Consider the following 60,948-nt stretch of genomic DNA (forward strand, 5'->3'; position numbering starts at 1 on the left):
CGTACTAAGTAAACTCTATGTAGTCCACCATGATTTTATGCATTTTATCCGCTCCGTCCATAAATTTTACCAAATAATTTTAGGGCTTGAGACTAAAAATAAAGCATATACAATGTTCAAGTGGACCACACCATAGGAAACAATTGAATTGAATGTTTACCGTTGAAAATTTCTCGAGGCTACAAAATTTTTGGATCAAGCTTATATTTGTGTTTTCTCTTCATCCATGCCTTTATGATCTTATGAACTAGATGGATGACAAATAAATGTCACTGTGGGGCCTAGCAAGGTTTCGACAGTGGAAATCATTATCCCCACTGTTTACAGCGGTATGATCCACTTGATATTTGGATATACTTGAATTTTGGGCTCAACCCCTTAAATTAGATGAAAAAACGGATGAACGGCCTGGATAGACAACATACATACAAGGTGAGCCCAACTATTGGTGAGAGCAAGAGCTCGCCGGAATCGGTATGCAATCCGATTTCCAAGTGAAACCGTTTTAATGTATTTAACGGGTTATGCTTTTTCTGAAATATGTACTTTTTTTAATATATTTAAAAAATATGATGACGTGGCACTTATAGTAACGTTGACCAATGAAAACGCTGGAGTCAGGGAGTTCCTGACTCCAGGAAACAGAGGATCCGCACTCATTTCTTCTTGATTTGATTATTCCCACCGGAGCCTGTCTTGCATTGGCTGGATAGAAAATGAACAGTATCAGTAGATGATTGGACCATGTTTCACGGGTCTGAAGCAACTCGGTGAGATCTAAGGGTGCAATACAAGCAGATGTTCCCACATGTATTTAGACCTTTAACACAGCATTTGGAAAAAGCCAAGATGAAAGTGCCTCTACTCCTCTCTTTTTTTTTCTGAATAAAGGAGAAATAATTTAGAAAAAATATTTAAAATATATCTTAAATATTTTCTTCTTTTTTAGAAAATAAAAGTAAAATAAATATAAAAAATATCAAATAAATAAAACAATTTGCCTTCTTCTTTTGCTCTTCTTCTTTTTCTTCTTCCTCTTTCTTTTTTTAAATGACAAATAAATCAGAACATTAACTAATGAACAGAAAGAAAAAAAATTCTTAATATTCTCAAAAATATGAAAATAAATAAAATAATGTACCTTCTTCTATTCATTCTTTTTCTTCTCCTCCTTTTCTTATTTATTTATTTATTTATTTTTAATTTTTCTGAATAGAAGGTCAAACAAATAAAACAATTAAGTGTGCTGCATGAGTCGCAGTTCTTTGTTGATACATGGCGTTGTATAGGCCCCAATTCTCTGTTGGTATACTACGCTACATGGGTTTTGGCTCTCAATTCTCAATTGGTACACTGCACTACATGGGTCATGATTCTCAATTCTCTGTTGGTACGCTGTGTTCCATGGGTCTCAGTTCTTTATTGGTAAACTCCACTACAAGGGTTGCAGTTCTCGGTTCTCTATCGATACACTGCATTGCATGTATCTTACTTCTCTTGGTACACTACGCTGCATTGGTCACGGTTCTCAATTTTTTGTTGGTACATTACACTCCATAGGTCGTGGTTTTCTATTGATACATTGCTATGGGGTTGCTATTCATACTTCTTTTTTTTTCTTAATTTTATTTCTCATTTTTTATTTAAGAAGATTAATAACGTACCTCTTCAAAGTATCCACAGCCCCGGTGGGCCACATCATAGGACTAATGTAAAATCATACCCAGAACCTTGAAATTCACTATGTGCGGCCTACCTGAGAAGATATTTTGGAATGTCCATTCATCCTGGTGTGAGTCAACCGATTAATGGGTTGGATTGCAAATAAACTATCTATGGTGGGCGTCCAATCCCCACCGTCCACTGTTGTGTGGCCCACCCAAGTTTTGGATAGTTCTAAAGTTTGGAACAAGGTGGTGTAACCAATGGATGGAGTGGATGTCCCCTAGACATAATGGTGGCCCCACACTTCCTGTTCATCCACAACCGTTAGAAAAAGCTTCTGAATTAAAAAAGAAAGAAAAAGAAAAAGAAACGTTAGAATATAAGATATCATTTTTAGAGGTGTACACGAGTTGAGCCGAGCCGAGCTTTGCCCAGCTTGTGCTCGACTCAGACAACTTGAGTCTCAACTCGAGCTCGGCTCGGCCTTTAAGCTTGGAACAGTAGCTTGTGCTCGGCTCGGCCAGCAGCTCGGTCCAGTTCAACTCGAGTTGAAGCTGCATTTTCGAGTCGAGTTCGAGTCTTCGAGCCAGTGGTCGCTAGTTGGATGGGTTCGTCCAACCAAACTAGAGGTTTGTCCGAATGTACCAGAGCCACCCGGCCAGTGGTCGCTGGTCGGATGGGTTCCGCTACTCGGACGAACGCTACTCGTCGGAAAAAATGGAGAGGGGAGGAGAGCACTCACTTTGGGAGAGGAGGTCGTCCGAACAGATACTTGAAGAAGAAATTTCGTCGGACGGTGGAAAACAATGAGAGTATTGAGTGAACGGACGGCCGATTTGGGCGAAAGGGAGAGAGAAATGGGTTAGGGTCAGGCGATTTGGGCGCTGGACGCGCGTTGGGTTAGGATTGCTAGATTAGGCGAAATGGGTCAGGGTCAGGGTCAGGCGAATGAAAGGTTTTTTTTTTTTTTTTTAACCCTTATATATGCACTTAAAACTCAATCTGAGTCGAGTCAAGTCAAGCTGAATACCAAGTCGAGTCGAGTCGAGCTAAGTCTAGTTCGGAGTCGACTTGAAATGTTCCAAGCTCCCAAAAAATGACTTGACTCGATTCGAACAGAATTTTAATCCAAGTCGAGTCGAGCTTTTTCGAGCCATGTCAAGCGAAAGTTACCGAGCTAACTCTGCGCATGTAAAGCTCTAATCGTTTTCCATGTCCTACTTTAATAATGGGGAATAATAAAAGAAAAGAAAAATTCTTCTTTTATGCCCATCTCATTTACTCGGCTCGATTCGACTCCAGTCGTCACCTCACCTAACCCCTCATTTCCAATTGATTAGATTCCACAAGGTCTACCACTAAAGTGGAGTCGGTCAACTTCCTTCTTTTCCACAGGGTCTACAACTAAAGTAGAGTCGGTCAACTTCCTTCTTTTCTACTGGCCATGTTTCACCAGTATCAACGTTTTTTTCTCATTTCTTTGACAATTGGGTGAGGTGGGCCCCACCCACGTTGGTGTAACTTTCGTGGGATCCACCCCATCCATCATATTAGTACCTCATTTTAATCATTGATTTTAAACCCAAAAATCATAATAATCCAAAACTTAGTTAGGGAATTTGTTGTGTTTATATGTCATCCAATCTATTCATCTTATGTCTCATCAGGATGTAAAAAATTACACAAAAATCACCATATTTCAAAACTCAAGTGGGCTATACCATATGAATTTACAAGTTTTATTTTATTGCTTTTTTTTTTTTTTAGTCTGAGCATTGAATCAGCCTGATTTTTGTAATCAATGCCAAACAAGATGTGGTGTACCTGCTGGATGGCGTGGATTGTGGATTTCATGAATGTCAAATCATTTCTCCCACCAGCGGAGAAAGTAAACCCAGTAGGTATCTAGCTGGAAGTACCCAGTCCTTTTCATTCAATAATCTAGACCGTTGGCCTTTTATGTTCCTCTAGCAACCAACAGCAGAATCTTATTTTCAGTTGTCAGTAGGCCCACTGAGAAAGGTTTATATCATTGCATGGTCCCCCACCGTGGTACACAACAGGTCGCAGTCGCTGGTCAGGCCTGAAAGTCTGTTTATACTGCGGGCCAATCAGCGATGCATGTAATTCCATTTTAAAAAAGAAAAAAAAAAAAAGAAGAAGGCAACCCATGGAAGCAAAAGAGAGGAAGTCCTTGAGATTTCCTAAATACAAGACCACCCACAACTCATGCATAGTTATTATGTCTTTTCTAAAGCAACACATCCTTTTCATATTTCTTCAAACTATTTTTAGTTTTAAAATTCAATAAAGCAGAGTTAACCAGAGAAACAAAAACAGAAGGTGAGCCAGTAGAGAAGACAACGCCCAACCCACACCACACGAGTGTTCACTCCTTCACATTGTGGATGGACTCGTAAATATCTAATTTCAGCCATTGATTTTGGACAGCTGTCCATTTTAGTCTTAAGCTAGCATCGACTGGTGGCCACCAATCGGATGGTTATGATCGTGAGCTAGTGTTATTTATGGGTTATGTTCCATCCACAACAGGACCCATGATGATGGCCCTAGTACATTAGTAGTACATGTCTACATGGCATAACTGCACCAGTAGAAAATGATTTTTAATTAATATCTAAATTAGCAAAAATTAAAATAAAAGAAAATAGCAAGATGAGTCATCAAAATGCAGTCTTGAGTGGTTGGGGGTAGGAACCGACCATGTTATTGAAAGGGAAGCAATGAAGAAAAATGAAGTGACAAAACAAGTAAGAGAGAGATTCATAAAATTACATGGATAGATCACTGTTTAAATTTGACTCCCTCCAGGATACAGGGTGTATTATATCTATTCATTTCATGGTTCAGGTTACCTGCTTTCACAAACCAACTAATCCAATGTCACATATATGCTTTAGTAATCTCATTTCCTACTTCTCCCATGCAATGATGGATCGACATCACTGTGTAGTTACGATCGATATGATGGTGTTTGGGTGCATTATGAACAACTCCATTGACTCATTCGGTCTCCACAATCAGTGCAGCTAAAGCATAGTCACGCAAAGCAAGCTAATTGGTCCATGACAAGTCCAACCAACCAACCTACTCTTTCAATGTTTCTATTGTTAATTCTTGTTAATCTTAATTTATTCAACTTTAAAATGGCATTGTCTAGTTCCTCGTTGAACCCGTCGAGAGTGGACTTGTTAACTTTGAAACAGCATGCGTCATAGCTTCTTTCTTCTTCTTTTTTATATATAACTTGAGAGGGGCATTTTGTTTTAATGGTAGGCAAACCTAGATAGAAAATGAATATATGAGAGAATTACACCAAGGTAAGATATTAACAGAGTAAAATTCCTATACTATTTATAAAATTCCCTTATATGATGTGTGCACGCACCTACCTTCTCCTAGGTCTTAGCCACGGGTTTGAGTGGATGAGCCTTGTGGCAAAATTCAGACTGACACGACAAGCTATGACAGTGTATATAGAAACAAGAGAGAGCGCCCACTCTCCCATGACGTTGGTTGCCCTCAATGTTAGAGCTATCAGCAAACTGGATTTTGAACTGTTCGGGTCTATTCAAAATCTTGATTTTGCTTGGCTCAGGCCAGCCCATTGAGAGACCTTCTCATGGCTCATCTACGATTTGTGCCAGAGCTTGGGCCTGCTATTTGGAGCTGCATTTCATGAGGATAGTAATGGGTGGGACCCATTAGATGGGTGGTTTTGTTTCACTGTATATTATATGTGACAAATATTTTAACATGATACTTAGTTTGGTTCACCCAATATATAAGGTTATCTTTTTTTCATGTTAAGTATTTTTTATTTTTTTTTCTCTCATCAGTCTTTTCTAAAAGAATATGAACTACTTTACTAAACATTGGATATGAGAAATCGTCCACTGCTCGTGTAGCACAAGTGCAACTAGTTGTATAAGCATATCCATCCACATTGGAGCATAGATGGATGGATGATTAGGATATTCTAATGAAAGGGAAACAAGAGAAATCCAAGCCAAGCCGGATGGATGGATGGTTAGGATATTCCAATCAAAGGACACATTGGACTAATTAGCAAACCATGATGGGCCTCGTTAAATGGGGGTGTTTCAATTAATCACTATTTGGACCTCTTCTCCATTTGCAATCTCGGTCGTCAATTTTGTAGTCCATTGATCCAATGGTTGAAATTGTTGATCGCTGAGATTTTTTTGCTTGGAGGACACATGAAGTGGACCTAATTAGTAGCTGATATTTTGATTAGAATTAGATGGTGGACGCATCCCTTTGCACCTTTGAGCAGTACTGTATCATTGGTGAATAGATAATGAGTGGAGATATAGAAGTCAAATGGCCTATCTTGAAGGCTGTATAGGCATTTTGGAACGGAGATAACAACGATGACTATCTTAGAAGAGTAAACGTGGGAGCAACGTAGTGACTTTGAAATCAACTAGTGCAGGAAAAACCTTTTTATACCAAATAATGTATCAATATGAGGAAAGACTTTTCTTTGAAATTAAATAAAATACGTCCATGGATAAACAGACATCATTGTCTTCTTCTTAAGAATAACCTTTGGGAGATATAATTTTCTAAAAATAAACGGTAATATTGATATTATTTGTGAAAAGTTTGTTTATAAAGCACAAGAATATTTTTTAAATAATAAATTTATTAGAAATAATAAATGATTTTTAAAGTAACTCAAACTCATTCATATAACTTAGACAAGAACTTTACAATACTCTAGTACTCGCTCAACTCGAAAATATACTCAGTATTAAAATCTATAGGTTATTAATTAAATAGTAAAAGTTAACTTAAAATTAGAAATTAACCCTTAAAATGCCTTTATTTTGGAAAATCATTTGAGGGCATTTGGTTAGCATGTAGAGCTCATTGATAGCTTTCCAACAATATATTATATTGACAGAACAGATAGCTAATTAAAAGGTTATAGTCGTCAAAAGCTATAATGTACCTCGATCGAACTTTCTAGCTTGTTTGTCATTCACTTTGTCCTATATGGAGTTGAAAAGAAGGAAACGGAACACTTTCCAAGAGAAGATTCATATGACACCTTTTTCATGGCTTCTTCGTGTCATCTCAAGGCAGCTAGCTGTCTACTTTGATTGGTCTATCACTTACTGTCTAAACCACATATTTATCATATATAACTGTAGACATCCTACCTCAGGCTAATGAGCTTATTGAAATTGAACTGTTTAGACGGATAACTAAATCCCAAATCCAACCTATATGTAGTTCATACCCTAAAACCTATTCCAAATCCTAACCTAAACCTTAAACCCTAATCCAAGCTCTAACTGTAAGGGCCTAACCCTAAAAAAATAAAAAATAATAAAATTAAAATTAAAAAAAAAAAACTAGTCAAATCAATTGACTCACCCGATCAGCCTACCTAGTCTATCAACCCAATCAACTCATCTAGTTGAGCTTAACCCTAAAACCTGGCCTGAACCGAGCCCAAACCCAAGCCCAACCGGAGTCTAAGGTAGACAACAAATTAACACCCCATAAGGCATGCCCTCCACACGAGTATGAGAGATTCCCTACTAAGACAGGAGGTTCGTGTGTGATTGGTGGCTCCCTGAGAGTCGCCAGCTAGGTGGCATTCCTTCTGTCTGGGCAGGATACCTCCACGCATGTGGTTTCTCCCTTTTATAACCCTTATGTGTGCGACAATGTGCACTAACTCTAATGCCCTTATCTAAGACCCATATCCACCTTTTTACTAACACATCCAACCCATGAGATGTTGCCATATGGCAATCTCAAATCCATACCATTAATACCCTTTTAAACCCCAGATTTACCAAGAATTACCCGAAAATCGGGATTTGAGTTATAAATAACCACCTCCCCTTCTTATTTCAAGTTTCTAGTAGTTCTCAAACAGATCCAATCATCCCAGAAAATTCAGTAAAACCAAGCAACTTCCCATCTCTCAAGTCCCTTAAGCCACCCGTAGCCTAAATATTCCATCCCTCCACCAAGGAGAGGAATGAGCAACAGAAGGGAGCTTATCCTAGGTCTAGCCTAATCAAGTTAGATCCCTAGTATTCCTAGCAATCTAAGTCCAAATCCAAGCCAATTAATCTAGTCCTTGTGACATTACTGACCATCCAACCGTCCAACTTCTGAGATCATCTTCGTTGACCCTTCCATTGACATTGTGCAATATTCATTTCCTTTCTCAACCCCCTACGTATCTCATCCATCAGCGTTGTCGTGCATAGCACTATACATTTAATTGATTCGAACGTATGGTCTATGGCTTGCCAATATAATTGGATCTTATCCATTAAAAACTCCGATCGATTAATATAAGCATGGAAAGTGGGAAATCAAAGTAAATTTATCCCGTCAAAATTACATCTTGTCGTCAACATTGCATTTAACACAACATTACATATATAGTCTTTCATACATAGCACTCAGCACGTAATGAGTTTAAATGTATGCTTTGTGAGTAGTCGAGAAACTTGACTGAATGATTTATCGCTTCAGGAAGTGGGTAGTCAGGGCGAATTTATATAAGAAAAGTATAGCTTATCGAAGGCATTACATTTAACACAACATTACACAGTCCTATATCATTAGTGTACAAGAACTAATCCTAATCGTCAAAAGTTATTATAGTAAAAATCATAACCACATATTGCTAGGATCCTCCACACATGGTCCATCTTTGATTTCTCATCCCTTCACCATTTATTGGATGGCTAAAGATCATTAGATCAAATTTGATTTTTGGGAGGGATCAATGATCAAAGGTAGACCCCGCATGGTGGATAGAATAAAATAACAATTGATCAAAATTGGAGACAAATGGTTCGATTGCGTTGATATTCAAGATCAACGTCTAATTGAGTTGATAATGAAGTTCAATGGTTAGAATGGACTAACATCAATGACGAGTGGTCAGATTGGGAAAAAAAAAATTGGATACAAATGGTCCAATTGGGTAAAATTGATGATCAATCGTCTAATCAGGCTAATATAGAACGCGAATTGTCCAATTGGATTAATGTCGAAGCCCGATAGTCAAATTCGAATGATACTTAATATCAATGATCTAAACAGGCCAATTGAAGATAAATGGTTTGAGCCATTGGGCTAGAATTACAGATGAATGGTCTGATTTGGCCAATATTGATGATTAATGATTGATTGTGTAAATATTGGAGATAACTGGTTAGATTGGACCAATAATGAAAGATGAACAGTTTAATTGAATTGATGTCAAAGTCAAATGGTTTGATTAAATCATGTGCACAATGTGTCATATGCACAACCATCCAAGTTCAAGCCCCCCACATATGTCACCATCAATCATAGATCACCCAAAAAATGTGGTACAAGTGCCAATATGTAAAGGTGTTAAATGTGTACATGGACACATGTTAATGTGTCACCATTTATGTAAAGCTGGACGCATGTACTGCAATCCATTCTTCCTATTTCCTCCGAAGGATTTACAAATAAGAAATGAAATAACTAGTCCGCACAACATGTTCTAAGCTCTTTTCAAGTTGGGCGCAACTCCTAAAGCCCGACGGATGAAGAGTTATAATCAAACTAAAACTTACTATTTATAGTAAAAACGAAATTAAAACAGGGAAACGACCGTCGATCCAAGGGTTTTTTTCAATTCCGGGCTGCGCAACTCGACGTAGCGGGTTAGTTGGCTTCAATAGCTCGTTCTACCCCAAAATCATATATTTTACGTCAGATAACTCATTCTGGATTGCAAGATACGCCCGATTTAAGGTTCAATGGTCTGGATCACTTCTGTCAACGACCGGGCCTTTTCTGATCCATCTTGGCCATGTAACTGTCCGCGACTCGCTCTACATCACTATGGCCCAAAATTTATGCCCATGATTCACTTGGGCCACATTATTGAAAACAATTTAAAAGGCGAGCGATTGACCCGTACACTATTTCAAATCAAATGGTGCCACCAGAATCACAGTTGAAGCTTGAGTTCTGAGCCATGCCCTAACATGAGGTGCCACAGATGGTGTTGGGAATCGAAGGTTACGTAATGAAAAATGTATATATATATTAAAGAGGGAGCTTCTTGAAAACCTTTTATAAAGGCACCGGCATGTAAATTTCTTATTAATCAGCGTCAAATTCCCATGTAGAAGTATTGCATATATCAATCATATCATACGGGCGAAAATATCTAATGAAAGAAAATAATACAGCTTTTATAACGTAAGGAATGGGAGAAAGAAACATAATATGGTTGAGTCATCTACTCACAGCCAGCATGGAAGTGTTATATGTCAATCAGATCCGTCCACCTACTTTATCTCTGAGGATTATATCCCATTCTTAGAAAAATTACAAATAAAACAATCACATCTGAAAATATTAATCTTTTGTTGTTTCCTACCAACAATAGAAAGGAAGATATTCAGATGGATACTGGCCTTTAATAAGTTTTATATTTTACATTTTAATAACTCAGAGAATGAAAAACTTAATAGACGATCCTGATTACCATGAAACTTGTGTTGTAGACAGATGGTTCTACCATGTAAAGATTCTACCTTGTCTACCATATCATTTCGGCACTAAGATAGAGATGGCTAGTTATACTTGCACCCATCTTTGCTGCTTTTGCCCTGTGCCACGTGAGTCTCTGACCCTGGCACGTGGAGCTGTCCCCACGACCACTCACTCATAGGCATTACACATTTGTTACTCATGCACGGTGATGGATGATATATAGGCACTTAAAACATTAAGAAATTGCATGCTAGGTAAACCATTCAATTCAATTCAATTAAAAAATTAAGGCCTATTCGGCAATTCTTATCTAATCTAATAAGAGAGTTGAAATTTCAACTTTTTGTCCCAACTCTTTTTTATCTATAAACCTCAAACGGTGTAACTAAGAGACATGAATGTGGATCGTCTATCTTGCAGCACGCCTTGAATGTGGGTCATTCATTGTTAGGGGCACACCTTTAGTACGGACCGTTCATTATGTCAGCCCATCTTACTTAATGTGCATCATCCATCATGTGGGGCACTCCTTAGATGTAGGTCATTGATGAGGGTCAAATATTACATATCAGACCCTAGTTATTACTTGGATTTACGAACACGGTACTGTTTAACGGCCCGATTTAATGGTGTTTGTGATACAGAGTGTATTTACGAGCTTGGATTGAAAAGGGATGCTAAAAGTATAGATTTAACGCTCTGGCATCACCACGGCATTAGATGGGACTCCATGGGACCAAGATCAAGGGCTTACACGACAGATCTGAGGAAATCAAGTCGTTCACATCAAAGAGGCCTGAAAATGGTCCAGAATGCAGGATCATAGGGTTTCTACCATCCGATTGGCTCAAAACTTCATACATGGCCTGATGACCATGAATTAACCGTACATGTCGAATTTCAACCGTTCGATCCCTGTGAAAGTAACCCAATGGACAGATCAGCCCACAAAACAGTAATTTGGGGCCCACCTGATATCTGGATGTGCTTCAATTTTGGTCTCAACGGATTAAATGAGATGAAAAGGTGGATGGATGGATTGGATTTTGCATATACATCAAGAAGGGGCCCACTTTAAGAAAAGTGGAGTGCACAGAAACCGTGCACTCGCCATGCACCGAATGGACCAAGTCGGTCAATAGGCGTTGACCCGACTCCTCTTGTTAAAACGGAAACTTTCGTTTTCAGCGACATGAAAATAGAGAGGGAGCGTGATCTCTGTGGGCCACCATCATGGTCCAGATGACTGATCTGGACCGTCCATGAGATTCACAAGGACCATATCACTCATGCCTGGGTGGCAAATTTTCAAAAGGTACTCGAGATCCGTTTTTGATCGTCCAAAAGCAAGATGGACGACGAATGGATCTGGTACAATGGGCCATGCCGAATTTGAAACAAATCCACCCTTCCTGACCAGTTTTTCGTTAGGAATCTAATGAACGAAGTGGATTTCTCTGAAGACATCATTATGGGGCCCACCGAACACATCAGCGCAACCTGCGTAAGGTTTATGCGCGTCCGAAAAATCCGTGTCTTCCGTGGAGTTATGTGACCCAGAACGTGATCGGATCAGCGATCTGAACCGTCCAATTAAAGCCCCAGCCAGGTTTGACCCTATCCATGATGGAAGATGTAATAATCAGGGCGATCAACGTCCTGATCTTCAGTCCAAACGCAGCCTTTTGTGTGTTGCTTGCTGCGAGAAATAGAGTTTGCACCGAAAGCCTTTTCTGCGTAAAGAGGAGTGCGGAACTCCTTCTCCAGGACGTCCTAGCCTATAAGAAAGAAGAGAGAGAGAACGGGAAGGCCATCTTAGGGGGCATTCAAGTTGGATATCAGATCTAGACGTGAGCGTGGAGCAGGGAGAGTATATTTGTTAGAGTTTTCTTTTATTCTTATGAGATCTAGCCTAATCATGGTTGGCTAAACCTCTTAGCTAGGGCTAACAGGTGAAGCTTGTAGCGTGATGGGAGAGTTTATGCATGTGCCTTTTGTTTAGATTGAATGGATTTTAATTTAATTTTATTATGGGAATATTTTTAGTTTTTGATGGTCTGTTATGACTGAAATTACAACGGGTCTGCGATAGCTTTGAGTATTTCTTTTTCCTTATTTTGATTATGACGTCAGGAAGCCCTGTTGTTCGCCATCGTCTCCTAGGCATGGTTAGATGTCGGTACCCTTCCTAACCTTTATATCATGTTATTTGGTTGGTAATCAGTTTAATTCTGTTGTTTACTTTGTCTCCTGGGCATGGTTTGGTGATGGAATCCATTCTAATTCATATAACTTTCATCTTTTTAAAAACTATATCAAAGGAAGTTCAGTCTAATTTTCATGGTTACACCCTTCAACTGGATGAAGATGGACTCTAAGTCAAGTTGAGTTTCTGATGCAGCCATAAGATCTCTCTGATCTCCACAAGTGGATCCTCTGAATCTCTAGTTTCCTTTCTCTGAATTTCTTAAGTTTTAGATCAATATTTCACTATTATTCCTCAAAGTCATTCGATTTAAATTTCATCTTAATCTAGTTCTAGTTCTAATGAGTTTCAGATTACGTATAGGTTTCAGTCCCTTGGGATTCGACTTCGGTCTTACCGAGTTTATTACTACATCACAACCCTATACTTGGGGAGTGAACAAGTTTTTGGCGCTGTTGCCAGGGACTGACAGATAGATTCTTTGAAATTAATTAGTTTTAGGATTAGTTCAAAATTAGAATTTTTCTAACTTTAGGCTTAGATTTTTCTGATTTCTAGGAACTAACCTGTTTTCCTGTTTTGTAGGATCCTGACATAAACTTCTAAATTAGTAATCCCTTTCTAATTCCTCTACTTTTTCTATTTTTAGAATTAGGGTTTAAGTTTTAAAAATTTTCTAATTCTTGTATTTTTCTATTTTTAGGAAATAGTTTATTTTTAGAAACTTTCCTCTTTTGTTTTTAAAAACTAGGTTAGTTATTTCTCTTTTTAGAAATTCTTTCTATTTTTATTTTTTTAATAACTTTCTAATTCTAACTCTTTTAGAATCTAACTTTATTTCCTAATTTATTTTTAGAAATTTTCTACTTGTAGACTTTTTGTTTAGAAACTAACTTTCCTATTTTGTAGGCTTTTAAGATAGAAATTTCTAATTCAGTAAACTCTCTAGCTACTTTCTATTTTTCAAATCTCTTTTAGTAATTTACTTTCTAGTTTAGGACTTTCCTAATTTATTTTAAAAATTTTCACTTTCTTTTAGGAATTTCTTCTTTTAGAAACTAGTTTACTTCTATCTTTCTTTTTAAGGATTTTCTAATTTTAGACCTTTTCTTTAGAAACTGAATGGTTTTTTTTCTTTTACAGGTTTTTAACTTAGGGACTCCAATTTGATAACTTCTTTCCAACCCTCTCTTTGTTTCTAGGGGCCAACCCTTAATATATACTATTATTTGAGCCAATCTTGATGTGGGTCATCATCATGTGAGGCCCACATGATGTGAATTGTCCATCGCGAGAGAATTGGATGTGGATAGTCCATCTTGTGGAACCCACCTTTAACGAGGATCATCCATTATAAGAGGCTCAACTTAGAAATAGAACGTCCATCATATGGGGCTACATTGTGGCACTAGGGGTCAACCTTTGATGTAGACCGTCCATTATGTGAGGCCCACCTTGATGTGAGTCATTGATCATGCGGGGCTTACCTTGAATGTGAGCTGTCCATCATGTCAAACATTGTATATAAATTGTCCATCTTGCTGGCCCATCTTTAATGTGGATCATCGATCATGTGAGGCCCAACTTCAAAATGGATTGTACATAATGCAGGGCCCACCATCAATGTTAATTCTCCATCATATAGAGCCCATTTTTTAATATAGACAGTTCATTGAATAGGCCCCACATTAGTTCATTGAATAGGCCCCACATTTGTTGTGAGCTGCCCATTACATGAGGCGAAGAAGAGAGAATAAAATGTATATCACATCACTTTCACACAATAACCCGTTAATAAATAAGTGAATTTTACTTGTTTAAAGAAGTAAGAGGTAGAATGCATATCTTTAAAATCATTTAATTTTAATATATAAAAAATACTCTTTTTAAAAAAAACAAGAAATAAGTAAACAAGGTTTTATTTATAAAGATTCCAAACGGCCCCAACAGCTTTATTAAATAATATGACCATGGGAATGATAGACATTAAAAGATTGAAAAATAAAAATATCAACTAAATAGGACCGTTTTAGCCACTCTAACATTGGGACTGTGAAAGAGTGGTTCACCATTTATCCAGTAAAACTCCAATTACTATATGCCACACGTGCTATTGTGAGGGTCTGCGTATCAAGTGTCACGCTCCGTAGTAAATAATTCCATGTATATGACATCCAACCCGTGAGCATGTGGAGGATAAAGGCAAATTGACATAAGGATGAATGTGATGAGGTCGATCACCGTCTTCCTCAAGAATAACTACTCTGAATCTACATAGCTTCTCTAGAATCATCACAAAGACTTATCAAATCCACGAGGAAAGAAAGTAAGAAAGTAGAAATAAATTCTAATAAATTCGTAACTTGATTGATTAATGAAATAAACATGTGTACAAACCTTTAAATAGAGATACCAAGCAATGAGAGAGAAATCAGAAGCAAATTATAACTAAAACTCCTAGAAATCGCAACTTACTATTTATAAACGGTTGTGATGTCTACTAGTACGCAAGGTTTTCGACCAAAAATAGTAAGTGCCCTATTTGGCTTCACCAAGCTATTCTCCTAATTATTCTAAGTTCTTTTCGCGTTGGGCACAACTCCTAAAGCCCAACGGATGAAAAGTTATAATCAAACTACAACTTACTATTTATAATAAAAACAGAATTAAAATAGGGAAACGACCGTCGATCTAAGTGTATTTCGCAAATCTGTCTTGCGCAACCCGGCATAGCGGGGTTAGGTGGCTAAAGTAGCTCGTTCTATCCCAAAATCATATATTTTACACCCGATAACTCATTCCAAATTGCGAGATACGCCCAATCTAAGGTCTAACGGTCTGGATCACTTCTGTCGTCAACCAGGCCTTCTCTGGTCCATCTTGGCCATGAAACTCTCTACGCCCCGCTCTACATGCATCACAAAACCAAATATCTGCTTAGTGGGCTCTTGAGAAGATTTCAATGGTGTACATCCTATCTCATTGTTCCCTGTGGCACGGCCCACTTGCATCTTGGATGGGCCTGATTTCCGGCATGGAGCCTTATGATGGTTCATTGCAAATGATGAACAGAGTGGATTTCTTGCGAACATCACAATGGGCCCTTGTATAGTCAAATAATGATGCTTGATACATAGGCACTCAAAAATTATACATGTGGCATATATTAACTGGAATTAAAGTGATGGAACCGTGGAAACCAGTGTGTTAGAGCTAGTACTAAAATGAGATTGGTTTAGAGATACCAACCTCTGATTCGAGGACACTTGTTTGTGGGAATAGAGTAGTCAGAAAATTTTCACTTTTAACCCTTCAATAAATGTTTGCCAATCTAATAGTTAGATGATTAATTAAGGGTAGTTTTGGTTGATGATACATCTAAAACAGGTTCCCATGATTTGGAAAGTTTAATTTGAAGTAATTTCCAAGTGTCTGTGTAGTTTGGAAGTTTTTTAAGTTTTTCTCCTATGTGGATTCAAGCTTCTGCTCCACAGCCTTTTACTCCTGTAATTGTATAGTGACATCACTTACATATTGCATGCATCATTTATTTACAGGGGTATCATGGTAAAATTAATTGTATAGTGACATCACTTACATTTTGAATGCATCATTTATTTACAGGGGTATCATGGTAAAATTAGGCCTTTTGGAATGTAAAACTGTAATGATTACAATTTTCTTTAACTGTGTACTCTGTATTTGTATTTGACTCTCATTTTTTTGTTCTGTAAAAATGTGTTAGTTCAATTCGATTGTGTCATATTTTCATTTCAAATGACAAGTTTAGGGCCAGTAATGGGATTGTTAGGAACAACCCATTCTGCATGAGTTTTAGTTGTGAATTTGTGATCTATCGACAGTTCGGATCACACAGCATGCATGGCAAGTCATGAGTTAATAGAGGCCATCCATCATTGGAATCCCATTGCAAACCCAGGCGCCACCAAAAAATCCAACCTGTTGATTTATCAAGGAAGAAGACACAATTACAAGAGAAAAGATCACCAGTGTATATATTGAATGCACTTGCATGGCCTTCCTGCTGAGATTGTCTAGCACATTCCTCCACAAGACGAGCCACATGCCATGTCTGTGTGGGCGAGCTGATGTGGATTTTTGAATTTGCTTAAAATGCATAAGTTGATCCAAACCTTTGACATGAACATTCGCAAATCGATGGCCAAGAACTCTTATATATTTGAGCTGGGCTGAATCAGGTGGGTTCAGCATGCATGCACATTTCGGTCAGGTTTGAGTCACGGCCATGACTAAACTGGAACACAACCAAACTTTGAAAAGGGTTACAAGAATCGAATCCAAACCCAACCGGAATCCAAGTCGGGTTACAAGAAATCAATTGGAACCCAAACCAGAATCCCAATGGAGATTAAAAGGAATCCAAACTGAATCCAACCAATACCTGATGTAAAATTAATTAAATCAGGTTGGACCTGTTGGGAGTTTATCCAATCAGTGTTTGGGCCATGAATCATCGACTATCAAGCATTATATATATGCCCTTCATGAAAGAAAAAACTCCAGGACACCATATTTGGATCGGGACATTGAAAGACTCGCACGTTTTTCTCAATCTTTACAGATGAAACAGCAAAATGCTAAACATAAGCAATCAAAACAAAAATATGAGCAAAAGCTGGCAGCAATTAACCGGATTACAAAGCCACATCACATATTTCTACCACGGAAGTTTGGCAATGCATACACCATGTTACTGATTACAATACTTTCTTCACTCAATACAACTTCGAAACGACATTTTTTTTTCCTTCTGGTAGATTAAACAAAAAACACATTAATAATCAAGTCACAGTATGGTGCATGTCCAAGTGAGGTCCACGAAATGAAGACCAAAACAGCAGTGAGTTACAAAGATAATGGACAATGAGGTTGCCTTTGGCCAGGTCAGTTCTAACTCCTGAAAATGTTATAAAATCAAGAGGGGAGGAGGGTAGGATCATAGTTACAGGAAGTGGCAGGACAGGGGAAGAGGGCTGATACTATCTCACTTGTTACATTTTATGGCCTAAGCATCTAGGATTTAAAACATTTATCCCGCTTTTTCCAATTGGAACCTATCAGCATTCTATAATGGGCCATCTATGAAATCTACAATGTGCTAATAATAGAACAGCTTCAAACAGAGAGGATGTCAACTGGAAAATGTTTATGCTGTCATTTTGGGAAGTAAAAAGACGGTTGTCATCTTGGACGTAAGAGGGTAAGAGACGAGTAAGAAGGAAAATACAAGAGAATTTGCTCTGGTAGAAAGAGAAGGACACAATTAAAGGAATATCACAGCAAGGTTTCAGGCAGGAAAAGGTATCGGAAGCGAGAATCAAAGGTAAGAATGCCACAATTACGTGAGCTCAGGAAGCTCTGCCGCCTCTTTGATATACATTGTTCAACAAAGGCAGCCTGTTGTGGAGGAAGGAAACGAGAGATCCAGACAGCTAAATTGGCATCGTCAACAAAGCCTCTGGCAAAGCAGTGGATCATCTTCGGCACAAGAAGCTTCCCTTTGCTGCTCACTCCAACTGAAGCTCGAATAAAGTCACGTTGTGATTCTTGAAGCTCCTCTCTTATACTTTTAGGAGTGTAGATCCTTACCTGCAAATTCATTTTTATTCACTCATCATATTTGTCAGTAATTTAATGACTCAGAAGGTATTAGCTTATCTAAAGATCAGCATAACTCTGCAACATAGCATAGACTCTAAGATCATGGTTTTAAATGGACTGCTGGCCTGAATCACGTATGCACCTGGAGGGTCTGACTCCCAGTAATGGAACACTAAGTGGGACAAACATGCATTAATTGAACACTACATGGGACAAACATGCGATTCAGATGCACACCATTCATCTGGTGCACTGCCACATTTTCACTAGGGTTCCTAAAGATCTCCAATCTAAGGCTTAGGCAGGCCACACCATGGGGAATGGTGTAAAATCACGCATAAATCAGTCCAATCTAAATTCACGAAGTGTGGCCCACATTAGTCTTGGCAAGCTATCGACGAGCCCTACAGTGTGGCAACTGACAAAGCCAGTAGGCCCCAAGGGATTTCTCAAAAATGGCCATTTTTGGGGTCAAAATCATGTTTTAGTTCAAAACTTACTATTTTAGTAACTTCCGTTTTGCTATTTATAGGGTTTTAAGAGTAGATGTGGTATAAAGTCTTCGTCATCTAAGAGTTGTTCACAAGTTTGGGTAGGACTAGATGCATAAAATTAAGATATTTTACTATTTCGGGAAACTTTATCATTTTGGGAAGTTGTCTAGTTTGAGTCCGTATCGGGAGTCGAGGCCCCCTTTGCTTATTCAAGACCATCCTATATATTGTAAGCAACACTTCATTCAATATTGTAACCATCCCATCTCCTTTTCAAGGGTTATTCCTGAGAAGAAGGCAGTGATCTCTTCTCTTTGTCACGTCGAATGGCTATGACCATGGTAGAAGTTGATCACAAAGTTCGTCGAATGGCCATGACCATGGTAGAAGTTGATCACAGAGTTCCCACAATGCAGAAAGGGGTCTAGAACAACTGAGAGTCGACCTCAACAAGAGGTTTTATGTTCACTCAACCCAAATTCCTCTCAAACCTGACACCATGATTTTACATGGTTTGTCACATTGAACGACTATGACCATGAGAGAAGTTGATTGTAAACTTCCCATGATGCAGAAAAGCATCTAGAACAATTCAGAGTCACCTCAGGAAGAGGTTTTTTATTCACTCAACTCAAATTCCTCTCAAACCTGACACCATATCTTCCATGTGGTAAATATCCCTCAAAAATTTCAGGTGTTGGGTACAAATATAGATCAGCTAAATCAAAGTGAGACACCTGAATGCAATGTGACAAGAAAAAATTTCAAAGTGGAAGTTGTCAGCTTTGCAAGTATACTTAACGTAACAGTCGGCCCAAGATTAGTTAGAGAGAAACTTCAAAGTGGAAATGGTCTGATCTGGATGTATGTTTAAGGGTGAGCCCAAGATTAGCGTTAGAGAGGAGAGGGCTTTCAAAGTGGAAAGTGTGGATTTTGGAAGTATATTTTTATTAACAGTCAGTCCAAGGTCAGTTACCAATACATTACCGGCCAATACTATGAAAATATGGTCTGCAGTGTAATATTGATTTCCCATGCATGAAAAGACCATCAGGCAGAAAAAGAAATGGCCAGCAAAGTTACCGCTGGAGAGGAGTACATCCCATAGCTGAGAGCAAAGGCCACAAGCGGTTCGCAAGTATCAACTGAGAACTTCCTCTGCTCATCTGATATCTTTAGCTTGTGGAGAGCAAGAAGCAATGCCTGAGGATGCCAAGCTTGAGGTATTAATCTAAATCAGGTTGACAAGGTCCCATAAAGGAGTCAAAAGGAACACAGAGAAACTACTTATGAAGTCTCATACGGTTTGCGGCCTATGGAGCGGAGGCTTCATCTTCAAAATTGCATATTCGATGGTGGCTGCATTGAATGAATACCCCCCAACGGTGTATGCAGCCTGAAAAGAAACATAAAGCAGCATTCAGTTTATTCGATCACAAAAATCACTGAAGAATCATGACATGAGAACCTTCTTTTGTTTCATGTTTCATTAATGAAACAAGAATACAGCCCAAAATGTCCAAATTTTTATGGGGCATCCTCAATTCTTTCAAATATTCTGTTCTCAAGAAAAACTAACAAGCAAGGCATTATTCAATTAGGATTTCTTAGATAGAGCCAGAACCCCTCAAGTCCACATGGTTTGATCAGTCCCTGAAAAACAAATACAAGCACCTGTCTTTATGCATTATCGTACATGATATTAGTGTCTAGTAAGGATAACAAATTCAGAAGGCTAGCGACCTATGCAGACAACAAGCACGCTGCAAAGGGATGCCTGTACATATAAGAACCATCAATCAAATAAACGCAAATTCAATCATAGAAAACTGCGAAACAGTTTATACATCAATTATGCCACTGAGATCTACAAAAGCGCATGCATATGAACTAACAATTACAGGACAGTAACTAAACCACACCATTCTCTAAATAGAACTATTTATAGAATTAACATAAAATAACTCCTACACCAGGTGAACAAGGGAAAGTAATGTTATGTAAGAGCCAAACCTTTTGCATCAAAGAGAAAAGCTTCAAGTCGCTTCTTGGAACACCATACGCCAAGTAAGCCTGAAATAAATCCAGATATCAGAATATTGAAATTGATGAACAGTCATCACCTTTTCTTTTTTCATTTTGCTTCTCTAATGAGGTGTATCTTTATACTTCATAGTGACTTGCCTTAACAATCCACATAAATAAGAACTAAATTGAGAAACATACATGCATGATCAGAGCATTGTATAAGTTGATCCAGAAAGCCAGCTTCTCATCATTGCTCAAGTTGATTGGGTTGACTTTTGCCAATTGCTCAACCAGCAATCTGTACCCAAAACAGAACAGCATGTCAGTGTCAATAGACTGTGCCCCCATCCAAGGACTCATAAGAATTTACATTTCAAGCATTCCACATAAAAAATAAAATAAAATAAAATAAAATGGGGAACATGTTACCTGAACCTCCGCAGTGCTCCAGAAGCATACTCCAGTTGCTTCTTCCCAACTGACATCCAAGAAACCTCAATTGCTGAACCATAGTTTCCAATGTCTGCCCAACTTAGTTTTCCACGAACTTTGTAGGGATCAAAGACATTTTCAGAAGCCAACACCTCACTGTTACACTGTAAATCGACTTGCGGGCTCTGCACCCATGATGCACTTGTTGAGGGTTCAGATAGTGACCAAATCGATAAACTGGAAAGATGACCGTTGGGAGACACGGGAGAGTGGAGGCCCTCTAATGAGGATGATTTGGATGATGCAGTGGAAGAGTCTGCTAAGGATATGAATATATTTTTCATACACCGTACCATCTCCTCAGATAGTTGATTAGGGTGATTCCAAAGGCCCTTGACTGAAATCTCTTTATTGAGTTTTCCAGAAGGGAGAGCTTGCATTAATGACTTCTTGTCCTGGACAAGGGCGCCACAGTCTACAGAATGTGTAGCCAATTGCGTTGATGCTTTCTTGTCTTGGATGGGTGTTCCAAAGTCGACTGCATGTGGAATAACTTTTCTTGATGTCTTATTGTCATGGCTGAGTGTGCTGCAGTCTACTTCATATGAAAGCACTTGCTTCGATGCCACTTGGTCTTCAATGGGTCTGCCACAATCTATTGTATTCTGACACAAAGCATAAAATAGGAGAGCAAATATTAGAAGGTCATTATCAAACGTTCAGAACAAAAGCTCAAATAATTTCCCATGTTCAACAACTCCATAGAAGTACGTTGAGAAAAGGAGTAATTCTCTGAAGCACGCCACCCACCAAACATCAATCTTCGTAAAATCAAGTGCCAAAATCTTCAGGTTTTCTTAGAACAACAAACACAACCACATCACACTAAGGTGATCTTAAGTATCACCAAATATCCTAGGTAATGCCTGTGTTTGAGTTCAATTCACACAAGCTATTGAGATGTTACCCAAAAAAAAAACTCGTCGTCTGAAAATTTTTCCATATAACGCGTGCACATCCATATGGAAATTAATGATAAAACTAACCATTTTCTTCATGTCTGAGTACACTGCATACGATAAAACTAACCATTTTCATTCTATATCAATTATACCTCTTTTACGTGTGCCGTATGTACATATACTAATACTAATACTTCATGATTCACAAATGCGGGGCCAGAAGAAACAATATTCCACACCAAGACATACGAATAATGAGGGGGAAAAACATAAGCATGCTTTACCACACAATGACAATGTCAAAACAAGATTGCTCTATTTTTTATGCAAAAAAAAAAAAAAAATCTCAGGTATGGGCTAAAAGGAGATAAACCTCTGTTGTTGAGCTTGTGCTGGATGTTCTGTGACTAATTTCACAAGGATTTCTCGGCGCCAAGGTACTCAATAACAGTAACAGTGGCCATAACAGCCACTTTCATTACTATTGTGATACAGTTAACAGCCATCATGGTCTTAAAAGAAACTTTATCGGCCCCATTACAGGCCGCTTTTCCATAACAGCCATTGTGGCCCCATAACACGTAATGGTTGCCACCATTACCATTACGTGACAGCCATAACATAACCGTTTTTGGATACCTTTCTTGGAGCTGGGCATGACAGTTCTTCAGATTTACAGTGCAGTTCAGTCACTGGATATTTCAGACCCCTAAAAGAAGATGAGAGCTTGACATTTCAAGATATTTCTGCTCATTCTTTAGCTCCGATTCAAAATGGACAGGGGTGTACAAAATGTTCTACACATGAATGACTTATAAAACATTGAAGCCTCTACAAATAAACCCCAGAAGAAACAAGGCACGCGGCTACCCAACTTCTTTTTCCATTTTCCTTTTGTTTCCTTAAAATGATTTCAGTTTCAATTGTTGCAGCTACCATGATATCAAAGATATATGCAAATTATTCAAGCTTCGCAAAAGGAGTAAGTTTATATTGTTGCTTGCGTCATCCCCCATGGTGCCAAAACACTTTGAGAGAGACTCAATAAACATATACCACAGGTTTTGGTATACTTTGTGGAAACTCAATAAACATATACCAAGGATTTCGATACCTATCTATTTTTAAGATCCATAGATCAAACGGATAGCATTAAAAAACCAAAGTGCTTCTTTCGAAACCAAGAAAATCCATGGTGGTTACCATCCATGGATTTAAGTAGCAGTTTTGGGGTGCGACTCCCAAGGGAAACATTGTTGTTAAACTTGATGTCTTAAATCGTCCGAGGTGCTCGACCAGTCGAGGGACTGACTCGACTAGTCAAAGGTCCCTTCAACTGGTCGAAGCCCATTCGACTTGAAGTCCAGCAACAATGTATTTGGGATTTCCAGGACGCTCGACCAGTCGACGTACAGGCTCGACTAGTCGAAGGTTACGCAGACTGCCCGTGGACTGCTTAAATTTGAGGCAGTTTTCAGACTTTCCCAAAGTTGGTGTGTAAGTGGAGTTTCCTAAACTATAAATAGAGGTCCCTAGGGCCTTTCTAAGAGATTTTAAGGCTTCCTAAAGGTATTCCAAGGGTTTCTAAAAGGGTTCTAGGGTTATCAAAGGGTGTAGCAAGGGTGAGATTCGAGGTTGTTTGAATCGGGCAAGTCCTCTCTCTTTGTAATTTCTATTTTCGGTGGATTTTTGTCGCTTTGTGCCTTGGTTTTTTCCCAAAAGGGTTTTCCACGTTAAATCTTTGTGTTCTCTTGTGATTGCTTGGTGCTATTGGATTGCTATCCTGGATCCATATCTGTGTGATTCCGCAGCACAAATCCCAACAAACAAAACTAGTACAACTTGAACCTTTACAGTCAATTTCAGTCCTGCACCGGTGCCGTGACTCATTTTGTTTTGGACTGAGACCAATACAACTCAGGATGATACGAAGTCGTATCACACAATATTTAAGACAATGCTACCATAAAATGCACAAATCCTACGACTAGATACATCCAAGCCCCGTGTTAGAGACAAAACTTATCTATGCAATTGGTAAAAGGTGTACACTGAAAATGGCCATGTGAATATAGTTAAAAGTAAATATGACTTGTAGCTTTCAAACATAAAGCTACCTTTCACCAGAGTGTCAACAGTTGCATGTTTATACTCATGAAGGTCAATAGGGATAACAGGACTGGTATATAAGAAGAGACTGCACACCTGAGCTTTCAAATTATCCAAAGAGCACAGATACAGTGACTGAGTAGATGATTGTTTCAAATGGTACTCTGCAAGTCTGCGTTCATTTCTTTCTTGACTAAGCTGATAATTCAAAGAAACCATCTGTTGCTCTAGCTTTGAAACTGTGACCTCCAATGTAGCAATATCAAGCAAGAGTTCTTCAGCCTGTACATGGAACACAATATGTGACTTTATGTGTTAGATAAACTTTATAAAAATAAAAAATAAAAATACCAGCAGTTTCATGGCATTGTATTTGGCCCTTGAGTAGATTACCTGTCCGCTCATATTTGGGTGGAAGATTGATCAGACAAGTAAATGAATTGTGCTATAAAAAGGTATACACAACAAAATAATCTCAAAAAGATTCTCAAAGTAAGAGTTTTTCTCATTCTGTAAAAATATATAGATCACTAAATATTCCACCAAAAATTGATCGGTGTGTACATGCATGTGCCCATTCGCTAAGTATGAAACTATCTGTAGCTTCTGAAAAGAATAAAATATTTCCCACAGTGAAGCTCTTGTGTTCCTCTTCATCTGTATGTTTCTCACAAAACAATTCACTTCTAGGTTTTTCACATATTTTTAGATTATTTTTTAACCAGATAAGCATGTCAAAAATACAAGCCTCATGTTGGCATTCTGGGCACAAAAGGATGTCAGCAAATACAATTGGTGACAGTTATATGTCACAGAGGAGGTGATTAAAGGAGCAGTTACAATTTTCACTATAAGCAGGGATTTTGGGATCTGAGGAAAGCCATGGAAAAATGCAACATGGAAGGGTGCTCTTTGGGGTAAGGGTGGCAATGGGCTTGACCCATGGGCCAGGTTTTGACCTCGCATGCATGGCCCAATCAATTATCAGATCAGGCTTGGGCTCAAGTCATTTTAGCATGACCCAACCCAACTTTTTATATACATGTGTTATATCCTACAAATATGTCATTCTAATCCTTGAGCAACCATCTATCTTGAAACGGACTTGATTTCATTCCCCTAAAATGTTATTTTATCTATGCATGTGTGGCCCACTTGAATAAGCAGATAGATTAAGAAAATTCAAGGGGGAAATAGGGATTTTATCAATTTTCAGGTTGGGTCGGGTCAGGCCTGTGCCCGACCAAATTTTTTCAGGTCAAGCTCTGGCCTGCTATGCTAGGCCCATGCCGGGTTTGGGCTGAGCTCAGGCCTTGGGTCTTAAGTGTTGGGTTGGGCCCGGCCCTAGCCAAGCCTGGCCCAAACCCAACCATTGCCACCCCTACTTTGGGAAATTCTGATTGCAATTAATGAGCACCAATCTCAGATGCCAATCACCTCCCTCCAGTCGAATTCATTGAAGCAGCACCTCAGCTGAATGTTAACCATGATCACATCTACCACAAAGATCTAATAAACTGATACCAACATTCATTGACAAACCATAGTTGTGCAAAGCATGAAGCAAATCAGCAATTGATTCAGGTGCAGGTGCAGGGAAGTACCTATTCAAAATATTAGAAAGTACAAACTGCTAGGAAGTGGGAGCAAGATCGGGAGAGAGTCCGAAGTGCAACTCAAAGCGAGAGTATCGACAAAGTCATCAACCTAACCATGTACACATACCATATAGCAAGCTACCACTCTCATTAACAACCATAGGAGAAGAAGATTCTTTAGACTCAATGTATTACATAATGGTTACAATACGGGCCATATTGGCCGATATTGCCTTGTAATGGCCAATAACAAAACAAAAAAAGAAAGAGGAAAAATCTCAAATATTGTGGGTAAAATTCAAAAAATGTGAGGATCCCAAAGATATATTATTATTATTTTATTTTTTTTGGACATGCACTTGTTGGTGTAACAAACCATTCTTTGGTAACAATGTCGTATGTCGTGTAGTGTCAGCTTGACCTATAGAAAGTCAGCCAAATATGCCCTAATGAAACACAAATCAACCAAGATTTGGAGGGTTCTGGCCGATTACATATAACTATTAAAGAAGAGGGAAAAAATGAAAAAGTGATGTCTGATCCCTTCTGATATTTCCCAAAATGATCCAATATGATTCGATTCATCGAATCCTGCTCAAATTTTTTGTTTTGATCTGCAAAATAGGCCTAGATCTAGTTCAAAAATAGTTTCTAAGCTTCCTCGTGGTTGAAATGAAGAAAGATGTGGAAAACACGAGAAAATCTGAAAACAAAAATTTTCAAAATGGGCCATTTAAGCCATGTCGGCCGATAACAGTCGTACCAACCTCGTAACGGTCCCAATCTAGGACATACCTACTAGTACAGCCCTTTTTTTTCATAACAGACGAATTCATTTCCGTATTATGTAACAGGGTTGACCGCTTCCTTTACTTGTCAGCAGATAACATAATCGCTGTTGAATACCACATTTGTCATATATTTCTGAATTCAAAATAATAAAAAATACACACACACACACACACACACACACACACACACACACACACACAAAGTAACTGATAATGCAAATGGTCGCAAGTGGAAACACTTTGAATTTTGGCATCTTTTTTTGTGAAATATGCTACTTTTTTACATCAATAATTCATTTAAGTATGTATTTTTTGTCATTTTCAAGAATCAGCAAGATCCTTTGCAACACCTCTTTGAATTTCTACAAGTATTTGATGGTACAAAGGATCATTATAAGAATCTTTGAAATATTGCAGTGAGTTGTGCTAACTTGTGGACATCAATAAGACATTCAAGCACATTTCTTCAGTTTCAAAGCCTGGCTGAGTTGTTTCATTCCATGAAAATGTATGGGACATTTTCATGACACCAATACATTTAACATTGATAGGCATATCTCAGAAATTGAAACCTCAAACAAGACAAAACAAAAACAAAGAGTGATGCCTTACATCATGTGGGACATTAGATAAATTGGGTAATGTTGTAGCCACATGCCCTACAGCATTCTCAAGGACAAAATGCAATTCCATCTCTGCATCTAATTTTTGTTGCAAGCTTTGAACCTGTAGCAGAATCCCTTTTCTTGATTAATATTTATCCAAAAGCACATGTTGAAAAGAAAGAGGTGAAGACAGTATATACTTCAAACTGGATAGGCTAAAACAGGGGCATACTCATATGTGAGACATCAATTCTAATGAGAAGTACACAACAAGGTCTTCCTGGCCGAATTGACTAGCATGTTGTGTAGCATGTCATTTCTCGCTTAGTGACAAGCATGAACGTGCAATTAGAATCTCAATTTCAGTGTCTCACTCTAAAACAACGGAACAAAGTTTAAACATGTTTAACACACTTCTAATATGGCTGTGATTCACTGAGATTAATGATAAGGAATGATAATTTGGGTTAAACTGAGAAGAACTTTTCTCTGAACTATTGACTATGGATGAATTAGGAAGGAGCAGAAAATGAGGATTTTATTACAAATATAAATTTATTCTTCACATGGGTGCTACTAATTATGGCCATAAATGTTTCTTAGGCCTGAGAACACATATGCTTTGGGTAAAACCATCCACAAAAATCTAAGTCCTGAAATCATGTGGTGGGTTTACCATCCGAAAACACACACTTAACTTCGTGTCAAAGTTATACCTTTTTCAACCCGAATTAGAAAAGGATAACTTCAAACATATGACTTGTGGAACCAAAGTATGCTGTAATGGTAAAGGTGGGAGTAGTGGTCCCCACCGCTACCATTATGTAATGACTGTTACGGGAGCATAACAGCCGTGACGCCCCCCATAACAGTCAGATTTCTTATGCCAAAAAAAAAAATCCCAAATATTTAGATGATCCAAATATGTATTCTTTTTTTTTTTAATCATGTTTACAATGGCGTAACGGTACACTCTTTGCTGAGAATACTGTCCTGGCCTGTCTGATGATTTTATGAACCTGACAGGCTTAGGTAGTCTATTCTAAGGCAATTGTCCCATTAATGCATATCCCTAAATATTTGACATCATTCCCCCCAACAATTTAAGGAAAAAATTTCGAAATTAAATTCAAATAAATAGTGTCACCAATTTGAAGGACCACTTGAATGCCCCAAATAGACCCAAAATTCATGCAATCTATAGACACATCCCACTAATGTATATTCCTAAGCAATTGACATCATTTTCCCCAATTATTTAAATAAATTAAAAAAAAAACACTAAATTAAATTAATTTCTGATAAATAATGTTGTAAATTTGGGGAACCACGAATGCCTCAAAAAAGCCCAAAGTTCATGCAATCTATGGAAATTATACCACTTGCATATCCGTTAGCATTTACATCATTTCCTTCATAAAAATAATAATAATAATAAGAACAATTTGGATGAATAGCGTCGCCGATTTGGGGGACTGCTAGAATGACTCCAAATCGGCCACAAATTCATGCAATCTATGACATTCATCCTACTAATGTTTATCCCCAAGCATTCGTCATTATCTCCGCCAAGAAACTTTAAGAAAAAATCATATTAAATACGGATGAATAGTGTCACTAGTTTGGAGACCACTAAAATGCCCCCAAACTGGCCCAAAATTTTTGCAATTTATAGCACACATCTCACGAATACAATTAGCCCTAAATTATGCTTATTTCATCATCTGACTATTGGATCAGTGCACATTTATTCAACAGTGAAGAACAAAAAATGTCTAGTAGCCATATTTCAACAAACAACTGTCCGCAAATCAACGGTTAGGATCATTCAAAAAATGATTTTGGGACTATTACTTAGCAATGGTGGGTCCCTAAGGTCTATATATAGGTGAAGGGTGTTATTTGCATTGTGTGTTAGAGAAATTGTGCTAATGAGCTTGAATTGAATAGTATAGCTTGTTATTGTGAATGAAGAAAATCCTTCTTCTTGATTTCTCTCAATTGTGTTCTTTGTGCTAATTGGGTGTGGGCTTTTGTTATTCTTCTACATTCATGGTGTGTAAGTATATTGCATGTAATTAAACATAGGGAGTTGGATAAAAACTGTCATCAGGTATTGCTCCCAGCAACTTAAGAACCTGTTCTTCAACCTACCAGCATCTACATGCCATCATCATTCCGCCTCCTTTTGCCATTTTCTAAGCCTATGCATTATAAGTTTCTATAATACCATGACTAAATAAGTTTGATTCTATACTTAATATAAAATATAAATTCATCTTCTAATTTGCGCTATCATAAATAAACCCATCCTAGGTGCTCCCATATCTTGACTTGCTTTAAGAACTGCCACTCATCATCTTAAGAACAGCAAAAAAGAAGCCATTCAATATAAATAGCTACTTAAATGAATGAAGTTTGCGTGTGCGTGTGTGTGTGTGTGAAAAGGTTGAAGTTCGGTGATGTTGTTGAAATAAAAGGCAATCCAATTTAAGAAGATCAAACAGCTGCAAAATGCCGCGGTAGCATACTGATGGTCATCATCACAATGCACTTACATCCTGTTCAAGTTGACATCTATATGGACAGATATTATTGCCTTTATCACATGTTCCAAGCCTTCTAGCCTCTCCACTGCATTGGCTTACCTGAAAAAGTTGAAGGATAATTAGAGCAATAATGATAAAAAGTTTCAAACTAAAGTTCCTTCAAATACCATGATGGAAGAAAATATGCTACTCGAATAGAAGTCATGCTATTCGAATAGAAGTTTTGACACTTTGTCACAAAGTTTGGACCATTAACAAAAAGTGAGATTCAGCAACCAAAACGAGACATAACAGAATTACAGGCTACCCGGGGATCAAGATATCATGAAATAATAAGCCAACAAAGTGTTTGAAAAACACTTTAGCTTTTTGTGAAAATTAAGAAAGGGGTATGGACTTCTAGGTAATAATAATAAAAAGTTTTGAATTTATTACTAGTGTTATACGATGACCAGGGACTAGCATTCACACAACACAACATGCACAAAACCAGTATAAGTAGAAAAAAAATGATTCGCAAGTTGAAGGACATGGGACAAGAGAAGAAAAAGGATGGATGATTTGGAATCTCTACAAATCATGAGTGTATGATAAAAAAAAAAAAAAAAAAAACGGAGTCATGCTTCTAATAGAGAAGAATCGCACCTTGGAAAACCCTTCTATAAAAGTCACACGTCTAACAATGGGACACCAAACCCCTAGGAAAACGCATTGCAGATTTCAATAGCAAACATAAAAACTTCATTCTGACATCAACTATTCAGAGTAGGGTCTTTACATGTATATATAGTTTTTCAAATGTCAAAAAAAAATTAAAAATTAAAATTTAAAAAAAAAAAATACCTATCTAATCTAACCATCATTAATTCTAATCTTAACCATCCATTTCAACAGTATTTAAAAGGGCTGAAATATCTCTAAATCCCATCACAACCAAACAGCCCTTCCGCAAACCAGCCATAAGTGACGAAAAATACTAGAAGGGAAGTTGCAGACAAGTCACTGACTAATTGTTGTTGGAGAAAATAGCCCCAAAAAATACTAGATTGGATGATCCTGGGCTCATAGATCAACTGACGACCTTGTTGCACCGACAGAACCATTTGAAAATATTGTGGGGTTCAGATCACTGTTCAAAGAAATCACAGGGTCCAAAATTCCGATAGGACAGTTTGTGGGGTTCATTTAACTGATTGTGTGGATCACAGGGCCCACCAATGAATTGACAAATGTGGTGTGGGGCCCACTCTTAAGCTGTATCAAGTATTAATGAAAATTATCTCATGTGTTGTAAGAAACAGTAACAAATGATGCGATAACAAATGATGCGATACTAGTTAATCAGTAGCTGATATCAAAACAACTTAGGAGAAAAAAGAAACATGAAGAAGCAACCAAATGCATAATTGCACCAATTAACCACAGATTCCACATCATTAACAGTTTTCACAAGTGGTCTGATTGAGGAGTATTCCAAAGTTTTCAAGTTTGCTTGATGAATAAAGCTTTACTCTGATGATAATTGACAAAGCCTATTTTTTTATGGATTTGCAGTTCAGTTTCATTATTTGGTAACTTGAAAACTTAGTCACCCTGGCTTAGTGAGATTCTTCAAAATTGATTTCATATTTAGCTCCAATCCTAACTTCTATCCAAGTTGATTGATAGATCAAGCTCCAAAGTAATCTATAAGACCAACCTCTGACTTGAAGGAACAAGAGCTCTCAGATTCATCAATGAAAGCAGCCTGATTTTCTGAATTATCAAGTTTCCCAGCTGTTTGTGAGAAGTTTGGGAGAGAACCACTTCTGAAACAAAGGGAAAGAAACAAACAGAGAGATAATTATAATTTTTATTTTTTTAAAGTACAAGAGGAGAAATTGATTCTGACAGAAATGAACAGAAATCACAGCAACAACAAAGAAGCTTGGAACAAGACACTACTTACAAGTTTATCATGAATTGCACACCAGTTGAGTCACGCATCCTGTAATCAGGAGATGACCTGCTTATGCAAAGCATCCGAAATTTGCTGAAATAACTGCTGTTTGAAGAAACCGCACAATATATAAGCACAGAACAACTTGGATAGTAGGCAGTGAAACCTCAAATTCTTCTTGGCCCAAGCAATAAAAGTAAAATCTCACATAGGAAACAATATTTAGCATGAGAAAAATTATAGCAGAAACAAGGAAGATAAAGAGCGTCAGTTTTTGGGAAAAAAAAAAAAAAGACAAATGGTCATAGATATTCAGGGCTGAGAGTACTTTTAAAGAAAAGACAGAAAGAAATGGAAATCCAGGACAAACTACTATTATGCGTGTGAGCAAGCAATCAGCCAAGCAAAGTCACGAATCCACAGTACCAGTCATTTTCAAGACCAAAAAGTAACACGGGCCACCAGATTATCAGCTCATCCCATTAACTGTCGTTTGTAAAATAATTCAAATTCAAATTCAAGCATAGATAGGAAAATTGTGAATTTCACAATCAGTCTAATTCAATGGCTTTTAAAAAGACAAAAAGAAAGAAACTTTATGCAAAGAACATGACAAAAGAAGAAGGGGGCCTTTATGGATTTGAATCCAGAGATGCCATTACCATCTCATTCACACAAAAGACCTAAAAGCCACAAAACAACTACAGGTTTTTTTATTCTTTCTTTCTTTTATAAAAGCAAATCAACCTGAAAGAGAAGGTATATCAGATATTCAAGTCCTAATTAATAGAGATGAAAGGGGGAAAGATAGCAGAAAGGGTAAGCTGAAAGGTATTTGAAAAAAGGCTACTTGTTGTTCATTGAAAACTTTCGAAACTCAACAAACTCTATCGTCATAAATCATTTTTTGAAGAAAAGAGAAAGAAAGAAAGAACGGATCTCAATGGGCCTAATCAAAGTAAAATAAAAAAATAAAAATAAAAACTACTTCTATTCTATTTTTTCGCGCTCAAACCAGAAAAAGAAAAAGAAAGAAATCTCTATTTTTCAGACGTTTCCGCTTCCGCAATGAATAAAAAACGATGCTTGAAGGGATTAGAATGCAGCCTTAGCCTAATTTGCAGAACTGACAGGATTCAAAAAGGTCGTTTAAAAAAAAAAAAAAAAAAATCTACAGGATAGAAAAGTTGTGGAAGAGAATGAGGAAGTTACATCAAGCAAACATGGAAAATCCTTCCGTAAAATATAAAAATAAAAAATAGAAGCTATTAAAGGGAGAATAATCATATAGCTAAGAAAAGGTCACTTCCATCAGGACATGGAAGAATCTCTTGTGGAATGCCTTTTCAAATTACAAAGAAAAAAAACAAAACAAAACAAAACGAAAGAAGAGGCTGCGTCTCAATCTCTCTGAATCCACCCAGCAACCTCCGACCATACACAAACTAGAAGCTGAAAAGCGTAAAAATGAAAATCGAGTGCGCAGGCAGCTACCTCTACAAAAGATTGAAAATGCACACGTGTGTAGCTGCTCGAAAGAAACGGAAAAAAAAAAAAAAAAAAATCACTCCTTTTGAAGAGATCTACTCGCAGCGAAAAAAAAAAAAAAAAGAACAGATCCTGCATTCAGATATCTTCGCTTTCCAGAGAGAAGGACATTAACCGAAGAATGAAGAACCGTTGTCCGTACAGAAATGAAAGGGAAGAAAGACGGAGCTACCTTATCCTCCGATATTCAAAATGTGCAATGGCAGGGGTAAAAATGTCAAAAATTCAAATCTCCGTTTTGAAATTGCAAGTGACAGAATTCCAACAGGTTAAGCAGCGAAGTCGTTTCCAAACAAGTATAAAGAAAGCAAACAAATCTCAGTAGCTACTACAGAAACAAGAATTCAAAAAGGAAGGCATTTAAAAAATTATTTTAAAAATAAAATTTTAAAAAAAGAAAGAAAAAAATAATAATAATAATAACTGACAAGGCTTCCAAGCACAAAGAACTGTCAAATAACCTTTAAGAAATCGTTCCTCGTGTCGTTTTCTCTCCGTCTTTTAGCAACGTAAAGATTCGCCTTTTAACACAAGGACACTCGAAAAACTCCATTTTCCCTCGTTTTAGAGCTCAGACGGACGGAGAGAAAGACACTTTCTTCAGAAAAACGAGAGCATATCCCTGTCTCTACACATACGGACAAAAGAGCAAAGATGAGAAATGGAGATTTGAATTTTGACACGTACATTCAACTGTGTTGGTCTCATCTCTGCAGACGCCTCACCTAACTGTGCCGGCATCCGCAAACAGACCACCGAGAAACTGCTGTTGTCAGAGGGGCAAAACTGGCATCTGCCATCCGAGTTTTGAAATTCGAAAGACGTTGGTATTCTACAACCATACGTTCTTACACATACGATGTATTCGTTCTTAATCACAACCGTCCGAAGAGTGCACCCCAGTTACGGCATGGCAGATCAAAAAAAAAAAAAATGTACAGACAGATCGTACCATGGATTCCTCTATGGAGTGAGTGTTCGTTTTTTTGAACATAAACAGTTCATTATATTTCTTAAAACGATCCATTCGAGTGCCACCAATCGAACAGTTTTTGTAGCCGATATAGGCGATCTAGGATGGACCTCATGATCTTGGCCGTTCAGATTGAGTGAGATGTAAGGACACGTGTAAAGTTTACATGTGCTGACATATGCATTACCATACAGTTCCAGTGTATCAAAAATCTCCTCTTCAGGATTTTGGGCGCAGACCACGGAGCGTAGCCGATTTAGTAAATTCAGTTGACTGCCGGATGCCGATTGTGAAGGTGACGAGTAGAGCTGGGTGAGGAGTAGAGCTGGGCATCCATCCGAATCAGATCGGATTAGGATGGTTATATCCAATCTAAAATCCGATCCAGGTCACCTGATTCAGACAGACCCAATGCTTGGTTGACATTACCCGAACTGAGTCGGCCTCGGTTAGAAAAACCGAGCCAGATCGGATTAGGTACGATTCGAACAGTATAAATTAAATCAAATTATTTCATATGGTGTGGTCTAAGTTAACCTTTAATATATATTTTTTTTGAGCTCAATGACTAAAATAATATTTCAAAATGGATAAACGACTTAGATGAAATATATATATCAAGGTGGGCCCCACATAGCTCTGAAAGAACATTTAATTTCCACGTATACATTTTTATTTAACTTTTAAAGTTACTTGCTCTTCACGGTACCATTTACCTGCTTCTCACGCAAGCACAGGTGAATTCGAATTTTGTATCCATGTTAGCAAGTTCTGTGGATCTGATCATGGGGTAAGTGTTATATCCAAACCGTTCATCCATTTGGCAAGATCGTCTTAAGGCTTGAATGAAAAATAAGACAGATCTAACCATCAAGTGGACCACACAAATGGTTTAACAGTGAAAATCATTCTTTACTGCTATTTATGGTGTGGTTCAAATAATCTTTGGATATTATTCATTTTTTGAATAATGCTCTATAATAATCTATAAAAATATATAAACGGTGTAGATATAATAAATACATCACCGTGGGGCCCATATAACTTTGATCTCCTTTGAACCGTTTGTACAACTTGGACCTCGAGGAGTGTCAGACTCGTCTTTGCGGACGCGGATTGCGTACTACCTCTACCCGTCTCTGGCTTCGAACAAGGAGGTCTGTGAGAGGGCCCACAGTGATGTATCTGTACATCCAAACCGTCAATCTCTTTTCTCATATTATTTTAACGCATGAACACAAAAATGTGGAATATCCAACGTTTAAGTGGACCACACCAAATGATAAGCTTGGTTGCATTAAAATGCACAAAGGATTAAATGTCAGTTGCATTAAATGCAAGATTCATCGGTGGTGTGCCCCATTTGATCATTGGATCTGCCTCATTTTTGTTATGATGCTTTAAAATAATCTGAGTAAAGGGATAGACGGTTTGGATTTACAGATACATCACGATGGGCCCAACCATAGAACTACCTGTTGGATAGGCTGGGGTAGTACGCAATCCGCGTCCCGTCGTTGCACGCCACGTACCTAGCTAGCTCCAGCTAGCCTAGGCTACGGCAGCAGCTGAATGGTGTGGTGTGAGGCCTCTAATGGAAAACAGTAGTGGTGTCGGTGATCTACGGGCCCCACCATAATATATGTATTTCATCGATGTCGTTCATCTATTTTTACAGATTATTTAAAAGCTTGATACAAAATATTAGAGGGATAAAAGTCTCGGGTGGACCACACCACAGGAAAACAATAATGATTGGATATCCTCCATTAAATTCCTCCTAAGGCTCCGGATCGAGTCGAATCTGATTGGATCAGATCCTTTCAGATCAGGTTTCGGACCGGATCTATCTGCATTAACGAAGATTCGATCCTGATCCGAAAACCATTCGGATCTGAAATATCTAAATCGATCCGCACCGATCCAAACCATCGGTTCGGTTAGAATCGGGTCGAATCGGGTCGGATCCACCGAATCGGACTTTTTTTGCCCAGCTCTAGTGAGGAGTTCATTACGTTGGAGCGTGGCGTGGATACTTTGTATATGTCTTATCCATGCGACCATCCATTTTTCCATCACATCCAAAGCTCATGTGGGCCACACGATAGGAAATAGCAAAAATTAAATGATCACTGTTGAAACATTTATGACCACACAAAGGTTTTAAATCAAACTAAGGGCCTATTTGTTAATGCTGAATTTTTACACTTAACGCGGAATTGGGAAAATGTTCCGTGTTTAGTGGTATTTGTTAATGCGTCATTAACACGAAGAAGGAAAGCGCTAAGTGGTTTTTCACTGAATTCTTTTCGTGATAGGAGTCTGGCTTATTGGTGAATGCGGAATGCGCTCAGTGAATTTTTCATTAAACAAAAATTTTTGCTTCCAAAATTACCCATTTTCATGTTGCTATGGCAATTTCTTCTCTTTAAATTGTTTGCACAATACAAAATCAACTTTTAACTGTGAAACTTCTTTATGCCCCACCATGATGTATGTGTTTCACCCATTCCATTCATCCATTTTTAAAGATCATTTTAAGGCTTGATAGCAAAAATAAGAGGAACATAAATATAAGGTGGGCCTTATTTGAAGGTTTTGTTGCTACTGGTGTTCAATCCTATACAACACATAGTGACAATCCACGATACCAAACTAGTTGGAGGGGTTCAATCCTGTACAACACCACCGAAAATACTTAGAAATGAAGGCTACCCTTGAAATTTTCTCAAGGAAAGTTTTGGACCAAGCTGATACTTCTCTTTCCTTCATTCAGATCTATGTAATCTTATGAACAAGTTGGATGACAAATAAGCATCACTATGGGTCCTAGTCCCTAGGAAGGTTTCAGCGGTGGACATCATTATCCTCATGTCTTCTGTAGTGTGGTCCAGTTGAGCTTTAGATATGCTTCAATTTTGAGCCATGCCCTGAAACAAGTTAGAAAAATAGATGGTGTGATCCGCTTGAGCTTTAGATATGCTTCAATTTTGAGGCATGCCCCTTACTCTTGCTTGGGTGGTAGACTCTCAGGAGTTTTAACACCCGATCAAGGGTTCGAGTATCCATATGTGGTGAAATTCTACTAGCGTGAGTGTCTCGGGTGTGTGTGTGCATGTGTGGAAAAAAAAAGTTGGAAAAATAGATGTACATAATAGATAAAATACATACATCACACTAGGTTCTATAGAGAATTCCCACCGTGCTAATATAGCGTGGTGATCTCCTTATTAGGATATGGAGTTTGAAAAACTATTTAAATAAAATAAATTTAAATTGAGAAAAAAAAACTTATCGATTTATAGAAGTCGAGGCATGACATGAGTCACTCGGCTTGAAATCGAATTTGCTCTCCTTGGACAGTGTCCCAAGTGCAACAGGTTTCCAGAGCAATCGACCTCTAGGATATAACAACTGTGACCCAGTCCCAGCAGTGCACTCACTGTACACGGGCTCGAACCACTTGTAGTCTTAACCCGAACTAGAAAATACTTGAACACATTTTTAAGGAGAAACCTAATTTTCTAATCCATACTAAAAACCAAAAGGTAGAAGTCTATTTATAGACTTTAAAAAGACACCCTTAAGGGTGTAGGGACACCCTTTCACAAAGGGTTGTGACTATTGGATTAAAACCCAATTAGTGTGACCCTTGGGCTTCAAAAGACAACTTTTCAAAATAAAATAAAAATGATGCAACCTTTCAGACTTAAATGAAAAGACACATCCATAGGGCACCTATGGCCACAGCCATAGTCCATCCCAATGGGTATTTTGAAACACTAAATTATTTTTAAATAATATAAAATACAACAATCCCTCACATGTTTCAAATTTTTTGACATTTCGGGTTAAGATGGAAGAGTTGTGCAATGTTGCCGGTGTCACCATAGACTTGAACCGACATTAGAGTAAGCATTACAGGTCTACAGGAATCAGGTGACACCATAGTCTTGAACCTGATTCCTTTTGATGTAGATCGCAAGTATATATCACTCACACAACTTTTCTGCTACAAGTGATTCTAAGGTTCGGTGTGTTTCGGCCATACACCATTACCTGGATTTCATGAGTGCTCTAGAGAATTCGCCTAAATTCTCATAGGAAGCGGCTTCCACCTCCACACTCATATAAGTGAATTCTATCAGGTGTACGCAGCAATTAGGTACACCACCAAATATATGACTATGGATTCATTAAGAATTCAAAAACTCATCATTCTTCATTGTTGCTCGCACTGTACACCATAGAATAGGCTCATTTACATCAGTGCAATCATTTACCTTGTGTCTTGTTGTTTACTCATTGAACCTATCTAATAGGATCTCTACTCGTATAGGTTGGGTTGCCAACACTGGTAGCTCATATATTAGGCTCAGCCACATTCCTTTCGATGTATCATTGACCAATCTTTTAGATAGTTATGGTCCGATGATTTATGACCCGTAGGCCTTTTACCTACACCCGTCATTGATCCGTTAGGCTTTCGCCTATTACGAAAAATTCATAATTGTTACTTCTCATACGAGTTTGGTCATGTCTTAGTCCCATTGTAGCTAATCATCCTTTCAAATCAACTAGGGAGCATCACCTTAATAAACTATTGCTTCACCAATTAGCTAAAACGAGCCTCTGTTTAAGCAGATTCCTCCTTTTACTCCTCAGTTAAGTCTTTAATAGTCAGTTGCAACCTCTTTGACTATTCATATCTCAAGCTAAAGCTTACCAAACTCATTTTTAAACTCACAAAGTCAATAATTACGGCTCCATCAAGTAACAAATACTAAGCATCACTTTTATTATGATAGTTGTCATATCACCGACTCTGAATACAACCAACTTTCTTACCCTTGAATGTACTTTTACCATTCAACCAACTTCACTAGTCCACATTTAACTAACTGGTGGTAAAGTTAATCGAACTTATTGTACCTGCAATACAAAGAGGCTGGAGTAATCTGTCATGCATAGACATATGACAACTAAAATAGAGTGTAACCTTCATGTAATTATATTGCAATATTATCATGTTATCATATGTTCCCTAATACATGAAAAGCTGGTCAATTTATCAATTAGTGATTAGAATTCAATACAATCAATGGATATTTGACAACTGAATATGGAGAAGAAATGTCGAAGTTCATTATCAAGTATCTTGATCGACGGATTAAACAATGGGCTCCATAGATGCATAAGTTTGGTTATTAGATACATTTATTGATGGTAAAACAACATATTCATCACATAAACTTATAGTGTCATATGAATACCAATCCCAAATGTCCAAATCTAGTCTCCAATGAGAATAAAATATAACTTAAAAATCTCATTGATCCAACAATTATCTTTGAATTCAAACCACTAATAATTTTCTTTCTTATCATTCATTTGATGGCTACCAATTTGATTATTAAAATATGCAATATGTTTAATTCTAGACACCTTGTCTCAAAGATCTACATGTCAACATAAAACATGTGCATATTGATCAATAACATTCAACATATAGTTTCCTTAGTGCAAATCTTCAATTTTATATATGCCAACCCATTTATTAAATACTTATTGACTAAACTTATAATCTATGGGTTAAGTGGTTTATCTAAATGCATCGAAGTGCACCCCCACAATTTCATATTTAGCCTCGATAGATATATCTATGGCCCACCTGATAAACCCATTAACCAAGAGTTAAAAGAAATCTTTGGTAGGAACTATCATATGAATTGACTGGATCTAACAGGTGTTCTAAGTTGGCATATGATCGGATGGAAATAACATTTCCTTCACCTTTCTAAGCGGGTAATATTGTCTAGAAAGTATTGTGAATGATGTCAAAAATGAATATAACTTGTTTCGTAAATTAGGCATGCATACTCGTCACTATATCAACAACTTTATGTATAAGAGCAATAATATAAACTGTTTATAGAAAAGCAGCAATAAATGTGTTAAACAATTAAGTGATATGCGCCGATGGTTCGTTTGTTATTCGACCCAATGTTCTATAATATCACTTTTTACATAATAAAATGTAAGTTAGAATTAACATTGAATTAATGCATATTCACTACTAGTCCACTTGAGGGCCTGTTTGGCAGGGCAGATTGGATGAGATTGGAAGGGATTGGAAGATAGATCCTGGGATTGGCCAGGCGTGCCAAAAAGACACGGGATCCTGATCCCAGGATATAACAATCCCATGGATCTTAAGACAATCCATTGACATGACCATCATTACCTTTAAATCCCATCCAATCCACCCTAATCCCTTTAAAATTGCATGGGACTTGTTTGGTTTGAGGGATTGAAAGGGATTGGAAGGTTTAATCCCGGGATTGGCTAGGCGTGCCAAACAGACCCGATATAGCAATCTCAGGATATAGCAATCCCATGGATATTGCACCAATCCACTGACACAGTTATCATTACCTTGAAATCCGTGCAATCCACTCTAATACCATCCAATCCCATCCAATTTGCCCGACCAAATAGGCCCTAAGAAACTCTAGTTACCATTTACTTTATAGTAAGTGAAACTCAAGAGAGACAAGCATTCATATAATGTGAGTTATCAAGTATTTAATATTCATAAAAGTAATACATATGTAAGATTTAGACCTTTCATTTATTGAGCCTGCAAAAGGTAATATTTTAAAATACACCAGCCTATAATCATCCCACATGGGCCAATATATTATTTGTATTGATTTATAACTTTGGAACATTGTAGTGCATATAAGTACATAATCTCTACAATTTCAAATCTTTATAAATGAGATGTTTTCTGCATATGTACAATTTCTAAGTGTCTACGTATCAAGTGTCATACATTGTCTAATATATCATATTATAATAGGAAGACTATATTTTGTACATATGGCACATGGATACATGATTCAAACATATCAATCATCAATCCACATAGGATGGATCAAAGGCCACAAAATACATGCAATGATACAAAATAAATAATGTGCATTGTCTATAGATACACAGTGATAAGTAAGCCCATGGTTTGATAGACTTGGTCATTGATCTAATTAAGTTCAATATAACATACTCATTTATTTCTTGTGTGCACTCATTATTATAAAAATTATTCATATCAATGGTTGGTTCACGTTATAACTTAATTTTTAGGTCATTATAAATACAAAGAATAACCCACTAATGAACTATTTATGTTACAAACATGTATGCAGTGACGCCTTAGTGTGAAACCGTGCATTTTATTGCATTTCTAAAGATCAACATAAATACAGATATTCATTCTATACACATCAATAATACAAAAATCAACTTCTTAACATGTACTTGATCAAAATGATATGTTATATTTGTTCTAGCACCAGTGATATAGTAGGCTCCATTTTTTCACAATTCAGACCATGCATTCTTATGCTACCCACCATCAGTCGCTATCAAATATCTTTCCAAAATCTCCTAACATAAAGTAGACAGTAAACTATCAACTTGCAGTCTATAAGTTGGACATGTAAGATTGTCCAATGGAATAATATTTAGGTGACACATATTATACATAGTCCAACATATTAGTTAAATAGTATTGGTCACCAATAGTTAGGTATCCAGTATCCTGTGTGCGGTAGGACCTATTAATTATATTTTTCATAATCAATTACTTTCATATTATGTGTATGAGTCGTGATGCGTTGTCAAAGAAAATGGCTGGCTGTTGTCTGGAGAACAACAAAATATCATTTATGCAAGCCATTAGTTGACAGGTTTGGACCTTCTAATCAAAAGTTTTACCAACATTCTTCATTGACGACAAGACCCATCACATAAACGGTTTAAATTACCTGAGCATGACTTATAATGATGGATATTTAATTGATGGTAAAAAATGTTCTATTTTGAATTAGTCGGAAGATCCTATTTAATGAGTATAGCGCATGTTTATATACTTAATACAACTTTATATATGCCTAACATGTAAAGAGATTAGACCATTCACCTTATAGACCCCATTTGAGATGAGCCACAATCACAGATTGCACTATTCTGGTCATCCAACTCCTATATTCTCACCTTTTAAAGAAATTGATTATTTAAAAACCCTTGGATGATTCTACAATGAATGGTCCATGCCCCGAACATTAAGACAATTAGGTAATCATTTAGGTCATACATGTATAAAAAAAGAAAATAGAGAAATGGTTTTAAAATAGTCCCAAGAACATACATAACAAGTATCTACAAGATCTTGACCATTAGGTGGGATATGACAACTCTAGATTATATGGGCTATGACTCATAAATCAGGTTGGTGTGGTTTCATTTTGAGCTATTCCAACCAAATAGTTGCAACTATAATTTTATTTAAATAGTTTTTCAAACAAATTCAATTTCAAGATTGTTGGGATATGGAGTTTGAAAAACTATTTAAATAAAATAAATTTAAGTTGAGAAAAAAAAACTTATCAATTTATAGAAGTCGAGGCATGACATGAGTCACTCGGCTTGAAATCGAATTTGCTTCCCTTGGACAACATCCCAAGTGCAGTAGGTTTCCAGAGCAATCGACCTCTAGGATACAACGACTATGACCCGGTCCCAGCAGTGCACTCACTGTGCACGGACTCGAACTATTTGTAGTCTTAACCCAAACTAGAAAATACTTGAACACATTTAAAAAAGGAAACCTGATTTGCTGATCCATACTAAAAACCAAAAAGTAGAACTCTATTTATAGACTTTGAGAAGACACCCTTAAGGGCGTGTTTGGCCGGGCGCTGGATATGGGATATCCGTTGATTTTCTACGGTTATCCAGACTCGTCCATCCCACCAGCTATTTGGCCAGTGTCTGTACGGGCGATGGCGCCACCCTCGTAAACGCTGTGTGGGATTTTGATCGGATTCGGTGAATTCGTCCCACCATTTTCTCCATTCCCTCCATCGGTTTAAGAAATAAATAGGAAAAAAAATAAAAAGAAAAAAAGATATACACTGCTATACCCCACACCTCATCTGAGTTCCTGTGACCGTTCACCACCATTAAAAAAATGGCAATGCCTCTTCCACCGTACACTATCATAGTTGTACACTCCATCAACAATGTGCCCCACAACCTTGACGGTCTGAATATCCATACAAGAATTAACTTGGACGAGTCAGTGTCACTCTTAGACGGTGATAAACTATCATGGGAGTCTAACCAGATTCAAAGATGATAAAAATCTACAACGACCAAACACCCCAAAAACAAAGGAAGATCACAGCGGCTCATCCAGCAAATAGATGGACGGCATGGATGAGACACAAACATCATGGTGGGGCCCACATAGCCGATGAAATGTGCGGGCGTTGAATACGGCAGAGGTCTACTCCAAACACTCCCGGCTGCAAATCCACGGTCGACACCAAATCCAACCGCCATCCCAAACACGCACTCCGTCATCCTGGAATTCGTTCCATCCCATGGGTTTAGATGACATCCACTGACACCACCATCATTACCTTAAATTCTATTCCATCCGTCTAAATCCCATGGGATCGGTCTGGCCAAACACACCCTAAGGGTGTAGAGACATTCTTTTACAAAGGGTTGTGACTATTGGGTTTAAACCCAATTGGTGCGACCCTTGGGCTTCAAACGACAATACTTTTCAAAATAAAATATGAAACGATGCAACCCTTCAGATTTAAATGAAAAGACATATCTATAGGGCACCTATGGCCACAACTATAGCCCGTCCCAATGGATATTTTGAAACACTAAACTATTTTAAAAATAATTTAAAATACAACACTCCCCAGTACACAATGTGTGTCTTCCAATGACCTGTCATCCTCTTTTCCAATTTCTCTCGTCATGGTTGGCCAAGATGCACGGCAGTGTCTTTTCTTTAACCTAGAAAGTTATTGGGAATTGTCCATCCAAGGTGGGCCCAACATGCAACGGTAAGGATCATCATCCCAATTTTCTATAGACTGAAAACCAAGTTAGCTATGCACAGTACCCTTTGCTTTTCAATTTAATTTTTAAGTGACATTTTTTCTTTTCACTTGAACGTGGACAGTTGTCCACTTCACTTAAATAGACAAAGCTATAGTACTTCAGTAGCTGCAGTGATTCCAAATAACTCCAACGTATCCTGAACAATGAAACTGTAGATCCGTGCTCCAGCCCATAGGAAGTTCTGGTAGGAAGCTACATGGGGCCCACAGATATATCAATGAGAAATCTACTTGATCCATCAGTTTATCTGTCTCATCTCAAACTCCCACTAGCAAATCTTGACAAGGGGAGACAAAAGTTTTAGATCATGGCTAATATTTGTGTTTTCAGTCCATCCCAATAAGAATGAGCCAATGAATGGTTTGGATGACATATAAATATAAAAGTGAGTACTGGGATGGTTTCAACGGTGGGCATTTCTATCCCCACTCCTGGAGTGTGGTCCACTTTTTTTTTTTCTTTTCTTTTTTTTTTTTTCTTTTTTTTATCATGTCCGATCATGGGCCCGAGATATTGACGGATAGGGTGGATTTCTGAGGGACATCCCCACGTAGGGCGCAGGAGTAAGATTTTTTTTATTTTTATTTTAAATATCCCTAGAAAATCCCTAGTCTTCAAATGTAAAAAAAATAAAATCAGGTCGGCCTCTCATGTATGGAAAACTGCCACACACGTGTGAAAGGCAACTGCCACACACATGCATCAAATGAATGTGGACTGTTAGCCAAATCATCTCACCCGTCTATTTTTATTGCAATATTGGCCCACCAGCCTCATCTTTAAATGGAAGCAATTAAACAGAGGTCGAAGAACTGAACCTTATAGATCTGCCATGTATCCACGTGTGAGAAGCTAAGTGGAGAATACGTTCATTCCCACTATTGTAGTGATCTCCGTACCCCAAGGAAAGTTAGTTGATGGATAGCTACTTTACTAGATTGTGTCTCTGTCTGAAAGTTAAAATACGAGGGACAGCTTACCTGCAACCTGCCGGAATTAATTCCGTGTGCCGGTGACATATTGAGAGAGAGGAAATTACAATGCCAACAGGGATACTTTTACCTCCGTCCGTTTTCTCATATTAAGGCCCGTTTGGCCGGTCGGATTGGAAGGGATTGGATGGTATTGGAAGGGATTGGAAGTCAAATCCCGGGATTGGCCTGGTGTGCCAAACAGAGCCGGTGATCTGATCCCAATCCCATGGATCTCAAGACAATCTGCTGGCAACACCATCATTACATTTAAATCTCATCTAATCCACCCTAATCCTTCAAATTTGCCTGGGACGTGTTTGGTTTGAGGGATTAGAAGGGATGAGAAGGTTTAATACTGGGATTGGCCGGGCGCGCCAAACAGACTGGCTATAGCAATCCAGGGATATATCAATCCCATCGATCTCCAGACAATCCACTGACAACACCATAATTACCTAGAAATCCATGCCATCCACCCTAATACCATTCAACCCCTTCCAATCCACCCGGCCAAACGGGCCCTTAATTTAAGGCTTATTTGGTTTAGAAATTGCATTAAATAGAATTAACACTATTATTGTATAATAATTACATGTTTATAAAAACTATGATATTTTAACCATTCAATTTTATGTTTGGGATCAAATTCTTACTTTAGAGATTGTGTTTGGTAGACCAAGAGTTGTAATCAACAAACTAGATTTATAATTGATGTGGATTACTTGCATGCACATGTAACTTAAATGATATGTATAAAAGGCACATATAAATGAATGACATAGATAAAATATATACATTTATATATGGTCACAAATGTAATGGATTTCGAAATCCACAAAAATATTTTTACTATTAAGATTGGATGATATGATATATGGATTAATCTATAGTGTCCTAAGATAGCAGATGAAATTTGCATGGGACCCAGTGCATTTCCATACCACCTAATCCCACTGAATGAAACCCAACCCTGGGGAATCAGCCCAAAATTGAAGTATATCCAAAGTTTAATTAAACCATACCACAAGAAATAGTTGGCATAATGGCCTTCATCATTGAAACCTTCCCAAGGCTAATTGAAATGTTTATTTGTCATCATTCAACTTTTTTGTAAGGTTACAAAGATATGGATGGGTAAAAAAAAAATACAAATATCTACTTCGTCCGAAGCTTCTTTGGACCCGGTGAGTTTTTAACAATAGGTATTCATTCCATTCAAATTGTTTCCTATGGTGCAGTCCACTGGAGCTTTGATTGTGTTTTGATTTTAGGCTCATGCCTTACAATGATAAGGAAAATTGGATGGACAGCATAGATAAGATACTATACATTCACAATGTATAGTAGGCCCCACAAAGTTTACTGGTACACAATCAGCTTAAGCTTCTATACCTCTGTGCTTTCATGGGTTAAGAAAAGCCATTTAAATAAAGCCATGAGTATTTTAGGCATTTAAAAAGACGTGAGCACCAACGAAGGCTAAAATTTCACTGGCAAGTGACAACAACATGTGGAGTAAAGATGTTACTCATACGGTTTTAAGTCCTATACTGAAAATTTTTATTATGCTACCAATATACCTGTCTATAACACCTATTTTAATTAATTGTGTAAAACACCCATAATCAGTGGGACTCACCATATTTTATATTCAAATCAATGCCATCCATTAGGTGAGAACCCTTATTTTAGTCCTGTAAAAATTCTTATGAGCTGTACAAATGGAAACAAGGTAAAATTGATGGTAAAACCTCTAAGTTCACATTATGCTGCTCGCCTGATATTTGGCTTAGGATGATTTTTCTATTTTCACTCATCCCTGTGAATTACAGTTGATAGTTTTAACAAAAGATGCAGAGCATGGAGGACCCAAAAGAAAATCTATAATTGGCATCCCATCCCATTATTATTGTGTGTGGTGTGGCCCATCTGGGTTGTTGATCTCACTGATTTTTTTGTCCCAACGAGTAGAGTAAAGAAAGGAACATAACACGGACAGAGTGAGGATTTTACAAGTAAAAGAGGGAAGGCTCCACGAGCTTGGTTTTGGTTTTATACTAGCTGCATGAAAAAGGTTTTGGGAGGATGGGGTCCCCAAAAAGTGAATTTTCCAACAGGTGTTAGAAGTCAATCAACGGCTAACACACATAATGTGGTTCGAATCATCACAAAACAAAAACAGTTGAAGGTCGACATTAGTTATGGGAACATGAATGAAGTTGATGGAAAGCATTGCTTTGTATATTTGAATTTTCACAAACAGACCATCCATGATAGTATCTACTCGATTGACAGTGCCGATTAAAATAATAATAATAATAATGCCACGTGTACAAGTGTAGAGACGGCTCTGCCAAATTCCGATGCTGCCGTGTTACACGTATCAGCTCCTGGAGATCTCGAGAAATTTTCCTTCACCCAGATCGAGATATTCGTTGACTTTAAACCCCACAGGCAAGTAGAGCATGCAACGCACGTGGATATAGGACAGCAGAGAGAAGGGGACCGCCAACGGGCATGAGATCCGTGCCGTCCGTTAGGTGAGATGCCTTGTGTTCCCTGTCAAGGGAAACAGCTTAGTAGGTGAGTCCCTAACCGTGGGGCCCACTTTGATTTATGTGGTGTATATCCACACCGGTCACCAATTTTTTAAGCTCATTTGAGGGCATGGTCCAAAAATAAAGTATATCCAAATTTTAAGTGAACCGCAACATAGGAAACATTTAGTGATTGACCATTAAAAACTTCTCATGGACCACTAAAGTTTCCGACATGCTGATATTTATGTTTTACTTTCATTCTGGTTTGTGACCTTATCACCAGAATGGACAGCGAATAAATATTATGGTGGCCTAAAGTTTTTGTTTTTTTTTTTTATTATTTTAATAATTGGCGTTCAATGACCATTGTTTCTTATAATGTGGTCCACTTGATATGGATATGTTTATTTACGAGACCATTTTTTAAGATGAGCTACAAAAACGGATGAACTTGGTAGATTTATAACACATATAACAACGGTCATGAGCTCACTCCCTAAGCTGACACCCTGGTCTCACTTAATTCCCCTTAAGTTGGTGGTCCAAATACCAGAGTAGGCAACACCATAAGTGACAGTTGGGATGGGTGGCCAATTATTCATTGTGTGTGGGGCCCACAGTGTTTATACAACTATTTGCCACTTGTCATCCTTGCAACCTTCCAAAATATAATCTAATTATGCAAATTTGTCATTTGGGGTCACCACGGTGTATGTATGGCATTCAACTTGTACATCATGGGTGGGACATGCCAAAAATGAGACTGATCCAACCACCATGCATAAGCCAAGCATGTGAATTTGAAGGTTTTGGGTTATTTTCTGTTTTTTTAAATACATGATGTTGATTGAAAAGGGCTTATTAATAAATACATATTTATTTGTAATATTATTTAATCATTTCATTTACAAGAAGCTAGATAAGAAAAAACTCTAATGTCACCTTTTGCATTGAGAAACAATCATCAGATGTAAGAACTAAATTCCATAAAATCAAAATGAGGAGAATATCTTAGTGCGTCTATCATATTTCATTATTATAATTTTAAAAAAAAGTTTTTGGTCCAAATGGCTTCATATTATAATGTGGTAGTGGATGAGAGCATGTCCTTAACAAACTTAAATTAGTTTAGTCCTAAATTTACTTTTTCATATTTTCGATGATGAAAATGCATATTTACCACAGCTACCCCTCGCATGGTGGGCTCTCATTTTGAAAGGAGAATTTTGTTTTTAAAAGAAAAATTAACCAAATTAAAAATTAAAATTCGACTCACCCCTTGACAGATCTGATTCATTTATTTTGATCGGACAGTCGTGAACTCACAGTGTGATTTTTTCTACATTCTGTTAGTTCCGTGACTCATAACTACACTAACATTGTGCGTTAATTTTAAACTTTTTTTTCCCGTGTAGTCCAACTATGGTGAGTTTTTTTCTCAAACTTAAATCGATGACAAGAAATCAAAATCCATTATATATGGACATAATATATTTGCTTCACAACAATCTAATGGGCCCTACATAAGATGTGGATGAGTTCAAAACGTGGGACCATTGCCGTATAAGGGCCATTTGACAACTTCCTTCTTTATTCCTTGATTTTTTTTCATAAGAGGAGATGAGGGTGTGAAAGGGTGGAAGTTGTTTTTTTGTTTCCTTCTTCTTTATTCCATGATTCCCTTAATGATTATTTTTTTTGTTTTTATTTTTGTATGAATGGTGAAAATTTGCCCATAAACACATGACCTTCATCGCACTCATTATAACCGGTGAACAAACTCCGATGAGGGGTCATGTGGTAGGAAGCTTCCATATCTAAAATCCATTCATTGTTACGTTCATCGTATAAGTGTCAGGCCTTTGACACTAACAACATATCATAACCACTCGTATCTTCATCAGATTCCGTAGTGTTGGTTTTCTGGAAAAACTATCTAATTTCTCTTTTCTCGACTTAGGATTTTGACAATCCTTCTTCATGTGTCTAGTCATGTCACAATTCCAATACTTCAACTTTTCTTTGTCATTGCCCTTAGATTTGGATATCGATCATGAAAATCTACTAGCCCGCTCAGAATTTCTCCATCTCATAATTAGTGCATTTGTAAAAGCACCCATGTCACTATTTTTTTTTTTCGTCACCTTCGATTGAAGGGCTAAGAAAATGGTCTCGACGCTAATGGTCATTCTACGGATGCATAAAGAGTCCTTGAATGACTTATACGAAGCTGGGAGAGAATTTAAAAATATATATGCCTGATCATCATATTTCATCATCTCTTCCACATCCAACAATTTGCAAATCATCATATTGAAGTTACTAATATTAGCCTCAATTTCAGTTCCCTCTGCCATTTTCATATTGGATAATTATAACTTCAAGTACAAATGATTCTTAAGAGATTTTTTCATGTAAATATTTTCTACTTTTGCCCATGTACTTACTATAATTTTCTTTTTCATAACATTATAGAGAACCTAATCTGTTAAGCACAATTGAATTGAGATTCTACCTTTCTTATTCATCTTGTTCCATTTTTCTTCTGTCTTAGATTCCAGTAGCTTTTCAACGAGAATTTTGTCTAATCCTTGTTAAACTAAGATACCGGTCGTCTTAACTTTTTATAGTTCAAAATTATTTTTACTGGAATATTTTTCTACATCGAGCTTCGGGTTAGATAACATTGATAGCTTGCATTTATATTCGATCTTTTTCCCAACATTATCTTTGATATCACTTGTTGGGAAACCATGGAAGCATACAGAGACAAATCAAGCAAAGTACTCGTAATTGCAAAACCGAGTCCAAACAAAAACAATCTGAATTTTACTTGAAAAAACCATTTCAAGAAAAAATCACAGCATAAAACGATGAGTAATGAATTATGAAAGCAAAAATTACAAAAGATAGGGTATTACCGATTCAAACAAGTCTCGAATCTACTTTACAAGTCTTATCGATGCCTTTGAAACCCTTAAGAACGATTTAGAAGCTTTAATTCACTTCCTCTATACCTTAATCTTGATTACATTTGGTATATATACTATCACAACCAAAATAAGAAACAAATTCTACACTTACATAATTCTACACAAATATTTGATAGGACCTTTGATGGCATTGACAATCCATCGATGATCTATCGATGACATCGAATTGAGTTACTTTGATGACATCGAATAAAAACACTAAAATGTTCTAATAACCAATATGAACTTTCTAAAAATTTTAGATACAATGAATTTGTTAATGGCATCAATGTCTACTCGACACCATCAAGTGGTTTGTCCATAGCATTAACAAACCCTACATATTTAAGGCATCAACAACAACCTTATCCTTACACGTCTAGCCCAATAAGCACATGTGGACATAAATAAGCCGGTGGCATTAGCAGGCCGTCTCGGTTAAGACCATCCAATCAATGTGATTTTTAGACCATTCAAGTTGATCGTTAGGCATGTTTGACGGTCCAGATTTCATTGTTCGATGGCATCAACCAATTGATGTAAAAGATTCAATCTTAAGTGTTTAACCCTTGATGGTAGAAAAGAGGACGACCAGCAATTGGTCAAGAGGGCAATACGTACCGGTTTCAGACGATACGTCAGACAATGTTTGATATGGGATAGTCGTGGGTATGCAGGACCAAAAAAGGATTCCTTTACATGCACGGCACACACGGAACTGGGGACTTTCATTTATCAACCTATGCATATATATAAATCACAATCGTCCTGATGCGGACTTTGGATTTTTAGTAGATGGTCAGCTTTTTCTTATGTCTGGTCCCCACTGGTTTTAATTAGGAAGAACTTGGAATAGGTCTTATCTATACAATGCTCGGACCCAATACCAATTTCTTCTACCTGTATACCTTTCCATCACCGTTGATATGAATGGCCCATTCAATAAAATTCCCCAAACACGGAAGATCCTATTTGTAGAACATTCTGGCCTTTCTTTAAAACGAATGTTAACCCTCCCCACCTTTTCTTTCCTAACCACATATGAAGGAGTTGGAAATTTTCCAGTATTGGAGATTATTGGCTCATGGGCCCCTGGCTAACACAAGTGATTTAGACCAATGAATCATAAGCCCCACTTTTACAAGTTGAAATTGCTAATATCTCTGGGTGGGAATCTACCACTTCTATATCCTTGCCTTTGATGAGCCATCTATCAAACGAAAAAAATACAAACATACTCTTAAGAGTAAGTTTGCCTGCACGATATATGCAATGGTCTGCAATGTAAATTATTTTCTTAGGAATCTATTTCAATACTAATAGCATTTAGCATGTTGTATATTCCCTTGCTATTCTTTGAATACTGTTACTGCAAAATTTACTTTCTTGCATCTACTTAAGTTATGACAAAAAGTTTGAAAATCTACTTCCAGTGACATTATTAGCACATACCAAGGACACATTGGATCTAGTGTATGTATCCCACCAAATTAAAATGGCCCCATTACACATGTCAGCATGCATGGGATCTATGGTGTAGGTTAAAAAAAAAAAAAAAAAAGATATAAAAGGTTTGATCAATGGCCATCAAAATTAATAATTCATAAAGATTGTGCTATATAAGGTCTGATCATTGATAAATATATGTATGGTCTATTGTATCAAATCATTTTGACATGATAATTTTAACCATCTATTCAATGGCTATGAACATAGATGATCTAGATTGATAATACTAGATAAGATACATATCAATACCATTTATTATTTGGGAGTGCAATCGCCCATCCGTCTAAAATTGCTTTATTTGGGTGATCCTAACCATATGATCAATTGTTGTGCAAGCGGATAATCTGTATTAATTATATAAGTAGAAGTCCAGTCCTTGATGTGGACTATTCATCACGTGGGCACAACCCCTGAGGGCCATCACTTTCAAATAATTTCATTGCCCCAAGCCTTCCTATCAATCAATTAGGAAATGGATAATCCATATTAATTGCCCTCTGATATGGGATTAAGGAAATAGCAAGTTAGTTAAGGCCCTGACGTGAAAAAATTTAAATGGGCCATGTGTTGTTGTCGAAGATAGAGCCACGCAAAGCAAATTTGAAAGTAATTCGATTGAATATGTACTTAATCGGCGCCACACGAGGCTGAGGCTGAAGTTGGACCGATCGAATCTCACCACATGATGTCATAAGAGGCTGTACCAATCAAATCTCACCATGTGATGTCACCCAAGGCTGGACCAATCAAATCCCGCTGCATGAGGCCTCACCGAATTCAATGTTTTCCAACCTCACCCAATCTTCTCCCTTTTCAAATCACTTTGACCACATTATCCTGACCATTTGAATAATTATTGGGAAATGGATGGTTTATATTGTATATTGAAAAAGGTTAAACATTGAGATGGTTTGTACACTATGTGGGGCCCACTGTCAACAGCCCTCTCAAATCACTTCGATTTGATGATCCTAATTAACCATCTGATAAGTAGTTTGGGAATGTCTGATTCTAAGCATAAAAGGGTCCAAGTGTTAATTTTCTATTGATTTTTCCCCTAGACTGGACCTATTCTAGGCCTGAACCTGAAGGGACCCTTTTTAAAGTGCAACAGCTTTGAAGAGTTGAAAAACTACTAAATGCATTGGCATGTTTTACTAATAGGCTTTTCAGCAACAGGCAAGCATCGATTGAAACGGAATGAGTTGCACTAAAATAAGGAGTAATAGATTTACTAAGCTCACATGAGTGCGTAATAAAGTTCATATACACACCAGGCATGTGCTAGCGTGCCATGATAGGTCAAAATCCAAGCCATTTATTAGAAAGACACCACTATATCCATGCCCTGGCCTTGGAATTAGGTTGATGATCAACTTGTAATTAAGGTGGGCAACAATTTTCAAAACAAATGTACATCTCTAAAGAACTTAGCTTGAAGTTTTCTACCCTTCACTCATTTCTAATGATGGGGGCCCATAGGCTGAGTGGACCAGATTTATTTTTTTGTGGAAATCATATAGAAGGTCAGAACAACTTGATGGGGTCAATTGGATCTTGCACCTTTGCAAAACGCTAGCAAATGTGTGGTATGTACATGGGCTTTATTGCACATGACGTGTGCACTTAACAAACTCTATGAAAATAACTTTGTGGGAAAAATCATTTTGCAAAATAAATATTTGAAGGCTGTTTGGATAGACCAATAATTGCTTTTCTTGGGCCCTGCTGATTGTCTGCGCCGGCGTGTAGTTTTTTTTTTTTTTTTCTGTCCATTTGTAGATACTTAGGATCACTTCAGGGTGGAGGGCCTTTGTCTTTTTGTGTGGCCCTCCAAATATACAAGTACATCTTCCCTTATGAATGAAATCAAATTTTTTGAATATATATAAGTATACTTTTTTTGCCATGTTTGGTTTAGCGACAAAAGGTGGAAAAGTTTTCTAACAAAAAAAAAACAAAACAAAACAAAACAAAAGCCTAAAAAATTGGATTTCTTTTTAATCACCTTTTACAGCTCTCTCTTCCTCTCCCCCAAATACACAAGTATGGGTGGCGAGGGACTCTACCCACGCTTGTCATGAGCTTAGCACTGCAGGCTTCGGCCCAAGCCCAAGACAATCAGTTGAACCCAAGCCCAATTAAATTCATCCCAAAATTGGATAAAATACTTTAATATTCTTAATTTATCCACTGATCAAGTGGTTCATACATACATTTAATTTAAAAAAAAAAAAAAAAAACTTAAAAGGAATAAAATTAATGGTCTACATTCAACATGCATGGGTTACATAATTGAAAATTAGAATGACATTTGTAAGATATGAGATTTATATAACAAGTTGGGTTAGGCCCGGCTGGGCTAGGCCATGGTCGGGTTATAATAACTTGAGCCTGAACTTGTTTTGGAAAAATAATTAGGCGGGTTCAAGCCTAGAACACAAGTCAAGCTAAACAGGTCAAGGCGTAGTATAAAGCTAAGTCAGGCTCATTAGCACATCGCCACCCTTACCTACAGCCCCTCATTAGAAATATGCAACTCAAAATCAAAACAGTCTAGATAATGGGACTCATTTTAGATGGTCACACATCAAACACATGAGAAATATGTAACTCCATCGAATCAAACCGTCAATTAGTAAGCCTACTTAAGACGGATCATACACCAAAATAAAATAATAAAATGATATTCAGTTGTCTAGTGAATGCCTAATGGTGGGTGCTTGTAAAATATTACATTTACAAAAAAAAAAAGAGAGAGAGAGAGAGCTCAAGTTGTTCTATATCAATGCATGTGTTTACCAAACTGTATCAAAAAAACTTCCAAGACTAAATTATTATTTTCAGCTTTGGTCTTTTAAAGAAAAAAACCATAACCACAATCTTGTTGTATCCAAACATCCTCTTGAAAAAAAAAAAAAGAGGCAAAAGCGAGCAACTAAAGGTATCCTCGTTGACTTTGATGAGGATTTGAATTTTAAGATCCTCCACCAAGCACGTTCAGAGTATCTCATGTTTTCAATTATTACAAGTAGGCCCCATTGTTCAGTAATCCAAACTGTAAAAATCATAAATTAGAAGATTTCAGCCATACAATTTTGGCCATTTTCTGCTCACGCAATCTTTGGCCCCCTTTTAAAGTTGAATGTGGACCCATTGATGTACTCTTTTCTTAACTATCTATTTTCAGTGAAGGCTTCGGATGGACCATCCACTGTGGAGCCATCAAATCAACGATTCGGATACCAAACTTGGTCCCACTTGTACAAGTTAAGAACCCATGGATCGTTGGGTCATCTTAGAACAGTAGACACAGATGCTAGGATCTTTGCTAGTGGACGGTTTAAAAGCAAGACCATTCCACTCATCAAATGGGCCATCCTTGTACATAAATCACAACAAATGCTTTTAAAAACTAACTAATACAACATGTTCAACTAAAACGAGTGGCCTGCTTTATGACTGGATCTGCCTGATTTTTGTGCCATATCATCTTCATTGTAGGACCTACCTTGTGCTTGGATTTTGATTGAATGTGGGACTCCCGCATTGCAGCTACCATGTGGGGCCTATTTTCCCACCATTAGAAGGCACAAGTGTGATTGATCTGGGCCGTTAACTAGGTACTTCATGCTGTGAACAATGCATATTCCAAAAAATCAGGGTAGCAAACATATCAATTAGTGGGCCGCATGTGTTTGATTGAATTTGGATTGTTGGACTCTTTTTTTTTTCTTTTCGAACACCGATTTTTCTCAAGGAAGTGTGATGATTTCTGGTCATGCGCATGTTTATAGCGTTCACAACCTGATGAACCGTATGTATCTCTTGACATGCAAGCCATCCAACAGTTATGAGTCACAACGAGAATGGGCTATCCTGCATATGTCGTGAGTCATTGTCCATTAACCCACCTCTCTCGCAAGAATAAAGAAAAAGCTAGCTCTAAAGGTCCCATGCTCAACCGTTCATGTCAGACACTGATTTTCTAACTTGTGTAACCAAATGATGAGGTCTCAGATGATTGAAGATATTTTCCTTATCCAATCCGGGCCGACCTCACAATCTTGAGTGCATGGGGGCACTTGTGAGGCGATTTTGGTGAAAAACTGAAACTTATCATGGCGTGTTAGAAAATGAATTGCCAATAACACACTATATTATTAGCAAGTTATATAAGTGGAGAAGGTGGGTAGCACAGAGATATCATTAGTGCAGTCTTGTTCATTCACAGGTCCAAATAACGACTTGAGTGTAGATCCACAAGAACAGCTCTGATGGTCTACAATTCTTTCACAGTTCCAAATGATGACGTGAGTCTAGATCCCACGTGAACACCTCTGATGACCTCATATTCTAAAACAACCAACAAAAGTGACAGGTTGTTTTCTCTATCTTTTAGTACAAGTTTCCTCCCATTGAGGTATAATTCTTATCCTGCTGAAATATTTCAAGTATTCAAGTGGCCCATTCATGGGCTAAGATTAGTTAACCGTACCATAAAATATGTTAATTTAAAATTTTTTAGAATAAAATTACTTTGAATGAATAACCATAATCATCTTTGTCATAAAGCATGCATAGAGATAAAGAAAAGCCCACCAAAAATGTAGATTCTAAGTTGCAAGAAAAGTTAATACAATATATTCTATCAAAATTTTAAATTTACTGGGCTGATCAGGTTTCTAAGAGTGAAGAGATTTCACTTTAGGTTATGACTTAAAGGGGAAGAGAGCGTGTGTGAGTAAGAGAACCATCTCAAACCAAATTCTAACACCTATTGTTATACACCTTCATCCCGAGAAATTTCAATTAAATATTAACTCCAATATTTCTTATATCATAGTAATGAGGTGTACCAAATTATTAGGCTCTCCTACTTAGAAAGATAAATCTAATGTGAGATCTTCGAAACTATAATTCTTCGTATGGGATGACATTGCACTAAGTTTACGAGTGGACCATAAACAATACATCTCAATCTCCAATAGCTAGTTTTATAAACTATTGATTTGTTTGCACTGAATCAAGCATGTTCAATTCCATATGTACATATGCACAAATTCACATACTTTGAATGTGAGCATACTTGTCTACTTTTAAGATCAAATGGATTTTATCTTCACAAGCTTCATTGATCAAATTTTTGTAAAAATTATTAATATAATAATATATATTTCCATAACAATTCACAATAAAATCAAACTATCAATTTGATCCAATGCCTTAGATTAGTCTTCTGTCTATCATAACAACTAGAAGATCATCTACAATATTCCATTATCCCATTTCAGCCACCTGATCTTGATTTGATTACTTTCCTAGCATTCTTCTAACCCAATTGAATTTGTCCGCATGACCCTAAAAATGCATACTAAGGTAGTGTCACATTATCATGATCATATCACATAATTTAGAGTAATAAAGATACAAAAGTCACCTAAGAAACTAACATACCTACACAATTACTAGACTAGAATCAACTTGTCACTTGTAAGTAAGTGGTCGCACAACACGTGTTTTCATTTCACACATTATGAATGACCAAGCATTTGTCGTATACGCAATCATCACACAATATCCATCTAATCAACTAATGATATGTCTTTGCCGCAATATATAAGTACACACAATCTAATTGGGCATAGAACTGATCACTCTAATGTATGTGGCATTTCATTTTAATCATCTCATAAATTAGGGCCATCTCATACGTACGTGCATCTCAATATGCATCACTCTTGCTATGCATGCCTGCATAATAGCCAGTCTACATCATATGAGAAGTGGACTAAGCATTTAATATATATTTAAGACACCTAATTATGATGGCCAATTCGAATATTTATATGCATACATTATCATTAAACGATCACATCCATACATATAAACTCAAATGTTTACACGCATCAATAACGATATGATAGGCAACACAATGTGTAACGAGATCAAGACTGACTCCACTGTTTGATAAAATTATGGAGTCATCCATGATTATTTGCCTAAGCATATGGAGAAAAGAATACTAGAGAAGAGGGAAGATAGAGAGGAGGTGTAGTTTTCTGTATTTACAAAGTAAGCCCCGCCCTGAAGTGGGTTTTGTAGCTAAAGAAAAATGTACAGCTCCTCAAGCCAGAAAAGGAAGACCCTTGATTCTTACAAGACGCAATCACGCACACCCACCATCAGGCATCTTGGTCCGCACACTCAAGTGTTTATTTTTTATTGTTTGTTTGAAACACCAAAACCTCATCATGCCTTTCTTGTATATCATATTGGAGGTGAGGTTGACTGCTGGGAAAGAAAATACAACAAGGGTTCATGCTCCCACTAGGTTAGCTTCGTGCATAACACGCGAGCACACAAACACGAGAGAGAGAGAGAGAGAGAGAGAGAGTCTGATTTTTGGGCCATCATTTAAAGGGCCTCCATTTTGATTCTGCATGCATGAATTTGCATGAAGGAGGTGAGTTGCCACAACAGAATATAATAATAATAATAATAATAATAATAATAATAATAGTTACACATTTAGTCTCACATAAATTCTAAGTAATTTCCAAGTTTTAAAGTTGAATAGTATATAGAGATAGAGATGAAGGTGGGTGCGTAATCATTCATAGCTTTTACTATTCAATAGAGAAGGATGACATGGCCCTATGGATTTTCAAGTGGACCGTTGAGAAATGATATCCACCCTAGATGGTTAATAAATAAATAAAAAATGGGTGGCTACTAGTAGTGTAAGCTACTGCAACGATAACGGGCTTCACCCCCCACTCGGAAAGCATTAGACACGTGTTTCGTTTTGATGGACAGAATACACAATCCCTTTCTTTCTTTTCTAAATAGAACTTTGGCATTTTCGATAACTTGTTCTGAATTCAGCCTCCATCCTCTAATTCCGAATAAGGACAAAATGATATTTAGAAAATTACCTCACGCCGGCGATCCATCTCAGAATTCGATGTCTCGTCGGGAAACTGACGACAAAACGAAGCTTGGACACAAGTCAACGGCGAGATTGTCTGACACTTCTTTTTTTTTTTTCCTTTTTTTGGGAGAGATTCATTTAAAAGATACACGCACAGCAATAACCACAATAACGCAAAAACCGACCTTTTTCTTCTGTTTTTTTTTTGGGCGTCGATAGCGTCAGATTCCGGCGAAAACTTGCGGGGATCTCAACATACGTCAGCAAGGAGCTTGTATCTCCGGCAGCCGATCTTGTTCTTGGCTAGGCTCCTCCACCGATCCAAGGCCTTGCTGTTCTTCTTCAACCCGCCTTTTTCTCCAGTGGAGCTAGCGATTCTCTTCTCCTCTCTCCTGCAAACCCTCTTCTCCTCGTTTCCGGACGGTGATTTCTCAGGAAAGGACTGGGCAATCTCTAGCAGGAATTCAAAGACCCTGCTCTTTCTGCTTGCCTGCTTCTCTTCCTCGTGTAGACACCAGTCACAGCACCAGCTTTTGATGTCGATGTTTGGATATTTTCTACTGCAATACCTGAAATTTTTGTTTTTTGTTTTGTAAACAATCAAGAACATGAAAAGAAGAAAATCACAGATCATAAGAGAGATAGACATATATATATATATATATATATATATATATATATATATATAGAGAGAGAGAGAGAGAGAGAGAGAGAGAGAGAGAGAGAGAGAGAGAGAGAGAGAGAGATCTTACGAGTGTTGGAGCCTAAAACCACATCTCTTGCACGGAAACAAAGCGGTTCGGAAGCCTATATCACCGCACAAACCGCAAACCTCTTCGATTCCACCGTATCCATCTGCTTCTCCTTCCATAGTAGAGAGAGAGAGAGAGAGAGAGAGAGAGAGAGAGATTTTTGTTTCGTCTTAATATTCTGAGATAGCTTTTGTTGGGAATGAGATGAGGGCTTGGAAAAGAAGAAACGAGAGTCACGAATAGAAGTGTAAAAATAGAGAGATTTTTATAGGATGAGATGGAAAGATGGAAGAGCGGTATTTTATATTTTGGCCGGTTTGAGAAGATCGATTATCCAGGGTTTCTGAATCCTCTCCTCTGCCCATTGTCACATCAACCGTTTCCCACTCTTTCCTTGTCGTTTCTGCCCCTTTCCTCTTCCAATGAGTGGTTCCCCTAATACACATAAAAACAGTGGGTCCCATTGCCGTGGAACACATGCATCTATATCTGTACCGTACAAACACTGCCCTCATTACTCACCGCTTCATCCTCTCCACCCATCTTTTTATAATGCCATCAGCCGACAAGTCGTATGATACTCAGAGTATGTCGCTTGATAAGCAGGGATTCAGAATTTAAAAAATGAACTCCAATTTGGTAGTGACCCGGAAATGCTAATATATTTGTTTTTTTTTTTTTTTTCAACACCGTCCATCCATTATGCCAATTGAAGCATACCATATGACAGGAAAGACAAGCGATTGGAGTCCTATGGTTGAAAATTCCATGTAGTCCATTGTAATGTTTATTTGTCATAAGGCCTGAAATAGTTTTCACTGGTAGGCATGAGTATAGTCTGCTTAGATTTGGATCTATCTCTTTTTTAAGCTCATGTTCTGAAATAAAAAACATACATCATGGTCGGTCCACATGGCTATTGGTTGCAGAAGGTCACTACCAAATGAATCCAAGCTCCTCAAAAATTGTATGCATCACATATGTATATGGGAAATGGTTCTATGCGGTGGAGCTCATGGGAACTTGAGGTCAAGCTGTGTGGGCCCCACTGTGATGCATGGTGAACATCCATCCCATCCATCAGATACAACATTCCAAGGTGGGCTCGTGCTTAAAAATCAAATCAATCCATGATTTTTGTGAGTCACAATACATACAAAGGTTGAGAGGGAT

At 37.5% G+C, this 60,948-nt stretch overlaps 2 protein-coding genes across 8 annotated transcripts; both read right to left on the reverse strand.

The window, feature by feature from the left end:
• Positions 1-17,080: 17,080 nt before the first annotated feature.
• On the reverse strand, positions 17,081-33,809 carry LOC131256560 (uncharacterized). 7 transcript variants are annotated; one of them, XM_058257435.1, is made up of 12 exons: positions 33,593-33,809; positions 31,593-31,685; positions 31,344-31,449; positions 29,654-29,743; positions 27,103-27,216; positions 24,198-24,383; positions 21,028-21,695; positions 20,797-20,896; positions 20,584-20,643; positions 19,874-19,966; positions 19,654-19,773; positions 17,081-18,064 (listed from the first exon to the last, which is right to left on the reverse strand). In XM_058257435.1, the coding sequence occupies exons 2-12, from the start codon at positions 31,664-31,666 to the stop codon at positions 17,750-17,752; spliced, it is 1,926 nt and encodes a 641-aa protein (XP_058113418.1). In that variant the 5' UTR covers positions 31,667-31,685; positions 33,593-33,809; the 3' UTR covers positions 17,081-17,749. The 7 variants fall into 7 exon arrangements, with proteins under 7 accessions (XP_058113418.1, XP_058113413.1, XP_058113417.1 ...); XM_058257430.1 differs by having other exon boundaries at positions 31,344-31,452; XM_058257434.1 differs by having other exon boundaries at positions 31,593-31,688.
• Positions 33,810-58,803: 24,994 nt separating this feature from the next.
• On the reverse strand, positions 58,804-60,093 carry LOC131256561 (uncharacterized). Its single transcript, XM_058257436.1, has 2 exons — positions 59,776-60,093; positions 58,804-59,592 (listed from the first exon to the last, which is right to left on the reverse strand). Exons 1-2 carry the CDS (start codon positions 59,892-59,894, stop codon positions 59,274-59,276), a joined length of 438 nt encoding a protein of 145 aa, XP_058113419.1. The 5' UTR covers positions 59,895-60,093; the 3' UTR covers positions 58,804-59,273.
• Positions 60,094-60,948: the final 855 nt, after the last annotated feature.

This window comes from Magnolia sinica, chromosome 9 (assembly GCF_029962835.1).
Source record: "Magnolia sinica isolate HGM2019 chromosome 9, MsV1, whole genome shotgun sequence".
NCBI classification, from domain to species: Eukaryota; Viridiplantae; Streptophyta; class Magnoliopsida; order Magnoliales; family Magnoliaceae; genus Magnolia; species Magnolia sinica.

Excerpts from the sequence above, each read along its gene's own strand:
- LOC131256560 (XM_058257430.1), bottom strand. The coding sequence starts at position 31,666 with ATGCTTTGCATAAGCAGGTCATCTCCTGATTACAGGATGCGTGACTCA. Across the intron at positions 24,384-27,102 it reads TATCTAATGTCCCACATGAT|GCTGAAGAACTCTTGCTTGA; the intron begins GTAAGGCATCAC and ends TTCCATGTACAG. Across the intron at positions 19,774-19,873 it reads CGCTCCATAGGCCGCAAACC|GCATTGCTTCTTGCTCTCCA; the intron begins GTATGAGACTTC and ends TGGCATCCTCAG.
- LOC131256561 (XM_058257436.1), bottom strand. The coding sequence starts at position 59,894 with ATGGAAGGAGAAGCAGATGGATACGGTGGAATCGAAGAGGTTTGCGGT. Across the intron at positions 59,593-59,775 it reads GGTTTTAGGCTCCAACACTC|GTATTGCAGTAGAAAATATC; the intron begins GTAAGATCTCTC and ends CAAAAATTTCAG.